This window comes from Chrysochloris asiatica, unplaced genomic scaffold (assembly GCF_000296735.1).
Source record: "Chrysochloris asiatica unplaced genomic scaffold, ChrAsi1.0 scaffold00003, whole genome shotgun sequence".
Classification (NCBI taxonomy): Eukaryota; Metazoa; Chordata; class Mammalia; order Afrosoricida; family Chrysochloridae; genus Chrysochloris; species Chrysochloris asiatica.
Genome location: NW_006408521.1, coordinates 12,868,380 through 12,936,385, shown reverse-complemented (window position 1 = coordinate 12,936,385; position 68,006 = coordinate 12,868,380). Strand labels below are relative to the sequence as shown.

Genomic DNA, 68,006 nt, shown 5'->3' with positions numbered 1-68,006 from the left:
CACCTCCCTATAGTTGATTTTAAAATAATCCCATATACAATAATATATATCTAAGACTGGTTCTGAATTCTGGTTCAAGTCCAGGCCAATATTGAATTAGATTGATGCAACAGATGTTTTGCTGATGTTTTATCAATTGAGTCTACTAACTGATAATATATCTGGAAGTTGACTAGCCTTATCATTTAAATGGGACATTTTGTTCCTTCCACATCATTCAAATTTGACTGTAAGAAAACATTTTCCAGTTTTTGAGCTTCAGTCATTTCTTTGTCAAGGTAAGAAGCCCCTGGAACCTTTCTGTTATTCAAATGTGTGAATAATAACAACTTAAAAATATTTTAAATTAACTCGTCATGCCTGAAAACAAGAAAACAACAGCAACAAATTATGGATCATAGTACAATAGAGATGTGTGTGATTTATTCCAGGAATATAAGGCTGGCTTATCGTTTTAAAATCAGTTACTATAGTTCACTAAATAAACAGACTAGAGAAGAAGAAAAGGAAAAAAAATCCAAACATGATCATCTCAATAGATGATGAAAAAGCATTTAAACTACATTTTAAATCTGTTCATTATAAAATCTTTCAGCCAAGTAGTAATAGTGAGGGGCTGTTGTCTACTGGTAAAGGTCATGTAAAAAATTACATTCAGCAAAGTCATACTTAATAAACAAAAAGCTGAATGTGTTTGTGTTGAGATCCAGGACAAGTCAGGGATGTCCATTCTAACTCAACATCATACTAGAAGTCTTTACAAGCACAATATGAAAAGACACAGAAACAAACAGCATAAAGATTAAAAAGAAAGATCAAAATTGTTTCCATTTGCAAATGATATCATTATCTTTATAGAAAACCCCAAAGAACCTAAAAAAAAACATTTTTTTTTTGTTTTTTTAAAAAATAACTTTATATTGTGAATTGAGTGAAGGTAGATCATCAGTTTCATACTCAACATATCAGAAGCACTTCATTACATCTCATTGATTGCAATCCCCTTAGTTTAATATCACTTATTCCACTTCCTCTCTAGTTTCTTGTTTCTTTTCCTCCTTTAGAACTAATATGTGAGCTTAGCAAGGTCACAAGATATAAGGTCAATATGATAATAATAATTATGTTTTATATACTAGCAATAAACAACTGAAACTCAAATACATAAATGTTAGGAAAACCATTTTTTTTGGCCTTCGATTAGGCAAGTGTTTTTTTAGATGCAACTCTAAAAGCATCATCCATTAGATTAAAAAAAAAATCAATAAATTGTACTTCAACAAAATTCCAAACTGCTTCTCAAAGGACAATGACAATGCTAAGAGTGTTTTTAAAAAGCAAAACATAAAAGAGGCCTGTTTGTGGGGGCAGATACTTGTAATGTATACATCTGTTAATGAATTTTTTACCCAGAATAAATAAAAAGGTCTCTAAATTCAATAAAAAGAAAACACAGGACCTATTTTAAATATGTGGATGAAAAATATGCCTATGAAAAGATATTTCAGCCTTGTTCTTATAGTTGTTTTTGTTGATTGCCATGAAGTCCATTCCCATTCATGGGAACCCACCCCATGTGTGCAGAGTAGCACTGCTCCACAGCGTTCTCAAGGCTGTGACCTTCCAGAAGCAGATGCCCTGGTCTGTCTTCCAAGGGGCCCCTGGCAGAGTTTGAATTGTTAAACTTTTGGATAGTAGTTAAGCAATTAATGGTTTGTACCACCCAAAGACTTTCATTTACCATTGTTGTTGGTTGCTGTTGAGTGAATTCTGATTCCTAAAACCACAATGTAATTCTACTGTACAGATATTTCAGTGATTAAAATTTTTTAAAAATACTTGTTGTAACAAATGTTGGCAAAGATATGGAGGAACAGGAACTTCCATACATTGCTGATGGAAATGTAATATTGTAAGGACACTTTGGAGACCAGTTTGAGAATTTCTTAAAGCATTAAATATCGTCTCCTATATAATTCAGCTATTCTGTAGCTAGATGCACACTGAAGATATAGGAAAGCATACTTCCATGCAAAACTTTTGAACAAATATTCACTGTAGCTATCTTTTTCATCAGCAAAAACTAGAGAGAAACAAAATATTCATCAACAGGTGACTTTAAAAACTTTGGGATACGCAGTTAATACTAAAAAGGAATGAACTGTTTATTGATTTAAGGTACAACATGGATAAGTCTCAAATTAAATCTATATAATTAATATGTTGTTGTTGTTAAAGTGTTTTCAAGTCGATTATGACTCGTAGAGACCCTGTATAAGCTGCAAATGTTTGTGAGAGCTTCAAGTCTCATATTTCTTTCTCAGAGGTACTGGTGAGCTCGAACCCCCGATCATGTGGTTGGCAGTCCAGTATTTATCCTGCAGAACCAGCACACTCCCTATAACTAAAATGTTTTTGTTGTTGTTAAGTGCCTTCGAGTAGGTTCCAACGCATAGCCTCTCTGTATAAGGTTTCCCAGGAACGGCTGGTGGGTTTGAACTGCCAACCTAGCAGCTCAAACTGACCTTGCGGTCTAGTGCATTATCCTGCAGAATCACATCAGGACACCATAACTAAAGTGTTGTTGCTGTTGTTAAGTGCTGTTGAGTCGGTTCTGACTCATAGCAACCCTGTATTTCCAAGGAACAGCTGGTGAGTTTGAACCTCTGACCTTATGGTTCAAATCGACCTTGCAGTTCTGTGTTTTATCCTACAATTCCACACCTAAAATTATTGTTGTTTAGTGCCATAGAGTAAGTTCCAACCCATAGTGACCTTGTACAGAGTTTCTGAGGAGCCACTAGTGACCTTGAACTGCCGACCTCGCAGTTCAGCACATTAATCCATAGCGCCATACCAGGACTCCTAAAATAGTTCACCTTAAATTGTAGCATGTCTCAGGACCAGCTTTCCAGATATAGGTTTACCATCCTTGTGTTTTTGTTTTTTTTTGTTTTTGAGGGGGTGGGGTACGTTTTTGGGGTCATTTTGATGAAAGTTCGTATTTTTTTTTGTCTTACAAGATATGGCAGAAATAACAATTGTTCATAGTGTATGCTTTTATTTCAGTAAGCTCTAGGAAAGCAAACTATAGTGACAGTGCACATACCTGTAGTTGTTTGTGTCTGGAAATGGGGTGGGAAGGTGGGAGGAAGGTGGGTTAGAACTACCAACATTTCAGCTAATAGTCAAGTTCTTTACCTAGTCAATTTGCATCACCCAAAAGTTATACACTTTATGTGAAGTTTATTGTTTGTCAATTATATCTTAACAAAGATGATAAAAAAAAGTTGTGAAAATAAAATTCCTAGATAAAAAAGTGAAATAAAAGAGAGACAAAAATTTACTTAGAATATATTTGTGGTTTAGGATAGGATAAGACTAATAATGTAAATTTTTAGGAAAACATTTATTGAAATGTTTAAGATTATCCTTAAAGTAAAGAAGTAGAGGAAAAAAGAAAATGTTTTACAACAGAATCAATTACAAAAGAAAAATCATAAAAAGAAATGTATGGTAAAAATAGCAAGAGAGTAGCATTAAATTTATGTCAATTATTGTGATAAATTTATCCAAATTAAATTCACATTTAAAACTTCAGAGACTCTTAGAGATTATGCCATATACTTGGCTATATATGTAACTTCCAAAACAGAAGGATACAAGCTTAAATCAATATGTCCCCAAAAAACTACAAAACTAAGCATATGAAATCTTCATTGGGAAACTATTTTTAAAAAATAACACTATAATTTAAAGTAAATTATAATTTCTTTGAGAATTGTTGTTAGTGCCATCGAGTCGGTTCCAACCCATAGCAACCCTGTGCAAAGTTTCTGAGGAGCTACTGGTGAGCTTGACCTGCCGACCTTGTGGTTCAAAGTAACCTTGAATTCCAGTGCATTAGCATGCAGTGCTACACCAGGACTCCATTCTTTGGGAACAGGTGTAAGGGAAAAAAATAGGATCATTAAATATCAGTCTTAAACCAAAGAGTGATAAATTACAATTCCTACAGTGCTGGGACTGATGTCATACATCATAAAACAAAAATGGCTAGTTTCCATATTCATCTGCCTCTTAAGACTTCCATGAGGTTATCTGAAAATTATACTTTCTTTGTTTTCCACATATATTCATATCATTAGCATGTAAAATCTAAATAACATTTGAAATAATAATTTTGACTCTAACCCATAATTTTAGGTAGCAAAATTACAAAATTACAAAATTTTAGGTAGCAAAATTACAAAATTTCTTAGCATAAATCTTAAACTTTTTGCTCAACTTTTTGATGTTTATGGAAAGAAATATTTGCAAAATATGTTAATTAAACATATGTACCTAATGAGATATCTGGAGATATCATTTATACCTGTGCTGAAATTTAACTCTTAAGCAAATAAGAAATCCTCTATATCCACTTACAAATTTGAAGGAGAAAAGTCGCTGTGAAGAGAAGTAATGTTGCTGAGGTAATGGACAATGGAGGAGAGGAAGCTGTAGCCCTGGATCCAAAGGTAAAATGTTTCTAAAGCTCTGAGTTGATTCAGGAAACCCTAAATATCAGTGAGGAGGAGCACACTCTGCACTTTATCCTCATAATTTAACATTTGTATTTTCTCTTGCTCAAGAAATAACATATGATCATACATTTGGCTATTGAGAGAGGAAGGATGTTGAAAGCTCAAGGGAATCCGCTATGTGGCCCATGAATAATTGTTAAATTCAGTTCCAACTGAATTCTTTTTAAAAACCTCTCTCATAGACAGATTCTTAGCCAAAGATGTTCTCCTGCTTTATTCTCACCCTACTAAGTCCCTTATCTCAGGGTACTGAAGCAGCCCCTCATTTGTCCTGACTTGCTGAGCCTCAGGCAGACTAGATACCACAAAATAGGTGAGATTATGAACTCTGGTTTATGCATTGATTCATTCTGAATGTGAATGTGTGCTCTGCTGCGGGATTTAATTTATCTTTAAGATAATACTGTGGCATTCATATACTTCCTTCAAGTGTTTGATCAAATGACACCTTCTCAGGGAACATTTCTTTTCCCAGCCTATAATAAAAAGTAACACATGCCAGGGTCCAGCCCTACTTCATTTGTCTCCATAGCACTTACCATGTCTACCTTCCTAACGGTTCATTTAGTTCATTTAGTTAGTATCTTTCTCAACAGACTAGAATGCCACTTTCATTCAAACAAAATCTTTGATCTGTTTTGCTTGTTACTTTATCCCCGAGACCAAAAAAGTGCCGAAACAACACAACAAAAACCCCACTGCCATCCGATAGACTGACTCATAGGACCCCACAGAACAGAGTAGAATTGTTCCTTAGGGTTTCTGAAACTAAAATTCTTCATGAGCGCAGACATCTCATCTTTCTCCATCAGCATAGCTGATGGGTTTGAACCACTGACCTTTCAGTTAGCAGCCCAACGCTTAACCCTCTACACCACTGGCTGACAGGTTGGCTGGTTGTTTACTGTTGAGTCAGTACTGACTCATAGTGAACCTGTATAGGATTTCTGAAGCTGTAAATCCTGCAGGGAGTAGAAAGCTTCATCTTCTCCCATGGGGGACCAAGTGGACTCAAAATGCTGACCTTGTGGTTAGCAGCCTGGTGCTTAATCTACTACACCACTAAGATTACTCAAATGCCTTGTTGTTGTTGTTGTTGTTACATGTTATTAAGTGGATTTTGACTCATTTTGATGCTGTATAGGGTTTCTGAGGAGCAACTGGTGAGCTTGAATCACTGACCTTGTGGTTCAAACCAACTTTGCAGTTCAATGCATTGCTTAGTAAGGATTTATTGAATGAAATAATGACATGAAATAAACACTGTCATTTATTTAATTACACCAAATATTGGCAAGAGTATGGAGAATTTGGATCACTCATATATTGTTGATGTGAATATAAAATGGTACAGCCACTCTGGAAAGTTGCTTGGTAGTTCTTCAAAATTGACCCATGAAACTACTGTGTTGTTGTTAAGTGCCATCAAATGTGTTCTGACTCATGGAAACCCTATGTACAACAGAATGAAACACTTCCCCTTCCTGTTTCAGTCTCACAATTGTTGTGTCTGAACCTGTTGTTGTAGTCACTGTATCTGCCCTACAATCATGTAATTGTACTTCAGGTTTATGAATGATTCCCCATATGCATTTTTTCCAGAGAAACAAAGATTTATGTCCTAGGAACAGAAAAGAAGATCTATGCCCACATAAAGCCCTGTTAGATGTTTATAGTAGCTTTATTTGTAATGGTCCCAAACTGGAGTCTGCCAAGGTGTCCTTTAATGGGTTTATTGTTTCAAGAAACTGTGGTACATCCAAACCATGGGGGGGAAAATGTATGAACTATTGATAAATACAACAGCCTAGATGAAGCTAAAGATATATTCTGAATAAAAAGATAACCAAGAAAAAATCTTTATTTATGATCATATGTATATGTTGCTGTCACTTGTCATTGAGTTTATTTTTTCTCAAAAAGAACCCACATGTGCAGAGTATAACTGCTTCAGAGGGTCTTGAAGGTTATGATCCGTCGGTAGCAGCTTGTTAGGGCTGGCATCTGAAGTGCCTCTGGATGTATTAGAACCTCAAACCTTTAAACTAGTTGTTGAGGGATTAATTATTTGCACCACCTAGGACCAATTTATGTAATAATCTTGAAATAACAGAACAGACAGAGTTTGGTAGCACTAACAGTTAAGCGATAGGCTCTTAACTGAAGTTGACAGTTAGAACCCAGGATCGGTTCTGTGGCCGAAAGACTGGGTGATTTCCTGTAAAGATAAGAGTGTACAAAATATTATGGGGCTGTTCTAAATATTATACTGGGCTGCCATGAGTTGAAAGTACTCTCAGTGGCTCCCGACAATAATGACACCAAGGAAGCAAGTTGTATGGCTATAGAGCACTATAAGGGACTCTTGTAACAATGAAATGCATTTTGATCGTATCAACATTAATATCTAAATTGTTAAATTATTTTTCTATAGTTTTCCAAGATAATATCACTACAGAAGATTATGAATATACTATTCTCTAGAAATAAAAAATCCTAAAGAAAAAGTATATGCATCATATACAATATTTATAAAGGAATTAAAATAGTATTTCTTTTTATTCATGATTTGCTTTAATAGAAACATAACTGCAAAAGATTGATAGCTTTCTTTTTATAAATACGTATGTCTTTTATAAGAAATCGATTATAATGAGTTATTTTGGTTCAGCTTAATTTAAACGAAAGTAAGTCATTTATTGACAGGTATTAACTGTACACAATGCTATTCTGTGTACTGCTGGCTTAATTTACTGACTTGTTTTGTTGTGGGAATATATAATGAGCCTGTTTGTGCAATGACAGTATAACAATATCCATTAATTACCAAAATTATATTCCAATTCATTCCAAAATTACATTCCAAAACTCCTGACATGAAGTATTTTCACTTTTAATGTGTGGGGCTGTGGGTCAATGCGTCAGACTGCAAAGCCGTTTGAACTGCTAGGTCAGTGGTTCAATCTCACCAGCTGCTCCTTGGAAACCCTATACAGAGTCGCTATGGGTCAGAATCGACTTGATGGCTCTTAACAACAACAATGTTCTGCACCCTCTTTGAACATACTGCCTAGCTTCCCATGTGTTGTTGTTGTTGTTATTAAGTGCCATCAAGTTGGTTCCAACTCATAGCAACCCTGTATAGGGTTTCTGAGGAGCAACACGTGGGTTTGAACTGCCTACCTTCCAGCTCAAACTGTCCTTGCAGTCCAGTGTATTAGCCTGCAGTGCCACTCCAGGACTCCAGATCCCCATGTGCTTAATGTTTATTTGCCCCCTTAATGAATAGAGCTAGGTTTTAGGATATAAAATCAATATTCAGAAGTCAACTATACTTATACATACAAGCAATGAATAATTCAAAACTGAAATGAAAAATCAAAATCATTTACAAAACACAATATTATATAAATACTTAAGGACTTACCTGACAAAAAAACAGTGAAAGACTTACCATTAGGGGAGATTTTAAAAAGGGATAAAGTGAGGGCCAGGGAGGGAAGGAGGAGAAAAAGTCAAATAAGTTTACCACTTATCATATAGTTGCATACGATTTTTTAGTAAAACTATGAGAAGAAATACACCACTTGTCTATCAGTTTGTTGTACTGTGGTAGCTTGCATGTTACTGAGATTCTGGAAGCTATGCCACGGGTATTTGAAATCCCAGCAGAGTCACCCATGGTGGAGAGGTTTCAGCTGAGCTTCCAGATGAAGACACACTAGAAAGAAGAGATGGACTACTTCCAAATATTTAGTCACTGAAAATCTTATGAATAGCAGTGGAACACTGTCACATAGCACAAGCATACTGAATTTTGAAACATAATGAAGAGCACCTCAATGTGAAGAAAACAAAAAAACCTCACCACTGTACCAATAAACAACATCCATATAAATGAAGAAAAGATTGAAGTTGTCAAAGACTTCATTTTGCTTGTATCAACCATCAACATTTAGGGAAGCAGCAGTCAAGAAATTAAATGATGTATTGCATTAGGTAAATCTGCTGTACAAGACCACTTTAAAGTTTTGAAGAGCAAAGATATCAGTTTGAAGACTAAGGTGTGCCTGATCCAAGCTATGGTATTTTCAATAATCTCATAAGCATGTATGTGAAAGTTGGACAGTGAATAAAGAGGACGATAGAAGGACTGATGCATTAGAGTTATGGTGTTGGAGGGGAATATTGAAAGTACCTTGGGCTTCCCAAAGAACAAACAGATCTGTGTTGGAAGAAGTACAAACAGAATGGCCCTTGGAAGCCAGGATGCCAGAATTCATCTCTTATACTTCATACCTCTTATCAGGAGCAACCAGTCCCTGGAGAAGGATATCATGTTTGTTAAAGTAGAGGGAACACACTGGGGACTTCCTGCAAGATGGAGGATGTGATAGCTGCACTATATGGACACTCTACTAAAAATACATTGCTGTTAAGTGCCATTGAGTCAGTTCGGACTCATAGCAATCCTGTATAGGGTTTCCTAAGAACAGCTGATGGGTTTGAACTGCCAACCTTGTCATTCACAGTTCAGTGCTGATCCTACAGGGCCACACCAGAAATCCTACAAATATATGAGACACCAAATATACAGATACAGAAGAAAACCCTGAAACTATGAGCTTCAGAGGAAAATGTAGAGAAGTGAATTGAGTACTTGCTGGGAGGAGAAGCTGAGCAGGGACAGGAAGAGAAAGAGACTGATTGCTGAACAGCTGGCATGACAAGGTGTGACTATCTTGAAATTTTATGAGAATCTTTGGCAACAGAAGTTGGCCTGGCAGAACAAATGCACACAGGTGGCGGAGAAGGGGCGATTCTTTCTTTTTCCCATATTCCTCTGGTAAACAGAGGTGTGGCTAGCTCCCACCCACATTAACCCCCAGTACAACCTGCTCTCTGTAAGTCAGGAGCTGTTAGATGGGGGCCAGCTGTGTTGCTTTGGCACCTGGATTCAGGTGGTTCAGCTCCAGACCTACAGAAACCAAAGAGCCACCAGACCACCCACGATTAGTCTAGCAGGGACCCTCATAAGCATCCACCCTGCCCCAAACTACTCTTATAGACACTGAAACCAGCTACATCAAGGACCATCATGAACTACCACTAGACTGAACATAGGCAACACCTAGGTCTGTAAGAACTCCAACTATGACCAGGATCTCCACTGTCACATCCCTGCTGCACACCCACCTCATGAACTTCTTGGCTGGCAGGAGCTTCCCAGATATTTCTTCTCTCCATGTCCAACAGCTTCAGGGTGTTTTTTTTTTTTTTTTCTTCTTCTTCTTTTTATCCTTTTGTTGTTTTTGTTGATACTTTTCCCTCTTCCTTCTCTTTCCATTCCTTTGAAATTTATCCTTCCTATCTCTACTTTTCTTTTTCCTTATTTTCTTCTGTTTATCAATACAAAACTTGCAATTAGAAATCCAGAAGATAAAATACTAAGATTTCCGAAATCAACAATACATTGAAAGGGCAAAGGAGTATATCTGAAGCAATGAAAGTCTGAATTAGTGAGCTTGAAGATAAATTTTTCAATACTAGTATACTTACTAGATGAACAATTAGAAAAAAAAGCGTGAATATGTCTGAAGAAAGCCTAAGAGGTATGTGGGACACCTTGAGAAGGAATACATTTTGAATGATTGGAATTCCAGAACAGGAAGAAACAATTAAAAACACATAGAAAATTGTTGAAGAATAGTTGGAGAACTCCCTTAACAGCATGAAAGATGAGAAGATAAGAATACAAGAAGATGAATGAACTCCAAACCAGATAGATCCCAAAAGCAAATCACCAAGATATTAATAATCAAACTTTCCAAAACCAAAGGCAAGGGAAGAATCGTGAGCAAAAGCAGTTCAGGAAAAAGAAAAAGTTACTTACAAAGGAGAACCAACAACTAAGCTCTGATGTCTCAGCAGAAACCATGCAGGCAAGAAGGTAATGGAAGACGAACACAAAACTCTGAAATTTAAAAAAAAAAAAAAAATTTAATGCCAGCCAAGACTCATATACCCAATAAAGCTCTCCCTCACATATGATGGTGAAATCAGGGCATTCCAGATAAACAAATTAAAAGAATTTGTAATTACTATACTAACTTTGTAAGAAATTCGAAAAGGTATTCTTTGGACTAAAAACCAACAGTGAACAACAACTTGTGATTAACAAACAAGACAACACCATGCAGATGTCAATCTAGATACAGAAATAATTTAAGTAAAGCAAAACTACACGACTGAAAATAGGGAAACATAGATATCAATTTATGGTGAATTCAACTACGAAGCAAAAATGGAATAGCGTAGATACAGAACTGCGGAATATTGAGGCAAATTCAGTAGATTTCATGACAAAACAGATCATTTTTTAACTGGAGAAAATTAAGAAGTTACAGAGTAATATGAAATAAAATGATTACACCTTCACATCAAATTTTTTTTAAAACACAGGAAAATCAGAAAGTTTTAGTAAGAAGTGAAAATGAAAAGAAAACCCACAAGGTGAATTCAGCACAGAAAATTATGTGGAACAAAGAAACCAGCAGGACTAGGTAAAAAACACACAGCAAAATGACAGCACTCAATTCACCCTGTCAATAATTACACAGAATGCAAATGGATGAAATGTACCAGTCAAGAGACAGACTAGCACAGTGTAGAAGAAAGCAGGCTCCTTCAATATGCTGTCTACAAGAGACACATCAAAAAGGAGACAGCCTAAGTACCTATCAACAGAAGAATGGTTAAACAAACTTTGATACATACACATAATGAAATACTTTGTAATATTGAAGAATAATGATAAATCTGCAAAACACCTGACAACATGGATGAACCTGGAAGACATGCTGAATGAAATTAATCAATCACAAAAGGACATATATTGTACGAGATCAGTGTTGTCAAAAGTTAAGAAAAGGTTTTCTTGATAAAAGAAAGAGGGAGGTTGACAGAGGAAAGATGAAAGTAGAAGGAGACACAGGGGGGAATGCCAGAGTTAAAGTGAATAGAGGTAAATACTGTTAATTGATGGCAAATGGAGGGATTGTAATCATTGTAATGAAGCAAAGTATATGATTTGTTCAATGTAAAACTGATGATCTGCTCTGTAACCCTTCACACAGTTCACCATCAAAACTTTTTTTTTGAAAAAGAAAAAAAAAGACTATATGGAATTATCATAAGGAAAGATTCATAGCCAATGGAACACAATGATTAATCTGAAAATAAATACATGTATAAATGGTCAACTGACTTTTGATACTACTCCCAAGATGATTCAATGGAAAAAATAATATATTCAATAAATGGTACTGAAATGGTGTTTAAAAAATATCAGTCTCAAACCTCAATTCACACTGTTCACAAAAATTAAAGTTAAAGTTTAAACACTAAGCCAAATTATAAAAATTTTGAACAAAGCACAGAAATCCTGTAAGCAAATATATACTAGGAAATGAAAGGCATTTATATAAATGCAAACAAAATAAATAAGTTGGACTTCATAAAAATTAAATATTTGTATTTCCTAAGAGATATCATTAGAAAATTGAAAAGGCATGCTACAGACTTACTGAAAATATTTGAAAGGGAAATATCTCACACAGAAACTGATCAGGACTGTACAAAGATCTCTTATAAGTCAATAAAAAATAATATACAACAATAAAATGAACAAAAGCATTGAACAAACAGTTAGCAAAAAAAATACATATAAATGGAAATGTGCTCCCTGTTAGTCATCAGGGACATGAACATTAAAAAGACAATGATAGCTCTTCACACCCACTATAATAACTAAAATTACAAGTACCAGTTGTGGCAAGAATGTTGAGCAACTGGAACTTTCATACTCTCAATGCTGGTGGAAGTGTTCAAAGGTATAATCACTAGGTAAAACAGTTTGGTAGTGTCTTAGAGCTAAACATACAATTGCCACATGACTCATCATTTTCATGATTAAGTTTTAACTAAGATAAATAAAAATTTATGTCAACAAAAACATTTACAAACTAATATAAATACCACAACTTTGTTTTTATTCACTATGCTTTATTGACTATGGAAAGGCTTCTGTGTGCATCATGATGGCATTCCAGAACACTTAATTGTGTTCATGAGAAACCTATGCATAGACCAAGAAGCAGTCATCAGAACAGAACAAGGGAATACTGAATGGTTTAAAATCAAGAAAGGTGTGCATCTTATAAAAGGGTTGTATGCTTTTACCGTCCTGGTGTGGCTCTGTGGATTAATGCACCAGACTGCAAAGCCATTTGAACTGTAAGGTCGGCAGTTCAAGCTCACCAGCTGCTCCTTGGAAACCCTATAGAGGGTCATTATGGGTCGGAACCGACTCGACGGTACTTGACAACAACAACAACAACATTCAATCTTTAGGTTGAGCAAATAATCCAAAAAACTGGATTATATGAAAAAGAATGTGGCATCAAGATTTGAAGAAAACTCATTAACAATCTGGGATATGAAGATTATGCAACCTTGCTTGCTAGAATCGAATAGGACTAAAATATTTACTGGTGAAGATCAAAATTTACAACCATAAGTATATATTGCATCTCAATGAAAAAAGAAAACCCTCACAATTGGACCAATAAATAACAACGTGATAAATGGAAAACAGATTGAAGATGTCAAAGACTTCATTTTGCTTGGATCCACAATCAACACACACAGAAGCAGCAGTTAAGAAATCAAACAACAGATTGCATTAGGCAAATCTGCTGCACAAGAACTCTTTAAAGTGTCAAAGAGCAGAGATCAGGTTGAGGACTAAACTATGCCTGAGTATTCTCAAGCCATGGATTTTCAGTCACCTCATGTGCATGTAAAAGTCCAGTGCTTATCTTATAGCACCACACTACACAAATTAAGTTGGGAGAAGGGAAAAGCAACATACAATTAGGGAGGACAGCACAACATGGCCATTGGCAAAAGAAATCACTGGGAGGTGTATTATTGTATACACTCCAACAACAATAGTAATAACAAAACAAAATCTACAAATAGATTCATATGTAGATGTAAAAATTGAACAGATATGAGAAGGTGAGTAAGGTAAACTCACAAGGTCAGGGCTAATATCAAATTTTTAACAAAATTCAAGTTGGCATCTTCCCAAATCACTGAAGCTTTGCAACAAGTTTGTGGGAATAATGCCCCACATAAAACAAGAGTTTTTATATAGTTCAAATCTTTTAAAGTACCTCAAAGATGAACCATCAAACTCAATGAATATGAACCTGTAGGTGAAGTCCAGAAATGTGTGGAAGAAGACCATAGAATTATCATTAATACAACAACTACAGAAGGTGGCATCTCACCTGGGTCAGCATTTTCCATTTTAAACCAACAACTTGGCCTTAATACGATTTAGCCTGAAAGGATGTCAAAAGTATTCTGCAAAGAGCAGGTGGTTTAAAAGCTGACCTTCCCATGAATCTTTTAAGCAAGATTAAAACTAATGAAAATTATTTTATGAAACAAATCATAACTGGGGACAAGACTTGGATTTACCAATACTAATCAAAGAACACCACACCACACATGTTAAGTTGAGTGGCACTAATGATCAAAAAGCAGACGACTTGTGGTGTGACATCTGGAAGTGAGAAAGCATGCCTCTTTCAATGAACTGAAAGAAAAAATACAATATAGCTGAGTGCCACACACAGTTTGTCGTACTGTGGTGGTTTGTGAGTTGCTGTAATTCTGCAAGCTAAACCACGGCTATTTTAAATATCAGCGGGATCACCCAGAGTGGACAGATTTCAGATGAGCTTCCAGAAGAAGACAGACTAGGAAGAAGGAGAGACAAACTATTTTCGAATATTTAGTCACTGAAAACCGTATGAATAGCAGAAAAACACTGTCAGATATAGTGCTGGAAAATGAGCCCTTCGGGTTGGAAGGCACTCAAAATGCGACTGGGGACGAGGTGCCTCCTCAAAGTACGAGTCACAATGATGTCACTAATGGAGTAAAGTCCTTGGGACCTTTATTTGCTGATGGGGTACAAGTCAAAATGAAGAGAAACAGATGTAAACATCCATTAATAATCAGAACATGGAATGTACTAAGTATGAATCTAGGAAAATCGGAAAATGTCAAAAATGAAATAGAATACATAAACATCAATATCCTAGGCATTAGTGAGCTGAAATGGGACTGGTTTGAATCAGGCAATCACATGGTTTACTATGCCAAGAATGATGAATTGAAGAGAAATGGCATTGCATTCATCGTCAAAAAAAAAAAAAAAACACATCCAGATCTGTCATGAGGTACAAAGCTATCTGTGATAGGGTAATATCCATGCGCCTATAGGGAAGCCCAGTTAATACCACTATTATTCAAATTTACACACCAACCACTAAAGCCAGTAAGGATGAAATAAAAGAATTCTACCAACATCTTCAATCTGAAATTGATCAAACATGCTATCAAGATATATTGATAATCAATGGCGACTGGAATGCAAAATTTAGAAACAAAGAGAAAGGATCAGTAGTTGAAAAATATGACCTTGGTGATAGAAATGGTGTTAGAGCTCACACACTCACATGACAGAATTCTGTAAAACAGATGATTTCTTCATTTCAAATACCTTTTTCAAAAAGCATAAGAGACAATTATACACATGGACCTCACCAGATGGAATACACAGAAATCAAATTGACTACATCTGTGGAAAAGCTCCATATCATCAGCCAAAACCAGTTCAGGGGTAGACTGTGGAACAGACCATCAATTGCTCATATCCAAACTCAAACTGAAGCTGAAGAAAATGGAAACAAGTCCACGAGAGCCAAATATGACCTTGAATATATCCCACCTGAATTTAGAGATCATCTGAGGAATAGATTTGATACATTAGATACTAAAGCCTGAAGACCAGAAGAGTTGTAGGATGACATCAAGAATATCATACAAGAAGAAAGCAAAAAGTCATTAAGAAGACAAGAAAGAAGGAAAAGTTCAAAATAGATGTCAGAAAAGACTCTGAAACTTGCTCTCCAGCATAGAAATGCCAAAGCAAATGAAGGAAATGAAGAGATACAAGAGCCGAACAGAAAATCTCAAAAGTCAGCTCAAGAAGACAAAGTCAAATATTACAAATATGTAAAAATATCTGGAGTTATAAAACCAAAAGGGAAGAACACACTCAGCGTTTCTCAAGCTGAGGGAACTGAAGAAAAAATTCAAGCCTCAACTTTCATTGTTGAAGGACTCTCTGGACAAATTATTGAAAGATGCAGAAAGCATCAAAAGAAGATGGAATGACTACACAGACTCATTGTATCAAAAGGAAATGGATGATGTTCAACCATTTCAATAGGTAGTGTATGATCAGGAGCCAATGATACTGAAGGAAGATGTCCAAGATGTCTTAAAGGAATTGGCAAAGAACAAGGTACCAGTAATTGATGGAATAAAAATTGAAATCTTTCAATAAAGTGAGTTGGCACAGGAGGCACTCACTCATCTCTGCCAAGAAATTTGGAAGACAACTATCTGGCCAACTGATTGGAAGAGATGTGTGTTTGTGTCCATTCCAAAAAGAGGTGACCCAATGGAATGTGGAAATCATCAGACAATATCTTTGATATCCCATGTGAGTAACGTTTTACTAAAGGTAATACAGAAATAGCTGCAAGCATACATTGACAGAGAACTTCCAGAGGTTCAAGCTGGATTCAGAAGAAGCCGTGGAATGAGGAATATCATTGCTGATGTCCGATGGATCTTGGCTGAAAGCAGAGAATATCATAAGGATGTTTGTTATTGTTGTTACGTGCCGTCGAGTCGGTTCCAACCCGTAGCGACCCTGTACAGGGTTTCCGAGGGTGTAAATCCTTACGGGAGTAGAAAGCCTCATCTTTCTCCCGCGGAGCAGCTGGTAGTTTCGAACCGCTGACCTTTAGGTTTGCAGCCCGATTCGTAACCACTACGCTACCTGTGCTTTATTGACTACACAACAGCTTTCAATTCAATGGATCATGACAACCTATGGACAACATTGTGAAGTATGAATATTCCTGAATACTTAACTGTGCTGATGAAGAATCTGTACCTGGACCAAGAGGCAGTTGATTGAAAATAACATGGGAACAATGAATGGTTTAAAATGAAGAAAGGTGTGTGACAGGGTTGTATTCTTTCACCATACTTATTCAACCTGTATGCTGAGCAAATAATATGAGAAGCTGGGTTATATGAAGAAAACCGTAGCATCAGGATTGAAGGAAGACTCATTAACAACCTGTGATATGCAGATGATAAACCTTGCTTGCTGAAAGTGAAGAGGACTTCAAATATTTACTGATGATGATCAAAGACCACAGCCTTCAGTAGGGATTGCATCTCACTGCAAAGAAAACAAAAGTCCTCACCACTGGACCAATAAACAACATTCTTATCAATGGAGAAAAGATTGAAGTTGTCTAGGACTTCATTTTTCTTGGCTTTACCATCAGCACTCATGGAGGCAGCAGTTAAGAAATCAAATGACATGTGGCATTAGGCAAATCTGCTGCACAAGACCTTTTTAAGTATTAAATAGCAAAAATTGTCACCTTGAGAACTAAGGTGCGCCTGACCCAAGCCATGGTATTTTCAATAACCTCACATGCATGCAAAAGTTGGACGTGAATAAGGAAATTCATAGAAGAATTGATGCATTTGATTTATGATGTTGGAGGAGAATATTGAAAGTGCCATGGGCTGCCAAAAGACCAAACCAATCTGTGTTGGAAGAAGTGCAGCCAGAGTGCTCCTGGAGGTCAAGATGGCCAGACCCAGTCTCCCATACTTCGGACATTTTGTCAGGAGGCACCAGTCTCTGGAGAAGGATATCATGTTTTGTAAGTAGAGGGTCAGAGAAAAAGAGGAAGACTCCCAGCTAAATGGATTGGCAAAGTGGCAGCATCAATGGGCTTAAGCATGCCAATGACTGTGAGGTTGGCCCAGGACCAGGCAGTGGTTCACTTTGTTGTGGACAGAGGTTGCTGTGAGTCAGTACCGACTTGATGGCACCTAACTACAGCTACAACAACAACCAAAGAGCAAGGTTCAATCAAAGCAGATGGTTATCGTGACTGATTTTTAGGGATTCCAAAGGAATAATAATAATATGGATAGATGTTCCTTAAGGACAAAGAACAATCACAGAGCCTTTTTATGAAAAAGTTTTTTAGAAAATTGAAAACTTAATTGGTGAGAAAAAGGCCAGGAAAGTTCTTTTCAGGAATTTTCATTTTCTTTTTTTGTTTTTAACATGTGACATTCCTCCATCCAGTGACTCACTCTATCCTCCTCTCATACCTGTGGTAATTATTAAAGAATGTCTCTTTCTTTATGAAGTCTCCCCATTCTGCTTCCCAAGGCTATACTTAATCCAACAGAGTTGTTTATTCTTCTAGCAGTCCATGGTACTTTTAATATTCTTCTCTAACACCATAAGTCAAATGCATCAATTCCTCTACAGTCTTCCTTATTCATTGTCCAACTTTCAAATGTGAGTAAGGCAATTGAAATTCCATGGCTTGAGTCAGTCCTCATACTGACATCTTTGCTGAAAGACTTTAAAGAGGTCTTCTGCAGCAGATTTTCCTAATGCAATATGTCGCTAGATTTCTTGACTACTGCTTCCATAAATATTGATGGTAAATTCAAGCAAAATGAAGTCTTTGATAACTTCAATTTTTTATCTAATTATATGATGTTATATTTTGCTCCAGTGGTGAGGATTTTTGTTTTCTTTACACTGAGGTGAAATCCATATCAAAGATTGTGATCTTTGATCTTCATCTGTAAATATTTAATTCGTTTTTGTTTTCAGCAAGCAAGATTGTATCATCTGTATTTCTTCTTCCAATTCTGATGCCACATTCTTCTGGCACACATTTTTCCTGATTTAAAAAAATTCAGTATCCCATTCTACTTGAATGACCACCTCTTGGTCTTTGTAAAAGTTCCTCAAGAGCATAATTAAGTGTTCTGGAATACCCATTCTTTGCAATGTTATCCTTAGCATGTCATGATTCATATGATCAAAAGTCTTTTTATAGTCAGTAAAGTACAAGTACACATCTTTCTGGTATTCTCTGCTTTCAGTCAAGATCCATCTGATGTTAGCAATGATATCCCTAGTTCCATGTTGTCTTCTGAATCCGGCTTGAATTTCTGGAAATTCCTTGTGGATATACAGCTTCAGCAAAATTTTACTTGCATGTGGTATTAATGATATTTTCCGATGATTTCTGCATTCTGTTGGGTCACCTTTCATTATAACGAGAACAAATATGAATCTCTTCCAATCATTGGACCAGGTAGCTAGCTGTTTTTCAACTGTTTTGGCATAGATGAGTAGGCAAACCCAGTGTTTCATAAATCTGTTGAAATATTTCAATTTATATTCTGTCAAATCGGGGAGCCTTGATTTTCACCAACACCTTCATTGCAACTTGAATTCTTCTTTTTTGTTCTGTTGGTTCTTGATCATATGCTACTTCTTGAAATGGCTCAACATCAACCATTTCTTTTGGGTAATTCGGTGAATTCCTCCTGTTTTCTTTTGATGCTTTCTACATCATTCAATAATTTGTCCATGGAATCCTTCAGTATTGCAAGTCAAGGCTTGAATTTGTTCTTCATTCCTTTCAGCTTGAGAAATGCTAGGCATGGTCTTCCCTTTTGGTTTTCTAACACCAGGTCTTTGCACATTTCATACTTGACTTTTTTGTCTCAATCACCCTTTGGAATTTTCTGTTATCTTTTTAACTTCCCCATTTTTTTCATTTGGGTTAACGTCTTACACTGGAGAGCAAGTTTCATAGTCTCTGGTGACATCCATTTTGGTCTTTCCTTTCTTTCTTGTCTTCTTAATGACCTTTTGCTTTCTTCCTATATGATATTCTTTTTTAAGACCAGCCTGAATGAATGCTCTTCTTGGGAGCATTCTGTGAGAGAAATGTGGATGACACAAGGAGGGTGCCTATAGGCTTCCTAAGGCTTACTAGCTAGCTAACTTTTGAAAGTCAGCTCAGAATAAGCAATAAACAGATTTTTTTTTTTTTAATGGAGTCCTAGCCTGCAACTTTGGGAGAAACCTCTACTTATGCTGAGAAAAAAAAAAATATTTTAACTTGTGTGTGAGTATATCCCAAATTTCATTAGAGGTAGGAGAGCAAATGTTTAAATGCCACTTGCATGCCTTGAATTAATTCTAAAAATGTGGTTGACATCAGTACAGAGGGCTAAAGAACCAGACCAGACAAGCTCTTGTAATTGGTTACCATCAAGTTCCTCCAACTCATGGTGACTCCGTATGTCATAATGTACTCCACAGGGTTCAGGCTGTGACTTTTGGAAGCACATCACCAGGCCTGTCTACTAATGAACCTATAGAACTAATTTTTTTTTTTTTTTAAGTTTTTATTGTGGATTGAGTAAAAGCTTACAAGGTAGATCATCAGTTTTACATTCAACAAATCATGCACCTTGTTTCATTACAATGATTATAATCCCCTTCATGTACCATCAGTCAATAATATTTCTCTCTATTCACTCCAGCTTTTAAAAAACAACAACAACAAAAACCACTCAAGTGTATATAATTATTTACACCTCCAAAGGGTACATTCTGCAAGTCTGCCTCCTGGTCACTGGCTTTCAGTCCTTCTCTTCCCAGGAATCTAGAGTCCTCAGCCACTCCCCCTCTCCATGTCCCCATCTCTGCCTCCGTCTCTGCTGTTACTGCTTCTGCTTCTCTGGATAAGGTCCTGCATTCTCCCTGTGCTCTTCTCACTTGATGGTCCTAGGGTCCTCTGTTTCAGGACTGCAAGATTAACCACTCCCCCGTTTTTGTTTTAAAAACTTTTACCTTTAGAATTGTGACAGTCGCAATTAGTCATGATAGTAATTATTTACTATTGAATCATATGAATCTTATCCCCATCTCTTTTCACCAGACCCATCTAGACAAGATGAAAACTATTCAGTAGGGACTCTCTCTCCCCGTCCCCCAACTCTTAAACTAAACTCCCTCTTAAAATCTTGTAAACCAGTCACTTTGTGCCTTTATCATCCCCTCATTTTGGGTAGCCTATGTCTAAGTTGTCCGTCCCTATCTACCCTGTGTACAGAAGGAATAGCATTGATACTTGATGTAAAGACTCTTTCATCTCTGTTGGTGTTTAGAGTTACTACCTACATGAGTATAGGTTAGGTTCATCACAATGTAGCAATTTACCCTTGTTTCCTTTATAAAAAAAAAAAAATTTTTTTTTAATCTTCATCTAGTTGAGTTCTGATTATCAAGTCATTGAGGCTAGGTCAAATAGGCACTGTCTGCAAATGTGAGTGTCCCGTGCATCTCCCTTCACTTCATATCAGCTGGATGCTTCACTCTCAGCTCTAACCCACTGTGGCTATGTCCTTGCCCATGGGCTCAAGTGTCCCCAGGTCTCACCACACTTCTGTTTTTTCTGGAATGTTCTGATTACACTATCATATTTAATTGACAGCTTTGATAGGTAGAGGATTCTTGGTCGGCAGTTTTTTTCTTTCAGGGTTTTATATATATCTCCCCATTGCCTTCTTACCTGCATGGTTTCTTTTGAGATATCGAAGCTTTATCTGATTTGCTTACCTTTGCATGTTACACTTCTCTTTTCTCTACCTGCTTTCAGTATTCTGTCTGTATCTTTTATTTTGGAGAGCTTGATTATTATATGTCTTGGTGATTGTCTTTTAGGGTCTATCCTTCCTGGGGTTCGTTGAGCTTCTTGAATGCTTATTTTGTCACTTTTCAGGATGTTAGGGAAATTTTCTTCCAACAGTTCTTCAACTATCTCCTCTGTGGACTTGTGTGATTCTTCCTGTACCAGAATGCCGATAATTCTTTAGTTATTCCACCTTCCAAGGTCATTCAGGTCATTCAGGTGTCAGGCAGAATTCATAACCTTGTGGTTTTATGACTGTTGTTATTAAGTATTGCTGAGTCGATTCCAACTCATACTGACTCTGTAAAGGATTTCTAAGGAGCAACTGATGGATTTGAACCTTTGATCTTAACAGTCCAGTGCTTATCCTACATCCCCACTCTAAGACTGAGGACTGAGGTTTTTGCTAGAGGCCATCCTTAGGTCCTCAGACTGCCCACAGTTACTTGTCATGTGGGTTTTATCAATGTAGCTGTTTACCCCAAAAAGCCAATAAGAATACCTTCTTACAATCTGCTAAAATGAATTCCTAAGGAACCCTGGTGGCATACTGGGTTATGTATTGGACTGCTCACCACAAGGTCAGCAGTTCAAATCTACCAGTCACTCCATGGGAGAAAGATGAAACTTTTTGCTCCTGTCAATATTTATAGCCTCCAAAACCCTATACAGGGTCACTATGAGCCAGAACCAACACCATGGCACATAAACTTCATCACAACCAAAATAAATCCCTTGGTAGCATAATGTGTTATGAGTTGGGCTGATAACCACCGGGTTAGAAGTTTGACTCTACCAGTCACTCCATGAGAGAAAAATGAGGCTTTCTACTCCTTTAAAGATGAACAGTCTCAAAAGCCCTATACAGGGTTACTATGTATATGGACTGAATCCACGACACACGACCACCATTACCACCAACATTGATTCCTATATATTTAATGTAATTGGGGTGTGATGTTCCATCACCATTGTTATATAATATGACATGAACAAAGAGTTGGCATTTTGTCACCTTTGTCAATTTTATTGGTTTGAAGCAAGCCACAGGTCCCACCCATAGTCAAGGGGAGAGGGATTACACAAATATGTAGCCACTAGGGGTGAGAGTCATTGGTTTACCATCACATTGAGTACTTAATTTTGCAAACACTCTTCCATCAAGCTAATTAGGTCTTGGTAAACTTCTTGTGGTGCATCTTGTCCAAGGTAAAAATCCATATGATTATAGTGTGGAATCCACTTGTAATAAATAAAGTTGGAAAGTTTAGGGAGTAAATTCTCAACATCTTTTGGATCAGCCACAATGTCTTGTCCTCCATTCCACACTGCTGTTGGAACTTCCATCTTAGTGACGTTGTAAAAGGGAGGTGTAGACTAAAATCAATTAAAGAGATAAAGAAAAAAACAGATTTTATAGAAAACCACATTAAAGAAATAATGGTACTTTCAGCTCTTAAAAGCAACTTCTTCCAAAACTAAAAGTGGATAATTAAGATATATAGAAATATTAAAATGCTAATAATAATTGAATTTTTGTGTAATATATAAATTGTGAATATTAAGGGCAGTTTTATATCTATGACTTGTGCTTTTTGAGGAATAAGATAAGATTCTGGAAGAAGAGATCTCTCATTTACATGAGGGATCATCTTTCTAGTAATACTTTCATTATTTTTGTTCTTTTTTGCCATTGAGTTGATGCCCATGTATAGTAATCCTATACAGAGTTTCCAAGGAACAGCTAGTGGGTTTGAACTGCCAACCTTGTGGTTCGCATTCCAGTGCTTATCCTATAGCGCCACACCAGGAATCCAGCACTTTCATTAGGTATATACTTTTCAATCAAAATGTCAGTGATTAATTGTAGTGGAAAGTAAACTTCTTCCTTTTTATGCATAGTGGACTCTCAGTATTGTTTTACATTTTTCCCCTTAATTACTCACTTTTCTCTCCAAAATCTCAAGCAAAAGATCCATAAGTGAACCTGAATCACCATACAGTCACAATTTTTATTCCATGTGTGAGTACACTGTTAGGGTTAATACTTATGACCAACTCTCATCCAAACAGCTATGAGTCTATTATAATAAAATCACTTTAAAAGCTTCTCCTGAAGCAATTAGAGGCTCTTTCTAGGACACAGAATTGTTACTAATAGGAGTAAGGAGTACTTTGACATCCTGTGCATGTGTGTGTGCGCATAACTATAGCAGTTCAGAAGAAACAAATTAAAATATTCAAACGAATTCTGGTTAAAATTCTAATTACAGCAGTTATTACGGTGCCACTAAAATTACCACTTAAATTTAGCTTTAAATAAGTAGCATTTTTTTTTATTTCAAAATTTCCATGTCCTTGATTTGATAAAAGTACATAATTTTGATGCCTACTTGCTAAACTTGAACTAAGTCTATCAATAGGAAATAAAAACTCATTGGATTTGTTCTATACTGGAGAAAAATAGCAATACAATAATATAACACATTTCTCTTTAGTATATCATTTTCCCCCAGATTTTCAAATTATGTCAGGAAATTTGCTTACAGACTATTCACTAGCAGATTCCACAGCTTTTTTTTTTTTTTGTAAGTGAGTTTTCTTTGGTTTAGTTTTAGTAAACCTGATATTCTTCTTTTTTTAAAAAAAAAAAAAAAAAGGACAGCAAATGACATCCCAAAGAATGATGAAGACAGCATGCACTTTGCAAGATCTTGGTAAAAAGTCAGAAAATATACTTTAAAAACAAAATTTATGGGTCTCTAATTATCTCACCAGAGTCCTGGTGTGGCACTGTGGGTTAATGCGCCAAACTGCAAAGCCATTTGAACTGCCAGGTTGGCGGTTCAAGCTCACCAGCTGCTCCTCGGAAACCCTATACAGGGTCGCTATGGGTCGGAACCGACTTGACGGCACTTGGCAACACAACACGAACAATTATCTCTTCAATATATGGCCTTACGTGTTAAGGCTGTCTGTGTTTTAAGAAGCCATAGGTGTGTAAAAGTAAACCAAGGATAGACTTTAGATCTAAGAAATCTAGGGTCATATCCTGGTTCTCACTAGTGAAAATGACTGGCAATTTACCTAAACTCTCTGAGCCTCTGGAAAAGTAGGATAGTAATACTCACTTGGCTGTGTCATTGTAAGGATCAGATATAATAATGTGGCACATGGTAAGAATTTAATAAGCAGCATAGTGAATAGGACATAGTATATATTCAAGAAGTGGATATAGATTCTATTAGTTTATTTATAATGTACAACTGATTATTATTATCATATTGTACCTGGTTGAAGTGCATCATGTTCTGATTTGAGTTTCCCCAATCAAAAGCTTGGAATCGACCCGAATTAACAGCCTAAAGTAAAATGAAATAATAAACACACTTATATGATAGAGAAAACAATGTATATTTAAAAACACTAAAGAAGAAAAATACAAACGAGATTGACATACCTTTCACTATTTCGGCCCATGAGTGAAAATTAAGAATACTTTAATAAGAAAAACGACATTGTTGTTTAGTACTGTTGAGCCGGTTCCTACTCATCGTAACCCTGTGTAGGGTTTTTGAGGGGCAGCTGGTAGGTTTGAACTGCCAACCTCATGTTTCACAGTCCATTGCTGATTTTACAGGGCCACACCAGGATAAATGTTAAAAATTTAAACTAATTTACATAATTGACTTGATGTGTGAGAAATATAATGTTTTACTCTTCCCTATAAGCACTGGGCCACAGGGTCGTTTGAATGACAAGGTCAGCAATTCAAACCCACCAGCCATTCCTCAGCAACCTTGTACAGGTTGCTATGAGTTGGAACTGACTTGATGTCACTGAACAGCAACAACATACCTTCCTAATGAAAATTGTCAGGTAGGGAGGCCTCAAATATTTAATTTAATTAGAAATTTAAACACAGATGCTCAATTGAATGAGTTTTTAATATCTTGGCTCCAGGACTTCTTGTATTTGTTTTCATTAAGGCATCAATTATGCATTTCCCACACTTGAATAATTCCTGCTGCTCCTATTAACAAGGATCCCTGATAGCGACTAGGCTATTCCTGCGCTTCGTATCACAAGGCAGCAGGTCAAATCTAACAGCCACTCCTCACGAGAAAAAGGAGGCCTTCTGCTTCTGGAAGGATTTACAACCTAGGAAACCATAGGTGGGTCACTATCAGTAGGAATTCACTAACTGGCAGCAGGCGGACTATTATGAACCTGGAAGAAAAATTAGATTTTATGAGATTTTCAGTCTCAGAAACCCTATATAGGGCTACTACGAGTTAGAACCGACGCGACAGTACTTAATAGCTGCAGCAACATTTTTATTAAACAACTTTATAACTTATTATTCTTATCAGAAATTCTAGGGTATTACTCCAAAAATTCAGAAAACTAAACCACTTTCCACCAAGTTGATTTCAACTCATGGTGACCCAACGTATGCCAGAGGAGAACTGTCCACCATAGTATTTTCCATGCCTAAGGAGCTCTGGTAGCATAGTGGTTACGAATCGGGCTGCAAACCTTAAGGTCAGCGGTTTGAAACTACCATCCTGTCCGCGGGAGAAAGATGAGGCTTTCTACTCCCGTAAGGATTTACACCCTCGGAAACCCTGTACAGGGTCGCTATGGGTCGGAACCGACTCGACGGCACTTAACAACAACAACAAGTTTTCAGCAGGAAATCACCAAGCCTTTCTTCTGAGATGCCTCTGGGTGGGCTTAAACCTCCAACAAAATTTTGGTTAACAACCAATGCATTAGCTGTTTGCACCATTCAGACGCTAATTACAGGGTGTTATTATTATCACCATCATCCTTTTTCTTAAGCATAATTATTCATATTGAACAAAATGATTATTCTCAGAGTTTCCTTAGTGCTATCTGTGAGGTGTGGGGTTACTGTCTGCCCACTGTCTGTTGAGCCAAGACACCGAGTCTCTGAGACACCAGGCATGATCTTTTATTAATTTTGATTTTCATACTTTAGATATTTGAATAAAAACACTAATGCACATTAACCCTTTGCTGTCAAGTCCTAATGGCACCATGGATAAGCACCGTGGATAACTGAATGGGTGTCAGTGTGAACCCACAAGCTGCTCCCCAGGAGGAAGATGTGGTAGTAATGATTACAGCTTGGGAAGCCTTCTGAGGCACTTCTACTCTGTTCTAGGGTTGCTGTGTGTTTTGAGTAATGTACATTGGTTTCTTTTTCTTCTATTTACAATCCATGCTTAATTCAGGAGATAGATAATTTTCACGTTTACTTTAAGCACTTTATTAAATTATTTCAAGAGTATTCTAACAGCTGTTTGCATTGCGTGTCTCTCAAATGTTTGTTTTCACATATATTGATTTTATCTCAATTTTTAAACAATATTTCTACCTTGATTTATATTTATAGGAGTAGCAGTGGGCAGCTATTTGAATCAGCTGATTTTCAACAACAAAAGCTAGTAGAATGTCCTGGTATAGCACTTGGTTCTAGCCTCAAAAAAGACATGAGATTGAATTTAAGCTTAACAGGCAACTGAATCTGTGATACAGGGCAATGAGATAAATATTATTATCATTTTCATTTTACAGATGAGGAAACAGAGTTAAAGAAGTAAAATAAGAATGATAGGGCAAGAAGACTAAATAGAGGAATATACAGGATAAGGAAAGTAGTGCCTGGTGATGCTCATTTTGCTTAATATTAGTACTATCATCATCATATATTATTGTTGTTGTTATGTGCCATGGAGTCGGTTCTGACTCATAGCGACCTTGTACAGGGTTTCCAAGGCTGCAAATCTTTGCGGGTACAGAAAGCCTCATTTTTCTCCCTCAGAACAGCAGGTAGTTTCAAACTGCTGACCTTGCAATTCAAAGCCCAATTTGTAACCACTGTGCTACCAGAGCTCTATATTTTATCTCCGACTAATTTCTTTCCTGAAGGGAGGTTTTTCTCAAAGGAAAAGAGATCTCCTTAAGAGAAGTCAGTTAGCAGGTGTGTAAGGGAACGCCTATGCTATTTGTAAAATGAGGATACTAATGCCTTCAATGAAAAATTGCTATGAGAATTCAATGAATGGAACAAAATCATCTTTATCATCACTAAGTAAAACATATGGTGGTAATGATTATGTGCCATGGAGTCGGTTCCGACTCATAGCTGTAAGTACTTAATAAGTGTCAGTTGATACTATATACCTGAAAGGTCATGTGTATTATAGGGTTTATCTATCTCACCACCAGTTGTTGTTGTAGTTGTTAGGTGCGATCTAGTTGGTTCCAACTTATAGTGACCCTATGCACAACAGAACAAAACACTACCCCCTCTTGTGCCATCTTCACAATTGTTATTATGTTTGAGCCTATTGTTGCTGTCATTGTGACGATCCATCTTGTTGGAGGTCTTCATCTTTTCCATTGACCCTCCACTTTACCAAGCATGAAGTCCTCCAGGTAACATGGTCTTTCCTGATAATATGTCCAAAGTATGAGATGAAGTCTCTCTATCCTGGCTTCTAAGGAGCTTTCTGTTTGTACTTCTTCCAACACAGGTTTGTTTGTTCTTCTGGAAGTCCATGATACTTGTACTATTCTTCTACAACTCCATAATTCAAATACATTGAGTATTCTCTGGTCTTCCTTATTCATTGTCCAACTTTTACATGCATATGAGGCTATTAAAAATACCATGACTTTGGGTCAGGCACACCTTAGTCCTCAAACTGACATCTTTACTCTTGAACACTTTAAAGAGGTCTTGTGCAGTAGATTTGCCTAATGCAATACATCTTTGGTATCTTGGCTGTTACGTCCATGAATGTTGATTATGGAACTAAGAAAAATAAATTTTTGACAACCTCAAATTTTCCTCCATTTATTATGTTATTATTGGCCCAATTGTGAGGATTTTTGTTTTCTTTACATTGAGGTGTAATCCATACTGAAGGCTGTAGTCTTTGCTCTTCATCAGTAAGTTTTTAAGTCCTCTTCCCCTTCAGCAAGCAAGGTTATGCCATCTACATATCAAAGGTTGTTGATGAGTCTTCCTCCAATCCTGATGCCACATTCTTTATATAATCTTTCTAGATTATTTGTTCAGTATACCGTTAAATAAGTAAGACAACAAAAATGGCACACACTCTTCCAAATTTAAAACCATTCTGTATCCTCTTGCTCTGTCTAATGACAGGTTCCTCATGATCACAACTGAGTGTTCTGGAATACCCATTATTTGCAATGTTTTCATAGTTTGTCATGATCTACACAGAAGAAAGCCTTTGCAGAGGCAATAAAGCACAAATAAACATCTCTTGTTGTTCTCTGCATTCAGCCAAGATCCATATGACATCAGTAATGATATCCCTAGTTCCATGTCCTCTTCTAAATTTGGCTTGAATTTCTGGCAGTTCTCTGTTAATGTACTGTTGTAACCATTTTTCATTATCTTCATCAAAATTTTACTTGCATGTAATGTTAATGATATTGTTAGATGATTCTTATATTCTGTTGGGTCACCTCTATTTGTAATGGGCACAAATATAGATCTCTACCCATCAGTTGAGCATGTAGCTCTCTTTCAAATTTCTTGGTGTAAACTGTGAGTGCCTCCAGTACTGCATCAGTTTGTTGCAAGATTTCAGTTTGTATTCTGTCAGTTCCCGGAGTCTTGGTTTTCACCAAGCCTTCAGTGCAGCTTGGATTTTTTCCTTCAGTACCATTGATTCTTGATCATATGCTACCTCTTGAAATGGCTGAACATTAACCATTTCATTGACTCTGTATATTCTGTGTATTCTTTCATCTTTTTTTATGTTTTATACATTATTCAATATTTTGCCCCATAAGCAAGTTAAGACTTGAATTTTTTTATTCAGTTCTTTGATCTTGACTAATGCTGAATGTTTTCTTCTTTTGGTTTTCTTACTCCAAGTCTTTTCACATTTCATTATAATTGCTTACTTTGTATTCTTGAGTTGCCCTTGGAAATTTTATGTTCAGGTCTTTGATTTCCTCATTTTTTCCATTTGCTATAGCTTTTCTACTTCTCAAGAGCAAGTTTCAGAGTTTCTTATGAAGTCCATTTTTTTTCTTTCTTTCCTGTCTTTTTAATGACCTTTTGCTTTCTTCCTGTATGCTTTTGATGTCATCTTATAACTCTTCTGGTCTTTGGTCATTAGTGTCCAACATATGACATCTGTTCTTGAGAATGGTTTCTGAATTCAGATGGTATCTATTCAAAGTCATATTTTGGCTTTTGTGGACTTGTTACAATTTTCTTCTGCTTTGGCTTGAAATTGCATATCAGCAATTGATGGTCTGTTTCACAATCTGCCCCTAGACTTGTTTTGGCTGATACTGAGTTTCTGTTTTGTGTCTTTCCACAGATGCAGTCAATTTGATTCCTTGTATTCCCTCTATTGAGGTCCATGTGTGTAGTTGCCTCTTACATTGCTGAAAAAAAAGTATTTGCAATTAATAAGTCAGTATAGCAAAATTCTGTCATGCTATCTTCAGCATCATTTCTATCATCAAGGCCATATTTTCCAACTACTGATCCTTCCTCTTTGTTTCTTCTCTTTACTTTCCAATTATCAACAATTATCAATGCATCTTGAATACATTTTTGTTCAACTTCACACTCAAGAAGTTGGTAGAATTCTTCAATTTCATCATCACTGACTTTAGTGGTTGATGTATAAATTTGAATACAGTGGTATTAACTGTTCTTCCTTGTAGGCATATGGATATTATCCTATCACAGACAGTTATATTCCAAGATTGATCTTGAGGTGTTCTATTTGATGATGAATGCATCAATTTAATTTATCTTCCTCAACATAGTAAACTATACGATTTTCTGTTATCAAATGGCCAATACCAGCCCATTTTAGCTCACCAATGCCTAGGATATCAATCCTGATGTGTTCCATTTCATTTTGCATGACTTCCATTTTCCCTAAAGTCATACTTCATATATTCCATGTCCTGATTATTAATAGGAAGTTTTCCTCATTTTAAATTGTACCCCATCAGCAAATGAAGGTACCAAGAGCTTTATTCCATTTGCATCATCACAGTCGACTCTACTTTGAGGAAGCAGCTTTTCCCTCATTATATTTTGAATGCCTTACATCCTGAGGGGCTCATCTTCACACACTATATCTGACAATATTCTGGTGCTATTCATAATGGTTTCATCTTCTGGTATTATGTCTGACAATGTTCTGCTGATATTCATAAGGTGTTAATTGGCTAAACATTCAGAAGTAGTCCACGCTCCTTCTTCCTAGTCTGTCATAGTCAGGAAGCTCCACTGGATCCTGTTCATCATGCGTAACTCTGTTGGTATGTCAAATATTGATGGCATAGCTTCCAGCATTACAGAAACATGCAAACTACTACAGAACAACAAACTGGCAGACGACAGTTAGGAAGACCTATGTCCTAAACATTTTTTTTTCATAAAAGAACATGAAGCCTGATCTTTTGGAGACGGAGCTTTTCAAAGTATTTAAGAAATACACAACTAGTGCTTCAAGTTATATTTGTTTTAGGCTGGAGACAACATGTTTTCTAAAGTATATAGCAGAAATTTTCAACTTTAAAGAGGAAACAAGTTTCTTAGGATTCAATTTAAAATACCAATTCCTAGGGATCCCAGGTATAGTAAACTTTTTAAAAAAGCATCTCTGTCTACCACCACCACCCCTTTCACAAACACAGGAAGAAGTATATATATTTGCCAACTTTTCAAATGAATTTGTGACTAAAGTCACTAGCCAAGAATATAGGCACACATTTGACCTAGAAACCATCGCAATTGAATTTGGCTTATTTCTAAGTTAATTGATAATTGAGTTAAAATAGTAAATAAACACAGTTTAAAGTGTTGTTATAAACATGAGTTGCTAATCTATAAAAATCCCTCAGCAACATTTAATTTTCTCTAAATAAAGAATTATTTTTCACACTCTGAAATACCTCATGAGCAGACCTTCTGGAAGAGGTTGTAACATTTTATAAAGTTCTATTAAAGGTGAAAAGTTCCTTAAAGAGGAAATACAAGGATTTTCTTAAAAAGGTATTTTGGAGTAATTTAAGGATGAAAACATATTCAGAATATCTGGGAACCAGACTAAAGCCCAGATACTGGGAACATGGAGAACAGAGGGGAGTAAAGCTTGGCTAACAGAAAGAATGGAGATTCTAGTTCACACAGAGGTGCCTCAGGAGAAAAGCTTGATGAACAACATCGGAAAAATCAGCCATTGAAAATTCTGGAGGACAGTTCTACTCTGACACACATGTAGTTGACAGGAGTCCCGATCAACTCAACAGCATTCGGCTTGATTTATAATGAGAATTCAAATCTCGTTATCAAGGAATGGGAAGTCTTGCATCTTGAAGTGTTGTGCTAATGCCAGAAATAACAAACTGACAGTAGCAGGTGACTGTAAAGCCCTGTTGTGAGCTCTCTGGAAATTCACCCTGGGACTGTCACTGCAGTGCCGCATGTGACATCAGGAACAGGAGGCATGTACCTGGGCCCAGTGCAGCATATTCTGAACAGATGTTCCTTCGCTGCCTTGTGCCAAATAAACGTCTAAGCGACTCTGAAAAAGAAAGAGAGTATTCCTCACTCCAAGGTTAATAGTAAGCAGTTGAGAGAAAATTGATTCTTTTTATAAAAAAAAAACAAAAAACAAAACTCTATCACCTGAATATATTGTTAAGAACATTCATTGTTAAGAACATTCCTCTCTTCCATCTCTATTTTTGCAGTCATTAGACAGATCAAGGGAATATAGAATGGTTTAAATTAGGAAGAGTGTGTGCTATGATTGTATTCTTTTACCATACTTACTCAACTGTATACTGAGAAAATAATCTGAAAAGCTGGATTATATGAAGATGAACATGTATCAGGATTGGAGAAAGACTCATTAACAGCCTTCGATATGTAGCTGACACAACCTTGTTTGCTGAAGTCGAAGAGGATTTAAAATACTTACTGATGTAGCTCAAAGACTACAGCCTTCAGTAGTTAGTGCCTTCATGAAGCCCACATGAGACAGGTCTAATACAGAGAGGTAAGGATAAAAGCCTAGTGATCAATCTAGGAAAGAATCAGGACATCCTATTTACCATGTTTTAAGTTCCAAGGGGCATTCAGAGAAAATTCTTTGTAAAACATATTGAGTACAAATCTGATGTTTCCTTCTGATAAAGAATATGGGGCTCTTTGAATATATAAAGAATATTTAGAAAATATTATTTGGGGCTCTTTAAAAGATGATGAAACAAATCCATCCAATATTTTAACCTTCATTAGAATTCAGATTTCTTCTGGTTCAAAAAGAATCAAAATGGATTCTTCCACACTTCAAATTGCATTATAGGTGTACATATACCATAGGGCTTCAAACAATTTGTGGGAAAATGGAATAAAAAGATAATCAACTTTTTCTGAACTTTCTTGATGCCCTCTCCTGTATGTGTGTTTGTATGTGTGTGTGTGTGTGTGTGTGTGTGTGTGTGTGTGTTATTTTCCACCAAAGTAAATATAAGAAATACCTTGGAGCTTTTACAAATGCACATACTAATGAGCCACCCAAATTTACTGAATCAGAATCTCTAGAGATGAGTTTTGAACACACACATTTTTTCAATATTTGACAAATGCTACTCTTGGATTCTAATTATACTCCACTAAAATAAATACATCTGTAGGAGTTGCAATGTTATGTAGTCCAGTCTACAAACCACCACTCCCCTCTCAAATTGTCATACTGTGGTGGCTTACATGTTACTGTAATGCTGGGAACTATGCCATTGGCATTTTAAATACCACTAGGGTAACCCGTGGTAGACAGGTTTTGGTTGCATTTCCAGACTATGACAGACTAGGAAGAAGGAGAGGCAGCCTACTTCTGACTATTTAACTACTGAATATCTGATGAATAACAGTGGAAAATTGTCAGATAGAGTGCCTAAAGAGGAAAAGATTCTGAATAACACCAGTATATTGTCAGATAAAATGTCTACAGTAAGTCCCTTGGGTTGGAAGGCACTCAAAATGCTACTGGGAAAGATTGCCTCTTCAGAGTAGAGATGACCATGATGACATGAATGGAGTAAAGCCTTCAGAACATTCATTTGGTGATGGGGAACAATGCAACTGAAATGGACTGGTACTAGCCATTTTGAATCAGATAATCATATGGTTTACTATTTTTGGAATGACAAATTGAAGAGGAATGGCGTCACATTCATCATCAAAAAGAACACTTCCCCAAACTTGCAAATAGTACCCATTTGACCTAGGTTGGATACTTTTCTGTTCAGAACTCAACTGGTAGTGGTGGTAGTGTGCATTGGAGTAGGTTCTGACTCATACCAACCCCGCATAGGATTTCCAGGGCTGCAAATCTTTATGGGAGCAGAAAGCCTCATCTTTCTCCCACAGAGAAAATCTGGTAGTTTTGAACTGCTGACCTTGAGGTTAGCAGCCCAACTTGTAGCCATTATGCTACTTGTTGTTGTTGTTGTTGTTGTTGTTGTTAAGTGCCTTCGAGTCAGTTCCGACCCATGGCAACCTTGTATAGGGTTTCCAAGGAGCAGCTAGTGAACTTGATCCACCTACCTTGCAGTTCAAATGACTTTGCACTTCAGCACATTAACCCAGAAGTTTGATACAGGAAGTAAGTGTAAATTGCTACAATTTCATGAACCTGACCTTTGCTAATGGATGTAGTTGCTCAAAATTCCTACTGAGAGGGAAAGAGTCTTTATATCAAAGGTCAAGCCTATCCCCTCAGTACACAGAGTTGATAGGGACAGGCAACTTAGACATTGGCTACCAAAAAATGGGGTGGGGGTGCTATAAAGGCATGAAATGGCTGGCTTAAAAGTTCTCAAGTGTGTGCTTAGTTTCAGAGCAAGGGAGGTAGGGTAAAATCCCCACTGAATAGTTTTCCTCTTGTCTAGATGGGTCTGGTGAAAGGGGATGGGGAGAATGGATTCTTTTGATTCAATAATGAGCAATTGTTATCATGATTAATTGCAGTTGTCACAACTGTAAAGGTAGAAGATTTATAACAAAAACGGGAAGTAGTTAATCTTTCACTCCAGGAACAGTGGACCCTAGGACCATCAAGAGGGAAGAGCATGAGTTGAGCATGGGATCCTAACCAAAGAAACAGTGACACCAGAGACAGAAGCAGAGGTGATGGCATAGAAAGATAGAGCAGCTGAGGACTCTAGACACATGGAAAGAGAAAAGCTGTGTGCTGGTGGGCAGGAGAATGGCTTGCAAAATGTGTCCTTTGGTCATTTAAACTAATATATATTTTCTGTGTGTTTTGTGTACATTATACTAAAACAAAACAAAAAAAAGTAATAGAGGCAAATACTGTTAGCTGATGGTGCATGGAGGAGATTATAATCATTGCAATGAAACAAAATATGATTGGCTGAGTGCAAAATTGATGATCTGTCCTGTGAACTATCACTCAATTCACAATAAAATCTTTAAATAATAATAATAATAAATAACATTCCAAGATCTATTTTAAAGTAGAGTGCTGGCTGTGAAAGGATAATACCCATATGCCTACAAGGAAGATAAGTTAATACCACTATTATTCAAATGTATGCACCAACGCCTAAAGCCAATGATGATGAAATTAAAGAATTCTACCAACTTCTTCAGTGTGAAACTGATCAAATATGTATTCAAGATGTGTTGATAATTGCTGGTGACTGGAATGCAAAAGTTGAAAACAAAAAGGAAGGGTTAGTAGTTGAAAAATATAGCCTTTGTGATAGAAATGATGCTAGAGATCATATCATGGAATTCTGCAAAACTAATGATTTATCCATTGCAAATATCTTTTTTTTAAGGAAAACAAAATACTATACAATTGGACCTCAACAAACGAAATACACAGAAATCAATCTGAATACATCTGTGGGAAGAGACAGTGGAAAAGCTCTATGCATCTGCGAAAACAAGGCCGGGGCAGACTGTGTAACAGACCATCTGTTGCTTATATGGAAGTTCAGGCTGAAGCTGAAGAAAATGAAGACAAGTCCAGGAAAGCGAAAACATGACCTTGCACATATTCCGCCTGAATTTAGAGAATATCTCAAGAAGATATTTGATGCATTAGACACTAATGACTAAAGAACAGAAGAATTGTGGGATGATATTAAGAACAACATATAGGAAGAAAGCAAAATTCAATAAGCAGACAAGAAAGAAGGAAAAGAACAAAATCAATGTCAGATTTGCTTTCCAATGTCAAGATAGTAAAGCAAAAGGAAGAAATGAGGGCAAAAAGAACTGAACCAAAAATTTCCAAAGGACTGCTAAACAAGACATAATCAAGTATTATAAGGAAATGTGCAGAGTCCTAGAGTTAGAAAATCAAAAAGAACGAACTTGCTCAGCATTTCTCAAGTATTATCAGTTTTCCAGTGGGCAGAGGGAGGTAGGCTCTCGGCATTAATTCTGTAAGATGGGTGAAGACTATCTTGACCTCTTTCCCTGTTTGTTTTCTCCTGTCTATCTGAGGAGCAGAGAGGAACTTCCACTCTTTGGGGTCAGCTAGTGATAACTTAGGAAAAAAAGGATCACAATGAATTTAGATATAATTTGACAAGAACTGAAACCTTTATAGCTCTCAGGATGCATTTTTACTGTAAATCTGTGGCTATTTTTGAAGAACCATCCCTTTATTCCATTGGATTAAGGAAGTAAGTGATCCACAAAATCACTATAGCCAAATCACCTGAGTAAATGGAAAATTAATTCTGTATTCACTTAAATTCTACTTCAGTATATCTAAGATAGGCCTCATGCTAGTCATGTAAGTTTTAAAACTACGGTCTTAATTCAAACAAATAGCCTTTCCATGGTGACATCTTGGTCAACAATCATTGAAGGGATTTTTTTAGTGGCAAACCATTTTCCTTAAATCCTCCTACGAAAGCAGATTGACCCTCGGTCCTGATAAAATGTTATGAAAATACTAATTATATTCCAGGAGACATAAAAGGAAAATGTTAAATGAGGTTTGCAAGCAATCTAGAATGAACTCTCATCACCTTTATGCAAAATAACAATTGTTTCCTGAACCCAACTACTTACACGTACCATGTTTAAATTATTTTGATCAAATCCACTCAAGGTAAATAGGAAGTTGCTGCAGATACGATGAAAGAACTTCTGGTTGCAGACTTTGGTGGCAACGAACTGGTGGAAAAATGTATGAGGGGAGAACATCTTGTCACCAAAGAAAGCCTGCAAAATGAATTTAAAACACCATCAAATCTCATGTACTTGGATGTCAAGAGTAAAGAGTGAGGAGTAATTCAAACAAAGACTGGATAGAATCAGACATCTGCTCAGTAATGGTCTTTGGTGAAAAATGAGAACTGCTAAACTTTGTCTTTTAGGTCCTCCCAGCTAACCTCTTTATGTCTCTTCTCGAAGAGCCTTTAATTGGGTTGTTTTGGGGAGGTATCCTGAGAAGCCAGGGCCCGTAAGAAGTTGGTAAGGCTTTGGAGCTAGATATACTGCATGGATCAATTTTCAAGCTGATGGAATGGAAACACTCTCAATTGCCAACCATGAAAAAGTTCAAAGCCAACCATCAGCTGGAAAATTGATGCTTATAGTTTTCTGAGATTCTCAAGAGCCAGAATTAGAACGCTATCAGAAAAACATTCAGCAATCAACAGTACTCATTATAGTGAGATGCTCACTGAAGAGCTAACACCTAAATTTCACATTAAACACAGAGCACTGCTATTCAAAGGTATTGCAACTTTGCATAACAATGCATATCTGCACACCTCTGACGATACTGTTGACAATCTCCAAAAACTTTGTTTTGAGGTGTTCAGGTATCCTCCCTCTGATTTTGCTCCATAGAACTTTCAGCTGTTTGGTCCCCTAGAAGCAACCCTTTGACAATGAAGGTTCATTTCTGATAAAGACGTGAAGGCAGCAGTGCATTCATGGCTACAGCTCAGCCTAAAACATTTTTAAATAAGGGAATACAAAAGCTTATTGATGGATGGGCAAAGTGTATTGAAAACCAAGGAGATTATGTCGAAAAATGAGGTATTTGTCTTTTCTAAAAGTTGATTAAAATAAATTCTATAGCCATAGTACAGATAATTTTTGACTCATCATTATAGATGGTGCCCAACTACCATTACCAACTGTTCTGAAATGGATCACAATAGGAGGTCCTGATAGATGGATGTAGCATGTGGAACAAGACTAAATACCATAAAAAAATACCAGGCATACTTGTTGGATAGAGATCAGTAGGCTATATAGCCCTTAGTCACACTTCAGGCCTAGAATTGAACTCACCCCAATGGCTCAACTTTCAGCCAAACAAGACAGGCCTATAAGGGAACAATAATATTAGGAAAGTATGCATACCTTAGAATAATCAACTATTTGAGATTAAAAGGGCAGCATTTGCCCAAGGACAAAGTTCAGCAGGCAGGAAGGGTTAGGAAAGAAGAAGAAATGGAAACAGAAAACACAAGGAGGAAGTGGGATAAATGAAATATCACAGGGATTGCAAAACATGACATGAAACAAAATGTGTGTGACATTTTTAACAGAAAATTGATTAACTCTGTAAACCTTCACCTAATTCATAGTAAAACTGATGTAAAAGAAGAAGAAGGAGGAGTAGAAGAAGAAGAAAAGAAATAGCTTAATTTTTTTACCCTGAATGTTTTCAACTATTCTATGGAAAAACTGATATCTTCTAGTAGGGATACTTGGAAAGAATAGGTCATGTTTTAAAAAGCACCAAGTACAGTTTCTAGCCTCTTGTAAACATTGTAAATACATTATTATTATAATAAATGACTGATTAGAGACTTAATGAGCTTTCTTCTAGAATCTATCAATAAACTCAGTTATTTAATAAGCTTAACTCTAAGATGAATCTCTGCTGGTGAAAAGTTGAACTTATCTTTTGAAATATAGAGTTCCTAAAAATTAAATTATAAACTAGCATACAATCCCTATTTATAAATATAAATCCAGTCTTGCTTTATATTACAATAATTAATTTTGTAATATTGTTGTTGTTAAGTTCCATCTAGTTGGTTCCAACTTATAGCCACCCTGTATAGTGTTTCTGAGGAGCAGCAAGTGAGTTTGAACTGCTGATCTTGTGGTTCAAACCCACTTTGCAGTCCACTACTTCTACAGAGACACAGGGGAGAGAGAAAAAAAAAAATCCCATTCTTGAAACTTTTGGAAACATGAATTTATATTAAAAACTTTTTTTCTAGGATTCTTTATCAGCAGTGATTATAACTAAAATACATTGATTATTAGTATTTATTGGTAATGCACTAATGTATTACAATATCCAGTACATTCTTATTGGACACAATTTTCAGAATTATGAGTTTGAAAAAGAAATGGTTATTGTATATGTTCAATAATAATCTTCATATAATGGAATATTTTTGCTACTCCATGGAATATTAATGGAATGGAATATATGATATACTTGTGAAACTGATAGAGATTGAGAGAGAAGAGACAATACAGTATGCTACACTGGTTTAAATAATACTTCTCTGTTCCTTTAAAAATTCTAGTTCCTTCTCTTGCACCTCTCCTTGGGTAGACTGTTTCAAATTGCTAAATAATTAACCTCTGCAGACACCATTCATCATCTAATTCTTTCTGCTGAACTCTTCATTTTTCTGCAATCATTTGGGCATCTGAATCATTTCTTTAACCCAGTAACCAAATTGTAAAATGTGCCTTGGTAGTGTTGTGCTTGGTCACTGATCAAAATCTTGGCATTTGAAATCACCCTGTGGAGCCCTGTAGATACGGCCTGGCAATTTGCTTCTGTAAACATTGCAATGGAGACAATTGTGTTTGGAGTGGTTCTACTCTGTTACACATAGGGTTGCCATGAGTCAGTTCTCTTGACATCGTAACTCGAATGCATCAATTCTTCTTTCCAAGGTCTTCCTTGCTCACTGTCCACCTTTCACATGCATGTGAGGCTATTGAAAATACCATGGCTTGGGTCAGGTGTACCTTGGTCCTCAACCTGATATCTTTGCTTCCTCCATTAAATTTTCCCTGCTTCTCTTCTTAGTCAAATTTCCCAATACTCTTACAGGCATTCTGAATTTTAGTTATACAAGGTTATAGCAAAACTGCTTCCTGATTCTAGGTTTGTATCATTGTAGCTCTTCATTATTGATTTGCTTAACTGAATTGAATTCAACTGAATTATACCTCAGGTATGTCAGAACATATGGAAGGGCGAAGGGAATAAAAATATTGCATCCTAAATCCTTAGAAGTTAGGATAGTGATACTTCATCTTTTGTACTTTGAGCATATTATCAAGAGGGAGCAGGCCCTGGAAAAGTACATCATGCTTGGGAAAGTAGAGAGTCAATGAAAACGAGCAAGACCCCCAATTAGATGAATTGACACAGTGGCTGCAACAATGGGCTCAAACAGAATAAGTATGAGACTTGCTCAGGACCAGGTAGTATTTCATTCTGTTGTGCATAGGGTCACAATGAATCAGAGCTGACTCAATGACAACTAATAACAACAACAATAACAAAGTCCTTCTTAGCTGTGCAGGAAAGCTGGAAGGATTTTTGCAACATATACAATGTCATTTATCTAATTTTGTGTAAGCAAGGACAGACTGGCAACCAAGGAGGACAAGAGTGTCATGGCTACACTTGCTATTGTTGCTTGGTGCTGTCCAGTCTGTTTCAACTCATGGCGACCTTGCATAGGGTTCCCAAGAAGTGGCTGGTGGGCTTAAACCACCTATGTTGTAGCTAGCAGTCAAGTGCTTCTGCATCATTCAGTGCCACACGAGAACCCCAAGGTTAGACTACATATACATAAATTAAAACAAAACAAAGCAACAACAACAACAAAAAAAACCATGATACAAGAGAGTTTGAGTCTAAAAACTAGCCTCCAACATTGCTGAAATTGTAAACATTTCCTGCCTTGTTGGAGCAGCTTTTTTGCACCTGCCATCGCTGGTTGTATGGGTGTGGATTCAATCACCATGGACCAATTTGCTCAGTTCTCACCTCCAGGCTACTTGGTAAGAATGATTTCACTTTTATCTGCTCTCATTGCAGAATACAATTGCTATCATTCTCTCATAGGGAAAGCCCACTGTAAAATGTAATAATAAAACATATCAAGCCACAACATAGTGCATCAATTCATCTCCACGAGGTAGTAAATTATCAGATTGGTTAGCTATCATCTAGCATAGAGAATGCAGGGCCTGAGGTGTTGCCTATGTTTTGGGAAGTTGAAAGAAAGCCAAGGAAGTGGCAGGCAATTGAGCATGGTGGGGCTTTGAAAGATGGGGTAGCGTATGTTCGATGAAAATGACAGCAGTAGTAATGTTGTTGTGACTAGGTGCCGTTGAGTCAGTTCCAACTCATAGTGACACTATGCACAACAGAAAGAAAAAAAGACTGTCCAGTTCTGCATCATTCTCACAATTGTATTTCATCAGTATTTCAAGTCCTCGACACTTCCAACAATCAACGTTTGAGGCCATTTCTGCTACCACTGTGTCAGTCCACCTCTTTGAGGGCCTCATCTTTTTCTCTGACCCTCCACTTTACCAAGCATAATGTCCTTCTCCAAAAACTGGCCTCTACTGACAACAGGTCCAAAGTGTGAGAGACAAAGTATCACCATCCTGGCTTCTAAGGAGCATTCCAGCTGTACTTCTTCCAACACAGACTTGTTTATTCTTATTATTTGCAATACTATCTATGGTACTTTCAATATTCTTTGCCAACACTATAGTTCAGATGCATTGATTCTTCTATGGTCTTCCTTATTCATAGTCCAATTTTCACATGTATGTGAGGTGATTGAAAATACTATGGCTTGGATCAGAAACAGCTTAGTCCTGATCTTCTGTAAAGAGGTCTTTTGTAACAGATTTGCCTAATGCAATAAATCATTTGATTTCTTAACTGCTATTGCAATGAGTGTTGATCATGGATCCAAGCAAAATGAAGTCTTTGACAACTTCAGTCTTTTCTCCATTTATCATGATGTGATTTATTGGCCCAGTTGTGAGGATTTTTATTTTCTTTACATTGAAATGCAATCCATAGTGAAGGTTATATTCTCTGATCTTCATCAATTTTCAAATCATTTACACTTCCAACAAAGGAGCTCTGGTAGTGTAGTGGTTATGAATCAGGCTGGTTACAAATCAAACCATAAATTCAGCAGTTTGAAACCACCAGTTGTTCCACAGGAGAAAGATGAGGCTTTCTGCTCCGGTAAAGCTTACAGCCTCAAAAACCCTGTACCGACTCCATGGCACATAACCACCACCACCACCACACTTCCAACAATCAAGGCTGTGTCATCAGAACAGGCTTTTGATGAGTTTTCCTCAAATCCTGAAGCTATGTTCTTCTTCACAAAATCCAGCTTCACAGATTATTTGTTCAGCATACAAAGTGAGTAAGTATGGTGGTGACAGATACAACCCTAGTGCACACCTCTCATGATTTAAAATCATTCAGCATCCCCTTGTTCTGTCTGAATGAATGTTTCTTGAGTATGAATCAAGAACATCAATATGAATTAAGCAAAAGATTGTTTAAAAGACAGGAAATAAAGAAAAGATTCTCTTGAGTATGGTTAAATTTTCTGAAATTACCATTGTTTTCAATATTAGTCATGATTTTTTTATGATCCATATAGTCATGACTATGCAAAGATGTCTTTGCATAGTCAAGAAAACATCTTTGTGTTACTCTCTGCTTTCAGCAATGATCCATCTGACATCAGCAATGATATCCCTGGTTCCACTTCCTCTTCCGAATCCTGCTTGAATTTCTGGCAGCTCTCTGCTGATGTACTGCTGCAACTTTTTTGAATTATCTTCATCAAAGTTTTACTTCCATGCAATAATTATGATATTGTTTGATGATTTCCACATCGCATTGGATCATCTTTTTGTAGAGTGGGCACAATTGTGGATGTTTTCCAATTGGTTGGCCAGTTAACTGTCTACCCACTATCTCAGTATAGACAAGTGAGGACAACCTCCAGTACTACCGTCAGCTTGTTGAAATAGTTCAGTTTTCACTTCCTAGAGCTTTGTTTTTTGCCAATGCCTTGAGTGCAGCTTCTTCAATACTATTGATTCTTGATCATATGGTACCTCCTGAAATAGTTAAATATCAACTATTTATTATTGGTACACTGATTGTGTATTCCTTCCATCTACTTTTGATGCTTCTGCGTCATTCAATATTTTGCTCATAGAATTCTTCAATATTGCAACTCAAGGCCTGAATTTCTTCTTTAGTTCTTTCAGTTTGAGAAATGCTAAGCATGTTCTGTCATTTTGGTTTTCCAACTCCAGATCTTTTCATATTTCATTTTAGTACTTTAATTTGTCTTCTAAGCTGTCCTTTCAAATTTTCTACGGGAGTCTTTTATTGCAGTATTTCTTCCAGTTGTTTTAGCTTCTCTACATTAAAGAGGAAGTTTCAGAGTTTCTTCTGACATCCATTTTGGTCTTTTCTTTATTTCCTGTCTTTTTAACAAGCTTTTGCTTTATTCATATATGATGTTCTTGATTTCATACCACAACTTCTCTGGTCTTAGGTCACTAGTATCAAATCTATTCTCGAGATGGTCTCTAACTTTAGGTGGGATGTATTTAAATTCATATTCTGGCTCTCATAGAATTGTTTTAATCTTTTCAACTTCAGCCTGAACTTGCATATGAGCAATTGATGATCTCTTCCACAGTTAGCCCCTGGTCTTTGGCTGGTGATATTGAGCTTCTCCAGATCTCTTTCCATGGATGTGTATGGATGTAGTAGATTTCATTCCTATATGTTCCATCTGGTGAGGTCCATATATATGTTTCCTATTATGTTGTTGGAAAAAGGTATTGCAATGTATAAGTCATTGGTCTTAAACCAAATTCTACCATACGATCTCCAGGGTCATTTCTATAACTAAGGCCATATTTTCCCACTACTAATGTCCTAGTGTGGTGCTGTGGGTTAATGCACCAGACTGCAAAGCCATTTGAACTGCAAGGTCGGTGGTTCAAGCTCACCAATTTCTCCTCAGAAACCCTATACAGAGTCGCTATGGGTGGGAACTGACTCAACAGCACTTCACAACAAAACAACAATACCTCCTCTTAGTTTACAACTTTTGCTTTCCAATCACCAGTAATTATCAATGCATCTTGACTGAATGTTTGAACAGTATCACACTGAAGAAGTTGGTAGAATTCTTCAATTTTCTCATCATTAGCTTTAGTAGTTCATATGTAAATTTGAATAGTAGTCATATTAACTGATCTTCCTTATGGTGGTGTTGTTAGGCTCTATTGAGTTAATTCTAACTACAGCTACCCTATGCAACAAAACACCACCCATTCCTGCTCCATCTTCATAATTGTTACTTTGAGCCCATTGCTGCTACCACAATGTCAGTACATCTCTATGGGCGTCTCCCTCTTTTTAGCTGACCTTACATTTTTACTAAGCATGATGTCCTTCTCCAGGGCACTTGTCCCTTCTGATAGCATATCTGAAGTATGCAAAATGAAGTCTTACCATCCTGGCTTCTAATGAGCATTCTCACAGCACTTCTTCAGTTCAACAAATTGACAAACTGTGATGGACAATAACAATAGCTGACAATCATTAAAAGCTTAAAATGCACAAGGCATGGTCCTAAAAATTTTGTTTGCATTAACTCATTTAATCATCACAGTGTGCCTCAGAATTAGTGATAATTATTATCCTATCTTACAGATGAAGAAAATGTTCACAAAGAGACTAAGGTCTTGCCCGAATTTACTCATCTAGCAAATCATAGAACTAGGATTCAAAATAAATAGAGTCACTGCATCAGAAACAAATGGTAAATGCTCAACCATTTAAAGAGATAGCATATGAACAAAAGCCAATCATACTGAAGGAAGAAGTCTCAAGGTGCATTGAAGTCATTGGCAAAGAACAAGGTTCCAGGAATTGATGGAATACAAATTGAAATCTTTCAACAAACTGATGCTCACTCATCTATGCCAAGAAATTTGGAAGACAGCTACCTAGCCAAAAGATTGGAAGAGATTTATATTTGTGAAATGACCCAACAGAATGCAGAAATAATCAGATAATACCTTTAATATCAGATGCAAATAAAATTTTGGTGTGGCGCTATTGGATAAGCACTCGACCATATAGGTTCTTTTTGAAGGTCAGTTTGAACCACAAAGTTAAACTCATCAGTAGCTCCTTGGAAATTCTATAAAGGGACACTGTGAATAGGAACCAACTTGATGGCACTTAACAACAACAATTCAAAAATGGCTGCAACAGTACATTGACAGGGAACTGCAGAGGTTCAAGCAAGAGTCAAATGAGAATGTGGATCGAGGGATATCATTGCTGACATCAGATGGATCTTCACTGAAAGTAGAAAATACCAGAAAGATGTTGTCGTTGTTATTGCTAAGTGCCATCAAGTTGGTTCTGACTCACAGCGACCCTATATAGGATTTCCAAAGAGCAGCTGGTGGGTCTGAACTACTGATCTCGTGGTTTGCAGTCCAGTGCTGATCCTACAGCACCACACCAGGAGTTCAGAAAGATGTTTACCTTGCTTTATTGACTATGCAAAGGCTTTCAATTGTGTGGATCATGACAAGCTATAAACAACACAAGGTCCCTATGAGTTGGAACCGACTCAACAGCAGCTAACAACAAGAATTTACGTCTGCACCAACCACCTGTTTCTATGCCTCTATGCCATGATATCATCTACTACACTATATAAACCAAATCACTACCTTTAAGTTGATTCTGAAGACTCACCCCTGAAAATAAGGAATGTCAAAGACAGATTTAACCTACTGGATTCAATATTTAATTCTCCAGTCAAATCAGATCTGTTTTAACTGCTATTAAGGTATGAGATGGGAGAAAAGCTTCTAGCATTAAATGAAAACAATGGGGTAGAATGAACTGTAGTGAGCTCCCTTGTTGCTGTTAGCAATAGCAGCAATGAAGCAGTAATACTGTCCTGGTGTGGCGCTGTACCGCAAAGTAGGTTTGAACCACAAGGTCAGTGTTTCAAGCTCACCAGCTGCTCCTCAGTAACCCTATACAGGGTTCCTATCGGTCTGAACCGACTCAATGACACTTAACAACAATAACAACATTGTCAGTAAATCTTGAGAATCTATCATAGTCTCAGAAATTTATAAAGTGTCATTTGTTTCAGATTCTCTGGTCTTGAAATCAATAGAAATAGAGCTCATTTTAGTTAATACAGGTTTAAACATGGGAAGTCACATACCTTGACTACCTGCCTAGAAAGAGTTGTGAATCTTTTCATGGGACTTTGAGTGTAATTCACTGTGACTACTGGAGCTAATGCAAAAAAGATCTTGATCTTCTTAGCCAATTCTGGATTTGTAGAGAATGCTATGAAACCTGAAAAGGAATAAGAGAGTACTTCATATACTAAAAAAAACATTTATTTATCTATCTTAAAAGGTAGTAAAAGTAGCCTAATTAAGAAAAAAAGAAACAAATAAGAAAGAACTCCCATGACTGTAAAACAACTGATAAAAACAAAAACAAATGGTCAGTACCATTGACAGGGAAAGGTTTTTTGGGTTTCCCAAGGATGACATTGATTATGAAAATGAAATGAATTTCTTATCCCTGCAGAGTGTATGGTCCACCAAACGTTCACTGTTGAACATATCTTGATATACTCCAATGACCAGTATACTCTGATGACAGACTTTAACAACAGAAAACTGAGCTGTAGCATTGGCTTCCTACTCACAAATTGTGTGAGAACTTGGGCAACTTATTTCTTCTTTATGTTCGTAACTTCCTCAGTTTGTAAATCTGAGTAATCACATCCTTATAGGATTCTATGACAATTAAGTAAACATATATACAGAGAGACCAGTTTCCCTAGATTCATACTTTGTACATCCCATGTGCTGATTATTAAGAATGTTGACAGCTGTTTCTCTTTATTTTGAGTTGTGCCCCATCAGCAAATGAAGGCTGTACAACATTCACATCATCACTGTCAACTCTACTTTGAGGAGGCAGCTCTTCCCCAGTCATATTTTGTGAGGCTCATCTTCCTGCACTATGTCTGACAATATTCTGGTGCTCATTCAGTATTCTGGTGCTGACAGCGTCTCACTGCTACTCATAAAGTTTTCAGTGACTAAATATTCAGAAATAGTCCATCTCTCCTTCTTCCTAGTCTGTCTTTGTCTTCAAGCTCAGCTGAAACCTGCCCACCATGGGTGACCCTTCTGGTATTTAAAATACTCCTGGCATAGCTTCCAGCATCACAAAAACATGCAAATCACCAGAGTATGACAAACTGACGGACTAGTGATGAGTGACGGAGGCTCACAGATGAGTCTTACAGGCTTGGAAACACTCCATGGGGTCACTATGAGTCAGGACCAACTCCATGGCATACAGCCACAGCCACCAGCACCACTTAATGTTCTACTTGGAATCATCATCATTAGAAAAGTTCCCTAGATTTAGCCATTTGTAAAATATGGGTGTTAATGGTTTCAAATGTTGGTGGTTTACAGTTATAAAATGCATGAATAATGCCTAGGGCAGTACAAGAGTATCCATGTAAAGACCTACTTTCCACCAGAAATCTGATTAAGATAAAACCAATAGAAAAGAGGTTGGGAGAAATGCTGTTGGAATTGTAGGAGGGGCCTCTAGTCCAAGAGAGAGCAGTGAGGGGAGTAAGGTACTTCATGGCACAGCCAATATGCCCCACCCACATCTTGTCTACCCCAGTGTTACCCTGGCAATGAAAAGTCACACTGATTGTAGCATCTAATCACTGAACAAGGTAATTCTCTGCTTTTTATTTGGTGTCTGTTGCTAGAGTGTGAGCCTTGTTAGTTCAGAGCACATAGAGTATTTTATCTCTGCTTCCTAGAATCTAGGTACACAAATTACTAACTGAATTATTTTCTCTACTTCATACTTATGTATCACCCTCCAAATACAGTGCAGAAGGAGGAAAATGGGGGGAAATCCTTACAGTCAATTTCGTTTTCACTCTTCAGAAACTAGTCAGTGGAAATTACTTCCCAATTTAAGTCCCCAAATTAGAAACTGCACGAAGAGAAGACATCCTGACCCCTCCCATGATTTGGAAGAAGAGCTCCTAACATGTTTTATATCAAATGTGCCCTAAACGCACCTATGGTAGTGCCTTGGGAGTGACCCACATAGAAGAGTTGCTCCTGTCCAGTTTTCTCTGTGATGAAATTGAGTGTGGCTGGAAGGTCATATTTAGCCATCTCATCCAAGCTGCCAATAAGAAGAAACAACAAAATTTGAAAAAAGCATGTCATTGTTCAAACCAAACCAAACCAGTTGCATTGAGCAGATTCCAACTCGTGGTGATTGCATATGTGACAGCGTAGAACTCTATTCTAAAGGATGCTCAAGTCTGTGATCTTACACAAGCAGATCACCAGAGCTTTCATCCATGGCATCTCGCAGTGGTTTGAACTACCAGTCTGTTGGCCAATAGTCCAGTGCTTAACCATCTGCATTACCCTAGGACTTTATCTCCTTGTTAAGACTGCAGTCTATAAACACATTCATAGATACTTCCCAGATATAGAAATTTAACTTTTAACTAAATGTAAAATTAGAGTCTAAATATCCAATTCTATGAGTCTATGCACACCGACACCCTGTGAGCATGTCACCTTGATTAAAAGAGACTTTTCAAGAAACTAAAATCTTTCATTGCCAGGGGATCAGTGGTGACAGCCCGAGTAGTTGGAGAAGTGTCTTTTGTTTACAGTTTGGGATAAGTGAATTACAAATAAGTCTCAGATGGGGAAAGATTATTCTTGTTTGGGGCATTGAGCTGTCACTGTGTATTCCCTGGTGGATATGAGTAGTACTTAGCATAGGGCTGTCCCATTTGGAGTGGCTTCTTGTTTTGGGGACTCCTAGCCAGTTGAAAAAATATTGTGCCTATTGATACAGCAAACCTAAACAGGAAACCAGAGTCCTGACGTAATGCCGCCGGTTAATGTGCTGGACTGCAAATTCTGTTTGAACCATAAGGTCAGTGGTTCGAGCTCACTAGCAGGTCCATAGAAATCCTATACAGGGTCACTATGGGTAGGAACCAACTCAACAACAGTACTTAACAACAACAACAGTGGGACTAGGAAACTATTAGAATGAACCTCCTAGATGGGATTCTGTGAAAAGCACCCCCATGTTGCCTTTCACTGCACTCCTAAAAAGTCCTAGTTTATGAAAAGTTTGACTGATATTTGGGGACAATATGAAGGTTGGGCAGTTGGGGTACACTTCCTGGGTATAAGACTACCTGATATGAACAGCAGGTGGGGCTTTCCCTTAGGGGGCCACTTAACCAAGAAGTTGTCCATAAACTTCAAAGCATTGAATAGTGGGTTACACTGACTGGTTTCCTTTGGGGACACCACGACCCTTCCCAGGGAACTTCCCCTGAATTAACGTCTTTGCCTTAGGAGACTGGACAGGAGAACAAGAAAACTCTGCCTCTCATGGACTATGGTCTGTTTGTTCCTGGAACCCTGATAACTCCTTATTGGCCCTGACATGTCTACATCAGAACAGTGTAATGACCACTTGCACTCTAGGTATTTAATACCCACAAGACAAGATGACAAACTGAACAAATTGTTCACTGAACTAAATCCTGTGTCTGTTCAGGAGATCATCTCTAGTGTCTCTAGTAAACAGCAAAGGACTCCTATTGCCCTATTAGCATTACGAGTTCCTGCCCACATTACTGGAGTCCTGCTATGGCATTGTAGGATAAAGGCAGGACCGCAAGTTCAGTTTGAACAGCAAGGTGGGTGGTTCAAATTCACACAAGGTCTCTCTATGAGATGGAATCAATTTGAAGGCCCTTAACAACCCAGTGGTCTACAACACACACACACAGAGCCAAAAATATTTCAGCCATCCCAGAAGAAGTAGCTGACAGGGCCTAGTATGGTACTATATAACTAACTGTCTGGCCTTAGATCATCTTCTAGCTAAATAGGGAGGAGTCTGCATGGTCACAAATACTTCCTGCTGCTTTTAGATTATGTCCACAGGTGAAGCTGAACTTCAGCTAAGAGCCTCCTAGATAAAGCTAAGTGGTTAAGAGAGAATAGAAGCCAATGGACCACTTTTATTTGGGACCAGATTAAAGGCTACCTCTCTGGTAGCATAGTGGTTACAAATTGGGCTGTGAACCTCAGGGACAGCAATTCGAAACTACTAGCTGCTCTGCGGGAAAAAAATGAGGCTTTCTGCTCCCATAAAGATTTACAGCCTCAGAAACCCTCTACAGGGTTGCTATGAGTTGGAACCGACTCCACGGCACATAAAAACAACAATAACAACATCCTCACTCAAGGAGCTCTGATAGCATAATGGTTATGAATCGGGCTGCTAATCTCAAGGTTGGCAGTTCGAAACTACCAGCTGTTCCACAGGAGAAAGATGAGGCTTTCCGCTATAAAGATTTGCAGCCTCGGAAACCCTGTATAGGGTCGCTATGAGTTGGAACTGACTCCACAGTACTTAACAACAACAACAACATCCTGACTCAACTGGTTCTTTCCCATGATGGGTAATCCTAGCAGTGATCCTCTTGCTTTTTAAATTTTGGTCTCTGCTTACTTAAGCTCTAGGTTAAGTCTATATTCACAAGGCTGCTGCAGTTCCAAGTTAAGCATATACTAATGCAAAGATTTAGGTCCATTCTACCTCAGAAACTCACTGGACCCCATACATCTCTGAAGTAGTCAGCAAAAGATTCTGACTGTCAGGCAGGGTATAGAACCCTATTCAGCTTGATTGGTTAAAGAAACAGAGACTTCTGTTCATGTTCCCATAAAGAATTATGAGCATGAAATTTCTCAGCTGGGGAATGAGACAGAGAAAAGGGGGAGGGTTCATAAAGCAGAATTGAAGCCTGGGCCATTTACTGAGTAAATGCTGCAGGCTGTCTACCCCACCGCCCCTCCCGCCCCAAGCAATCATGAAGATGTGTAGGATGTGTTAGTGTGCACTGTTGAGCAGTAACACTCTCTCTCTATCCAATGGGTCTCATGCTTTATGGGCCTGACAAACCTCCTCAGAAGTGTCTTTCAGGAGTGACCAGTTGTAGACCAGTCCTTGAAGCAAATGCAGTGTCTCCAACCCTATAAAGGGACGCTATGGATTGAAACTCACTCGAGGACATTTAACAAGTGCCTCCCAGACGCCTTTATAGGCGACTCTAGCTTGAAGGGTATTAACTCCATTCTGAACTCTTACATCACACACCTCAGTTTCCTAACCTCACCACTTCCTTGCATTTAGTTTTCCAAGAAAAATAATAAATAAGCGTGAGTGTCTTTCCTGACTTCCTTGCCCAAGAATCTTTTAATGACTCCAAACCAAACAAAGACTCTGGGGCGGATGTAATGTTGCTTAGATCCCGCCCCATCCCCTCTAGCCGGATCTTTCCTCACAACGAATCTTAAAGCTTTTTTGTGTGCATGAAACTCTCTGTCTAGTACAATCATTCATAGTCCGCAAAGATGTTGTTGTTGTTGTTAGCTGCCATCGAGTAGGTACTGACTCATAGTGACCTTTTGCACAGCAGAAGGAAACACTGCCCAATCCTGGGCCAACCTCACTATTGTTGCCACACTTGATTGAGTCCATCGATGCTGCCACTTGGCCAATCCATCTCATCGGGAGTCTTCCTCTTTTTCCCTGACCCTCCACCTTACCAAATATGATATCCTTCTCCAGCGACTGGTCCCTCCTGACAATATGTCTGAAGTATGAAAGATGAAATTTGGCCATCTTGGCCTCCAAGGAGCACTCTGGCTGCACTTCGTCCAACACAGATCTGTTTGTTCTTTTGGAAGCCCATGGCACTTTCAATATTCTCCTCCAACACTATAACTCAAAAGCATCAATTCTTCTAAGGTCTTCTTTATTTACTGTCCAGCTTTCACATGCATATGAGGTTATTGAAAACACCATGGTCTGGGTCAGGTGCACCATAGTACTTAAGCTGACATCTTTGGTCTTCAATACTTTAAAAAGATCTTGTGCAGCAAATTTGCCTAATGCAATATGTCCTTTGATTTCTTGACTGCTGTTTCCATGAGTGTTGATAGTTCATCCAAGAAGAATGAAGTCCTTGACAACTTCAATCTTTTCTCCATTGATAAGAATGTTGTTTATTGGTCCAGTGGTGAGGACTTTTGTTTTCTTGACATTGAGATGCAATCCATACTGAAGACTGTGCTCTTTGATCTTAATCAGTAAATATTTTAAGTCTTCTTAACTTTCAGCAAGCAAGGTTGTATTATCTGTATATCGCAGGTTGTTAATGAGTCTTCCTCCTATCTTGATGCCACGTTTTTCTTCATAGAATCCAGCTTCTCAGATCACTTGCTCAGCATACAGGTTGAATAAGTATGGTGAAAGAATACATCCCATTCTTTGTTCCCACGTTCTGTTCAAAGAACAGTCTCTTTGTCCATGTACAGATTCCCCATGAGCACAATTAAGTGCTCAGGAATACTCATAGTTTGCAATGTTGTCCATAGCTTATCATGATCCACACAATCAGAAGCCTTTGCGTAGTCAATAAAGCACAGATAAACATCTTTCTTGTATTCTCTGCTTTCAGCCAAGATCCATTGGACATCAGCAATGATATCTCTCATTCCGTGTCCTCTTCTGAATTTGGATTGAACCTCTGGAAGTTCTCTGTCAATGTATGCTTGTAGCCGTTTCTGTATTGCCTTTAGTAAAACTTTACTCGCGTGGGATATCAAAGAGATTGTACGATGGTTTCTGCATTCCATTGGGTCACCTCTCTTTGAGGTCCGCAAAGATAAGACCCAGCATTACAGTGTCCAGGACCCCCTACATCCCAATAATAATGGCCTCCCTCATCCAGATGATTTAACTTTGTCTTATCTTTGTCCTGTTCAAAAGTTTTTTCTCTGAAACACACATACACATCAGGTAGCAAGGATATGAAAGCAATCAGCAACATAATAATAAAGGTCTTAAGACACGTCTCCGAGTCTGTGGAGAAACCATGGCTAGAAGCAGTGATTCCTTTGCTTCTGTCTCCTGGTTCCCATTAGGTACGTTTCTGTCCAGAAAAAAATCAGAGGGTTTTCCCACATGCAAATGAATACCATACACACTTTATTCATTAGGAAATATCTCCTCACCTGAACGCCCAATACTCTGTTGATTTGGTTGACAATTTCAAGTGTTTTCTGGAGCAGGTGTTTCCCCGGCTGTTTCCCATCCACACATCATAACCATGATCTGCCAGAAGGAAGGCCAAGCTATTGTTGGGTAGGTTGCAAATCCAGTTGCTGGCAGATGCAAGTAACCCATGCTGCAAATACACAACAGGTTTTGGAGCTGCAAAACACAGACAACAAGAATGTCATGTCTCAACTTCCTTAGTGTCTACACAAATTCTCTTTCCTCACTTCCTGCAGCAGAGAAGAGAGGTAAAATTCCAAGCCAGGCAAACCTAGGTTATAGTCACTTCTGAACTACTCAGGAAAAAATTTTTTTATCTTCTTTATATATTGCTTTCCATTTTTAAATGGTTAAAGACTGGAATCAGATTGGGCTGTTTATAATTCACTCTATTACATATTAACCTCTTTGTTCCCCAGTTAACTTACCTGTGTAATGGGGAATAATAACAGAGGCTATCTCGTAGTGTACTTGTTAGAATTAAATGAGAATTAAATAGCTAAACAGTTGTGTAGTGAAATAACTATTAACTCTACCATTATTATAATTATTTCTATAAATAACATTTTATAACTCAAGAAGCTTCTGAGCACAAAAATTCAAATCATAAAAAAGTTTTAACTTTTGTAAAACAACAAAACCAATAATAAAAATATAGTTTGTTGAATGTTTACTGAACACCAGGCACTGTTAGATTTTGCACATATATTTTCATTGAACTTGCATTGTGAGAAAATAAAATACATGACTACAAGTGGAATTTCACATAATGTAACATAATTAATAAATCCACTGCCACTGAGTCAATTGCATCTCCTAACAACCCTGTATAGGGTTTCTGAGACTATGATCTTTACAGGAGCATAAAGCATCATGTTTCTTCTGCAGAGCAATTGCTGAGTTTGAATTGCTGTCCTTATGGTTAGCAGCCCAATGCTTATCCGACAGAACCACCAGGATTTCTCATAACATTGCTAATATAATATAAAAATCTTATTCCCAGTCTAGAATTAGAGCAACACTAAACCCACTAGCATTGAGTTGCTTCTGACTCAAAGCAACCCATCGTAGGGTTTCCAAGTCTGTACTCTTTACAGGAAAAGATAACCTCATCATTCTACAAAAAGCCTGGTGAGTTTGACATCCTTTCATGCCTAAATCAATCCTACCTGTTCCACTTGGGCATTGTCTTCCATGAGGGATTCTGTAGATTCCAAGGATGTAACCATCTTTAGTCACGACATCATACTTTTCACAAGGGTAGCCCCAGTAGGAAATAATCTGACTCTGAAAAGAGGAAAGAAAAATATACCTGTACCCCTAAATCTTGTAACCCCTTAATTTTTACATATGCAATGCAATATATGGAGTCCTGGTGAGGCACTGTGGGTTAATGCGTCAGACTGCAAAGCCAATTGAACTGCAAGGTTGGTGGTTCAGCTCACCAGCTGCTCCTCAGAAACTCTACACAAGGTCATTATGGGTCGGAACTGACTTGACAGCACTTAACAACAACAACAATGCAATATACAGAACTTGAAGTTGCAACATACTGCTCATCTGTTTATATACTGGAACAGCACACAGAAAGAAAAAATTAGAATAATTTGAGGAGGTTTTCTAGAAGGAACTGTATGCAAAGACATGAGTAAAGCAGGGAGGAGCAACCAAACATTCTGGTTTGCTCACCACCTTCCCCGGTTTATGCCTGTTGACCTGGTATTTGTTATTAATTGTCCTGGTTCACTATAAAAATATTTTTACAAAAGCATTCTATTCATCCAATAAGGAAAACCACAAGGGATGATGCAATGACCTGTAGTTAGTCAACTGTTGTGGACCTTAAATCTGAAGGGAGATGGGTAGAAGCAGTTATCAGAGTCAGAAGAAGATCAAGTAGAGATGGCCTCATTAAAAACAGCTATTGTATTCAGTGCAGGGATTCAATCCCCTTAAACTGACCTCACAGGGAGAGAAGCAAGGCAGTGAATAGCTTGACCTAATTTTCCTCCCTATTGACCAAATCTTTGCTCAAGATTTCCACTGTCTGAACTGAAAATCAAAGGTCACAGACGCTTGTTGGCCTAGTTCTTCTAAGTCAGCCTCCTTGTCATAGAAAAGGGTGTAAAAAATTAGACAGTGGATCCAGAGGGGTAACCTGAAGATATTGCATCACAGATATACTAAGAAAGTGTTGGTAGGTGTCCTCTAGTCAGTTCCAACTCCTAGCTACTCTCTATAGGGTTTCCGAGGTTATAAATATTTATGGGAGCAGAAAGTCTCATCTTTATCCTGCAGAATGGCTGGTGAGTTTAAACTGCTGACCTTGTAGTTAGCAGTCCAATGTCTATCTTACAGTGTCACCAGAGCTCCCAAGGAGAGGACTGGTACTGTTGGTAAGTGCTGTCAAGTCAGTTCTGACTAATAGCAACCCTGTATAGGGTTTCCGAGGAGCAGCTGGTGGGTTTGAACTGTCAGCTTCATGGTTCCCAGTCCATTGCTGATCCTACAGTACCACACTAGGAGTCTTAGAAGAGGATAACTAGTGCATATTAGTTATAACATACATGGTTTGCACCAACTGTTTTACTAATCCTTATAACAGGCTTTTGAAATAGAAATGTACCCATTTGAGTCCTGATGTGGTGCTGTATGATAAGCACTGGACTGCAAGGTCAATTTGAACCACAAGGTTGATGGTTCAAGTCCACCAGCTGCTTCTCAGAAACATGATTGCTATGAGTCAGAACCGATTTGACCGCACTTAATAACAAGAACAGTTGAGAATATGAAAGTTCAGAAAGAGTAATAATCTGTCAAGATTGTATACTAGAAAGAGATTAAAATAGAATTAATGCCAAAGTGACTTAAGTCAAAGGTCTATGATCTTGCCACAAGATTTTGCATTTGTCCGTGTTGTGCACACAAAGTGCATGTATATATTAGGAGCTTAAGAGTCCAGACTCTAGAGACAAACAGCAAGGCATTCATTTTAACTCTTCTACTTATTAGTCATATAACTTGGACTCTGCTTTATGTTTCAGTCCTAACATAGAGATCATAGTAGTATATCCTTATAGAATTTCTGGTAAATATCTAGAACAGGGTCTGCAACAAAGTAAGTGTTCTGTAAACGTCTGCTATTCTTATTGTCCTTATAGAAAGATAAATGTTAAGTGTCATCAAGACCTACATATTGTCTTCATAGACTGAGTTCAACAAAGTGGCCAGAGGTTAAAGATTCTTGTTGAATACTTGGGAAAGAGAACCACAAAGAAACAATAAAACACAAGTTGTTGCTAAGTGCCATGCAGTCAGTTTTAACTCATAGCAACCCTATGCACAGCTGAGCAAAACACTGTCTGGTTCTGCGCTATCCTCACAATTGTTGGTGTGCTAGAGCCCATTGCTGTTGTCACTGCGGCAAACCATCATCACGATATCTCCATTTTTCTTAAAGCTCTAGTAGGACAAGGCTTCAAAAAGTTTGTAGAAAATTTACGTTATCTTACAATTCTACTTTCCACAAACTCTTTGAAGCCCTCTTGTACAAGTTTGGATGTGGGTGGAATCCTAGTGTGGCACTGTAGGCTAAGCACTGTACCACAAGGTCTGTTTTTACTGCAAGACTAGTGATTCAAACTAACCAGAAGCTCCTTGGAAACCCTATACAGAGTCACTGTGAGTCTGATCCAAGTCCCAAGTCGACAGCACTTACCATTGGAATGAAGCTTCCAGTGAATACTTCTCATTTGGATTTGTTTCCAGCATCGTCTCATTTCACTTCTAGTATTGAGAGCATGAGTGTCGCCATTTTGAGAATTTAGCAAAACAATCCAGCATTGCCTGAAACATCACACACACACGCACACACACACACACACACACACACACACACATTTCTGTCCTTCTTTCTTAGGTAAGTGTTTTTGGAATTTTAATGCAGACTAGGTATGAAGCCTGCTCCCTCTTCTTGTGGCTGCTGAAAGAGTTGTTGTTAAGTGCCATCGAGTTGGTTCTGACCCATAGCGACCCTGTACAGGGTTTCGGAGCCTGAAAGAGTAACCACCCAGAAAAACAGGCACCTGGAGACTTAACTCTTTGATATGTCGATCAGGACATTAGATCACCTTGTGAATTGGTGCTACTGCTAAACTGCAAGCTGATTTGTTGCTGTTAGGTGCCTTCCAGTCTGATCTGACTCTAAGTGACCCTAAGCACAATAGAACAAAACACTGCCCAGGCCTAGTTAGTCCATCCTCACAGTTGTTTCCCAGGAGCCCCTTGCTGCTGCCCCCACTGTGTCAATTCATTTCATTGTGGATCTTCCTCTTTTTTGCTGACCCTCTACTTTACCAAGCAGAATGTCCTTCTCTAGAAACTGGTCCCTCCTGATAACATGTCTGAAATGAGGAACAAAGTCTTGTCATCTTGGCTTCCAAGGACCACACAGATTTGTTTGTTCTTCTGGCGGTCCATGGTACTTTCAATACACTGTTCCAATGTTGTCACGATGAACATTGTTTAAAACAGGTATCAACATTGCTTGTGAGATACAGTCACCACGCCACACCATCCCTCTTTGCTGCAGGTGTCCCATGTGTCCCAGGAGCGGGGTTTCCTCTTTCTTAGTTATGTATGGTGTTTATTTTGGAGCTTTGTGGGTAACAGTATTGTTACAGCAGTTTTAGATTCGTGGTTGAAGAAACAGAGGCCACTTGGAGAGGTGAAGCAGAGTTTCAGATTTTATTAAGCTGGCTGACTCAGAGGAGCTAATTTCTCCAGATTCTGAACCCAGAATGGAGAGTAACATGGGCCAGGCTGCATACCAGTCTGAGGGCAGGGGAGAAACCAGGAAGATTGGTCCCATTCAGTAACCTGATTAGCATTTTAGTTTGCCTCCTTGGGCAGAGAGGGCAGTGAATGATTTTTACTTTTTCCTGTTCAATATGAATTGCTGCATAAGATACTTTTTGTTACATGCACCAGAAATTAATGATGGCTTCCTAATGCAAAAAAGGACACTGATGTAGTTCTGAAAATCATAGCAAATGCTCTCGAAGAAGGCTTAGGAAGAACCCAGGGTTTCTCTGAAGAGATAATCAATATGAACTCTCTTCAGCAGTGCACCATGAAATGACTGCTCAAGTCACCAGGAGACGGACTATTACTGCTCCAACTTGATCACATCTTTCAGTCTGCCAGGGAACTGGAGAGGAGGCACATACTTGGACCCTGGACAGATTATTAAAAAACTATGTAGGCTTATGAGGTTGTATGTAAAATAATGATAAATTAATAATTCCTTAAACTAATGTTTTCTTCTTTCTTTTTGTAACTTTTTATTGTGAATTGGGTAAAGGTTTGCTTGGCAGATCATCAGTTTTGGCATTCATCAAATCATAGACACTTCATTCTGACTCACTGACTGCAATCCCCTCAATGAAACTCTACTTATCCCACTTTCTTCCTGCGTTTCTTGTTTGTGTGGTACTTGAATTATTTGATGGAAGTTTTCTATCCAGTATCTTCTTAATTCCCACCAAGTGATTTGGTGGTGTTGTTGTTACAAGTGCCGTTGAGTTGGTTGGGAATGGTTAGTTTTGCCATCCATCTAGGGTTAAAAGGAGCCATCTCAGAAATAGCAACAGACAATCCCTGGACCATCAAGAAAAAAGAAACTGAATAGAATGTGATATCCCTACCTAGAAAACTAGTGACACCTAGGCAGAGGTGGCAAGGTGGCAACATGGAGCACCAACTGTAGGCATCTAGGCCATGGACTGAGCAAAGCTGAGTGCCTGGGCAGGAGGGTGGCCTCCAGAATGTGCTTGCTGGACATTTAAAGGAGCTTGGTAACACTTGCCTATGCAGGGCAGAGCCCAAGGGACCACAGGGCTGAGTGGTTGGTGTCAAGACTGAGTTGTACCTGCAGTAACGGCAGACAAGGTGTTCTTGACTGGAGAACTGTCCTGACCTGATCTTTTCTGGTCCTGAATTGTGCCCTATTCACTTCCCTAACAAACCCAATAATCGTGACTATTGTTATGGGTTCTGTGTGGCTATTGCAATGGATTGACAAACCCAGATGTGAAGCAGAAAGTGCTGTGGAGGAATGGTTGGTGTCAGAGTAAGATAAAGAAGGTTGCAGGGTGGAAACATGTCTGACTGCTACTTCAGAGGAATCAGCCTTGGGCTGATTTTGATTTGATTCTCTTCCCCACTTGTGAAGCTGGGGAAGCCAGACATGGTCTCCACATGGCTTTTGCAGTTCATTTGTTTGTTCATCTTAATGAATAACTTACAATATTCATATTAGCTTCAGGATTTGTGATGCTTCTTTTCTTATAACCACATGTAGATCCAAGAAGAAGCATCCAGCAGGCTGCTGCTAAAAACTGCTGCATTTGAAGTCTGCCTGGGAAAGGAAATGTTAATATACTGTCATCAAAGAGAAATTCTGCAAAGTAAAAGATTACTAATTGTGTGCCTTCCTGAATATCAATTTCCCAGATTACTATGAATGACAATGCAGACAATAATGTCTCTTACTTCCTAATCATAGTGACTAAGTAAATTAATTCAGGTAAATCTTTTAGAATAGTGCCTGACTTAATGCAAGTACTAAATAAATGTCAACTGTGGCATTATAGGATAAGGACTGAACTGCTAACCATAAGGTCGGTGGTTCAAACCCACCACAAGGTTCAAACCCACCACCTTGGAAACCCAACACAAGGTCACTATGAGTCAGAGCCGACTCAATGGTAACAGCACGAAACAGCAGCAACAGTTGCAAACTAATTAAATGGTCCACCTCAGATTTTACAACAACATTCAAGTGTTACATAAAAAAAATTAAAAATAAAATTGTAAAAGATTTTTTAAAATACACATTGCTGTTGTTGTTAAGTGCCGTCAAGTCGGTTCTGACTCACAGTGACCCTGTATAGGGTTTCCAAGGAACAGCTGGTGGGTTTGAACTGCCGACGTTGTGGTTTGCAGTCCAGTGCTGATCCTACAGTGTCATACAAACAAGGGACAATTTTCAAAATCCTACATGAAAGAAGACTTTCTAACCATAAAAACAAATAATTGCATATATATCAATAAGGAAACAGTCTATGTAGCATAAATCATAAAATGTCAATGTAATTAATAAATTAAAAGTAATTAACACAAATAAAATTAATTGAAAAAGAGAATAATAAATATTTTAATTAATAAAAATTCAAGTCTCCAACAGATTGCTGGCCAAGAAAAGAAAATAATTTGCAGCAAAGAAATATAATAGCCAAGATACTCCTTAAAACACATTTACTATCTTTAGTCTGCAGATAAGTTAGCATTTTCCATTTGATAGTGTGAGTGAGTATTGCCACAAGCTTTATGGAAAGAAATTTTGTGACATCGCTCACATATAAAATATTCATATCTTCACTCTGAATCTAGGGATAGATTCTAAGGAAAATTTTTATACACAAACACATACAAGCATCATGTATAAAAATTTTCCTTGTAGTATATCTTAACATAGTGGTGGTGTTGTGGATATGTGCCGTGGAGTTGGTTCCGACTCATAGCGACCTTGTATAGGGTTTCTGAGGCTATAAATGTTTACGGAAGCAGAAAGCCTCATCTTTCTCCCTCAGAACAACTGGTAGTTTCGAACTGTTGACCTTGAGGTTCGCAGCCTGATTCATACCCACTACATAACCAGAACTCCTTAATATCTTAATATAGTACAATCCCCAAAAATATGCAAAATAAAAGATAGATGAAATAAATAATTTTACACTCAAATCATGAAATTACTCAGCTATCAAATAGTATGTTTATGAAGACATTTCAGCAACATGTGAAAATGCTTGATGTATGATCTTGCTGTTGTTAAATATCATGGGGGTCATTTCTAACTTATAGTAACCCTCTAAGTGGTGGGTTTGAACAGCTAACCTTTTGGTTTCTAGTCCCGTGCTTAATCTACAATGCCATACCAGGACTTCTATTATATAATGTTATTAAGTGCCTTGGTGGGTTTGAACCACCAACCTTGCATCTAGTGCTTATCTTATAGTGCCAAACCCAATAGTGAATATATTGTGATTAGTTTCTCATTTTTAAAGTTTCCTCTACTCTCTTGTGTGGCTCTGTGGGTAATGTACTGGACTGCAAAGTCGCTTTGAGCCAAAAGATCGGTGGTTCAAGCTCAACAGCCACTCCTCAGAAACCCTATACAGGGTCGCTATGAGTCAGTACCAACTTCATGGCAGTTAACAACAACAACAATATACTCTCTTGTGGCGTGGTAGGATCAGACTGGACTGTGAACCACAAGTTCAACATTCAAACCCACCAGCTTCATCTCAAAAATCCTATACAGGGTCACTATGCATGGGAACCGAGTCCACGGCACTTAACAACAGCAACAATACTCTTAATTTTCTGTATTAAGTATTCAAACGCTCACTGTCATCAAGTTAATTCTGACTCATAGCGACCTCAGATAGGGTTTCTGAGATTATAAATATTTTTAGGAGCAGGAAGTCTTATTTTTGTCCCTCTGAGCACCTGGTAGACTTGAATCACCAGTCTTGCAGTTAGCAGTCCAGTGACTAACCCACAGCACCACCAATAAGAAAGGAATTATCATTCATACAGACCATTTAGAAAAATATGGGTGAGAGTGATAATTAATACTTCCCATTTCCTTTTTGAACTCCATAAGTTTCAAAACTACAAACAAACATTAACAAGTTTGCCAAAATAATGAGGGGACAGGTTACAAGAGAGACAGATTTACTACTGTCTTAGTAAAAAGCAGATCTTTACCCTATTTCCTAATATATTTTGTTTTCTGTCCAATAAGAGAAAGATAATATATCTTATTCTGTAGGAAATAGAAGGGTTTTTCACATAATTTTTTCACTATGGTTATATAAACTTTCATGAATTTCTCTTTAGATTAGTCAGCCATATTTTCTGTATCACAATGTTGTTGTTGGCAATATATTAATACATATTAATATACAATATATATTAATATAAGCATACAATTATTCATTAATATAATATGTTATGATTAATATCTATTGCTGTTGTTAAGTCTGTCAAGTCAGTTCCAACTTTTCAGAACCCTGTATAGGGTTTCTGAGGCTGGAAACCTTTGCAAGAGCAGAAAGCCTCATCTTTCCATCTTGGAGAGACTAGTAGACTCAGACTGACAATTTTGTGGTTCACAATACAGTGTTTGTCCTACATAGCCACCTCATGCCATCGAGTCATTTCCGGCTCATAACGATCCTGTATAGGGCTTCCAAGGAGCGGATGGTGAGCTTGAATCACTGACGTTGCTATTCAAAGCAACCTTGCAGTCCAGCGCATTAACCCGCAGCACCACACCAAGAATAAAGAGACATCTCCATATTAGTGTAGCTTAACTCTGGATGAATCATGACAGTAGTGATAATGACACTACCAACCATCGTATTATTATTACTATTACTACTATGTATCTAAAGGAGCTCTGGTAGCATAGTGGTTACAAATCGGGCTGTGAACCTTAACATAAGCAGTTCGAAACTACAAGCTATTCTGAGGGAGAAAGATGAGGCTTTCTGCTCCCGTAAAGACTTACAGCCTCGGAAACCCTGTACAGGGTCACTATGGGTCAGAATCGACTCAACGGCACATAACAACAACAACAACAACTATGTATCTAAGGAGCCCTGGTGGTGTAGTGGTTACATGGTGGGCTGCCTGCTAATACAAACGTCAGCGGCTCCCATAAAAACCCTCTATGGGTATGCTATGAATCAGAATGGACTCACCGACACACAACCGCCACCACTAGTATGTATCCAGCACCCATTTTGTGCCAAGTACAAGTTAAACATGGAAGCAGCAGTCAAGAGATCAGATGACGTATTGCATTAGGCAAATCTGCTGCTCAAGACCTTTTTAAAGTGTTGAAGAGCAAAGATGTCAGCTTGAAGACTAAGGTGCACCTGACTCAGGCCATGGTATTTTCAATAACCTCATATGCATGCGAAAGCTGGACAGTGAATAAGGAAGACCGTAGAAGAATTGATGCCTTTGAATTATGATGTTGGAGGAGAATACTAAAGTGCCATGGGCTACAAAAAGAACCAATAGATCTGCTTTGGAAGAAGTGCAGCCAGAGTGCTCCTTAGAGGCCACGATGGCCAAACTTCATCTCTCATACTTTGGACATATTGTCAGGAGGGAACAGTTGCTGGAGAAGGATATCATGTTTGGTAAAATAGAAGGTCAGAGAAAAAGAGGAAGACCCCAATGAGATTGATTGGGCAGGTGGCATCATCGATGGACTCAAGTGTGGCAACAGTAGTGAGGTTGGCCCAGGATCAGACATTGTTTCGTTCGTTCTGCTGTGCGTAAGGTTGCTATGAGTCAGTGCCGACTAGATGGCACCTAACAACAACTATTTCAGACACACATTGCCGTATTTTAGTCTCAAAATAACACCAACAGATTGTAATATGAAATATGATTCCCATTTTATGTAAAATGAAACTGGATCTTAAAAATGTCAAGTCACTGTCCCAAGGTCAAACCAGGGAGGGAGAATCTAAACTCAAGTCACTTGATTTTAAAGGATATGCTCAGAAGCATAATGCGCTGAATCACTCAGGCATTTAGAGTGGACAGACTAGGGCCCTCTGGCTGCTATGTGCCTGATTGGTGTTTCTCTAAGTATGACCCAGAGCCCTGGGGACACAGTGGGCTAAGCGTTATGCTGTTAACCAAAAGTTCAGTTGTTTAAACCCACTAGCAGCTCTATGGGAGAAAGATGAGGCTGTCTGCTTCTGTAAAGATTTACAGTATCAAAATCCCTAAGTAGCAGTTCTACTCAGTCTTACAGGGTCATTATGAGTCCGAATTGACTTGACGGCAGTGGATTTGGGTTTTGGAAGCATGGCCCAGTCAGTTCCAATTGAGTAGATTGCAACCACAGTGGCCCATTTACATCAAAATAGAACTGTGCTCCACAGTGTTTTCAGTGACAGACTTTTCAGCAGTAGATCACCAGGCCTTTCTTCCATGAGGCATCTGGATAGACTCAAACCTTTAACTTCTTGTTTAGTTGTTGTTGTTGTTGTTATGTGCCGTTGAGTCGATTCTGACCCATAGCGATCCTGTATAGGGTTTCCCAGGAGCAGCTGGTGAGCTTGAACCACTGACCTTGCAGTTCAAACACCTTTGCAATCTGACGCATTAGCCCACAGAGCCACACCAGGACTTGCTTAGTAGCCAAATAACATTAATCATTTGTGCCACCCAGGAAGTCTTAAGTAAGGTGCATAGACCACATGTAGCATCATCATCATAAAAACAACGAAAATCTTCTTGTGGCCGGGACAGGAGTCTGCATCTTTAGATACCATTTCAAGTAATTCATTTGCATTCCAAAGTTTGAAAAATACCTAGACTAACTGGATTTATTGAGTACAAACTTTTTCATTCTTATTTCTCTCTGGGACCTACCATGGAGGTTCCTATAAAAGTAAAATAAATGAATAGATGAAGAAATAAATGAGTAAATCAATTAATTTTACAAATATGCCAAGTTAACTATTTTGTATCATCTTTCTTGACTGATTTCATTTAATTCTGCCTCAATAGTCTTCTTTAGCAATAAGTTTTGTGAGTTTAATATATCCTCAATTCAGGACGGTATTTTATGTCATTGAGTTGATTCCAATCTATTTTGTTGTTATTTAAGTACTGTCAAGTTGGTTCTGACTCTGTATAGGGTTTCTGAGGAGCAGCTATTGGGTTTGACCTGCTGACCTTGTGGTTCACAGTCTAGTACTGACCCTACAGAATCCGGAAGTCCTGTATAGGGTTTCAGAGGCTATAAATCTTTACAGAAGCAGGAAGTTTCATTTTCTTCCAAAGAATGGGTGGTATGTTTGAACTGCCAACCTTGCTGTTAGCATTCCATTGCTTATCCTACATTGCCATAAGAGGCTTTACAGAAAGATTGTAAGGAAATTTATTTGTTAAATTGTCTTTTTGTCAAGACTTTTTTACTTCATTGTTGTTGTTGTTGTTGTTGTTAAGTGCCATAGAGTTGGTTCTGACTCACAGCGAGCCTGTATAGGGTTTCTGACAAGCGGCTGGTGCGCTTGGACTGCTGGCCATGTGGTTCAAACCAATCTTGCAATCCACGGAATGAACTAACCCACAGAATTTTATACTTTATACTTTAGATGCTCTGACTTTTGTTGAGTGATGGGCGTTCTGAGGCCTCTGAGTCACAATCACTGACAGGCAAATCTAGGGCTCTGGGTTAGAGCAGATCCAGCACCTCTTCTGAAATGGACAAGGCAATGGTCCAGTGAGTCTGTAAAGTACAGGGTGAGAGGGCTAGCACCATGTGATGCTTTTAGAAGAGCTCAAGTCCTGGCCTTAGGCATGGAATACAAATGCACTGGCACTGAGGATTTCTGCTCATAACCTAGACCAAGCGCTCCATCAGCTGCCTGTTTACCTCACCTGTGTCATGGGTCTCAGTTGATCAGGGACACATCCATGCAAGAGGATTCTCTGCACAGGGAGTGGCAGTCCAATCCAAACAGCCTCTCTTCAGGCACCTCTCAGCAGAGCTGTACTTAGCTCTGCTGTCCTTTCTGACTTCCCACAACATTATGACTCTAATTGTTGGGTAAATCTGCCTGATTCAAGTCTTTCTTCTTAATCCTCCAAACCACAAACAAGATCATTGCTGTCAAGTAAACTCAGACGCACAGTGACCCTACAGGACAGAGAAGAACTGACCCTAGAGTTTCTCCCAGAAAGCTGCCTGCCACCATCTTTCTCATGCAGGATTCCAAGTTACACTCCCAAAGGCCTCTTATTTCATTGATGGCTTTCGTTGCCAGGTCCCTGTTGAAAGTTGCCTTCTCATGTTTCTCCCATTGACATGATTCTGGTCTACAAGAATGCTTATAATGACATCAGACTAAGAAGAGAGTAAATGTATATATCCCAGGGGTGCTTCAGTATTTTCAAAATGTGACCTTTGGCCACAAGTATTCCATATAAATCAATTACAGATTTATTGCTCTACATCAGTATTTGACACTACTGTCCCACAGACAAAGAGCCTTGGTGGAGCAGTGGGGTAATCATTGGGCTGCTAACTACAGGTCAGTAGTTGAAAAGTATGGCCATGGTGATAGAAACAATGCTGCAGATGAAATGACAGAATTTGGCAAGACCAATGACTTCTTGATTGTAAATAGCTTTTTAAACCAACATAAAAGACACCTATACACATGGACCTCACCAGATGGAATACACAGAAATCAAACTGACTACATTTGTGGAAAGAGACAATGGAAGACCTCCATGTGATCAGCCACAACAAGGCCACGACAGCTTGGAACAGACCATCAATTGCTCATATGCAAGTTCAGGCTGAAGCTGAAGAAAATTAAAACAAGTCCACAAAAGCCAAAATATGAACTTGAATGTATCCCTCCTGAATTTACAGATCATCTGAAGAACAGATTTGATGTATTATATACAAAAGACTGAAAATCACAAGGTTTGTGGGAATATATCAAGAAAGCAAATGATCATTAAGAAGACAAGAATGAAAGAAAAGACCAAAATGGATGTCAGAGGAGACTCTGTAATGTGTTCTCCAGTGCAAAGATGCTAAAGCAAATGGAATAAATAAGGCGGTAAAAGAGCTGAATAGAAAATTTCAAAAGGCAGCTTGAGAAAACAAATTCATATAATGAAATGTGCAAAGACCTGGAGTTAGAAAAGCAAAAGGGAAGAATACACTTAGCATTTTTCAAGAAAAAGAACTGAAGAAAAAATTCAACCTCGACTTGAAATATTGAAGGATTCTATAGGCAAAGTATTGAATGGTGCAGAAAGTATCAAAAGAAAATAGAAGAAATACTTAAAGTCACTTACGAAAGAGAAATGGTTGATGTTCAATGATTTAAAGAAGTAACAAATTATCTAAAGCCAATGATAATGAAGGAGGAAGTACAAGATGCATTGAAAGCATTGGCAAAGAACAGGACACTGGGAGTTGATGGAATACAAATTGAAATCTTTCAAGAAAGTGAGGCTGCACTAAAGGCACTCACTCATCTATGGCAAGAAATTTGGCCAATTACCTGGCCAACTGACTTAAAGAGATCCATATTTGTGCTCATACTAAAGAGACATGAACCAAAAGAATGTGGAATTCATTAGACAAAATAATTAATATTGTATGCAAGTAAATTTTTTTCTAAGGTTAATACAAAAATGGCTGCAACCATACATTGACAGGGAACTGTCAGAGGTTCAAGCTGGATTCAGAAGAGGACAAGGTATAAGGAATATCACTGCTGACATCAGATGGATCTTGGCTGAAAGCAAAGAATACCAGAAAGATGTTTACCTGTGCTTTACTGATTATGCAAAGGCTTTCAATTGTATGGATCATGACAAGCTATGGACAATATTGAGGAGAATGAGTATTCCAGAACACTTAATTCTGCTCTTGAGGAACCTGTACACAGACCAAGAGGCAGTTGTTTGCATAGAACAAGGGAACCGCCAAATGATTTAAAATTAGGAAAGGTGTGCACCAGGGTTGTATAATTTCACTATATTTATTCAACCTGTACACTGAGCACATAATCCAAAAAACTGGACTGTATGAAGAAAAATGTGGAATTAGTACTGGAGGAAGACTCATTAACACCACCAAATGGTTTAAAATTAGGAAAGGTGTACACTAGGGTAATATTCTTTCATCGTGTTTATTCAGTCTGTATGCTGAGCATGTAATCCAAAACCCTGGATTATATGAAGAAAAACATGGCATTAGTATTGGAGGAAAATTCACTAACAACCTGTGATATGCAGATGATACAACCTTGCTTGCTGAAAGCAAAGAGGACTTAAAATACTTACTTATAAAGATAAAAACCTACAGCCTTCGATATGTCACATCAATGTAAAGAAAACAAAAATCCTCATGACTGGCCCAATGAACAACATCCATATAAATAGAAAAAAGATTGAAGTTGTCAAAGACTTCATTTTTGTCAAATCAACCATCAACATTCATGGAAGCAGCAGTCAAGAAATCAAATGACATATTGCATTAGCAAATCTGCTGCACAAGACCTCTTTAAAGTGTTGAAGAGCAAAGATGT

General features: G+C 37.9%; 1 protein-coding gene across 1 annotated transcript; it reads right to left on the bottom strand.

Moving 5' to 3' along the window:
- Window positions 1-22,480: 22,480 nt before the first annotated feature.
- On the bottom strand, window positions 22,481-59,198 carry LOC102834206 (lipase member K-like). Its single transcript, XM_006831120.1, has 9 exons — window positions 59,097-59,198; window positions 53,961-54,078; window positions 52,749-52,947; window positions 47,693-47,802; window positions 45,779-45,915; window positions 36,516-36,662; window positions 31,900-31,971; window positions 24,634-24,705; window positions 22,481-22,720 (listed from the first exon to the last, which is right to left on the bottom strand). The coding sequence occupies exons 1-9, from the start codon at window positions 59,196-59,198 to the stop codon at window positions 22,481-22,483; spliced, it is 1,197 nt and encodes a 398-aa protein (XP_006831183.1).
- Window positions 59,199-68,006: the final 8,808 nt, after the last annotated feature.

Excerpts from the sequence above, each read along its gene's own strand:
- LOC102834206 (XM_006831120.1), bottom strand. The coding sequence starts at position 59,198 with ATGCAGCAGTTTTTAGCAGCAGCCTGCTGGATGCTTCTTCTTGGATCT. Across the intron at positions 54,079-59,096 it reads CTGAAGCTAATATGAATATT|AGTCAGATTATTTCCTACTG; the intron begins GTAAGTTATTCA and ends TCCTCTTTTCAG. Across the intron at positions 22,721-24,633 it reads ACATGATGCACTTCAACCAG|TCTACACCTCCCTTTTACAA; the intron begins GTACAATATGAT and ends AATTGATTTTAG.